This window comes from Gossypium hirsutum, chromosome D09 (assembly GCF_007990345.1).
Source record: "Gossypium hirsutum isolate 1008001.06 chromosome D09, Gossypium_hirsutum_v2.1, whole genome shotgun sequence".
In the NCBI taxonomy this organism is placed as follows: Eukaryota; Viridiplantae; Streptophyta; class Magnoliopsida; order Malvales; family Malvaceae; genus Gossypium; species Gossypium hirsutum.
This window is the reverse complement of record NC_053445.1, coordinates 11,934,613-12,006,701: the sequence shown is the minus strand read 5'-3', so window position 1 is coordinate 12,006,701 and position 72,089 is coordinate 11,934,613. Positions and strand designations below refer to the sequence as shown.

At 33.7% G+C, this 72,089-nt stretch overlaps 2 protein-coding genes and 1 non-coding gene across 4 annotated transcripts; 1 reads left to right on the top strand and 2 right to left on the bottom strand.

Annotated features, from left to right (window-relative positions):
• Positions 1 to 5,853: 5,853 nt before the first annotated feature.
• Positions 5,854 to 5,959, top strand: LOC121221490 (small nucleolar RNA R71). Its single transcript, XR_005918882.1, has one exon. It is a non-coding gene; the product is annotated as a small nucleolar RNA R71 (small nucleolar RNA).
• Positions 5,960 to 38,360: 32,401 nt separating this feature from the next.
• LOC107893005 (uncharacterized) lies at positions 38,361 to 45,836 on the bottom strand. 2 transcript variants are annotated; one of them, XR_005918679.1, is made up of 4 exons: positions 45,577 to 45,836; positions 44,350 to 44,459; positions 43,694 to 43,722; positions 38,361 to 38,504 (listed from the first exon to the last, which is right to left on the bottom strand). XR_005918679.1 is itself a non-coding variant. In XM_041101804.1 (4 exons), the coding sequence occupies exon 4, from the start codon at positions 41,438 to 41,440 to the stop codon at positions 40,613 to 40,615; it is 828 nt and encodes a 275-aa protein (XP_040957738.1). In that variant the 5' UTR covers positions 41,441 to 42,357; positions 43,694 to 43,722; positions 44,350 to 44,459; positions 45,577 to 45,836; the 3' UTR covers positions 38,513 to 40,612. The 2 variants fall into 2 exon arrangements, 1 of the variants encoding a protein (XP_040957738.1); XM_041101804.1 differs by lacking the exon at positions 38,361 to 38,504 and adding an exon at positions 38,513 to 42,357.
• A 3,126-nt stretch (positions 45,837 to 48,962) lies between these two features.
• LOC107892176 (UPF0481 protein At3g47200) lies at positions 48,963 to 50,297 on the bottom strand. Its single transcript, XM_016817184.2, has one exon. The coding sequence runs from the start codon at positions 50,295 to 50,297 to the stop codon at positions 48,963 to 48,965; it is 1,335 nt and encodes a 444-aa protein (XP_016672673.2).
• Between the last annotated feature and the right edge of the window lie 21,792 nt (positions 50,298 to 72,089).

The window sequence follows — 72,089 nt, the reverse complement described above, 5'->3', positions numbered from 1 at the left end:
CAACGTTGCTACTATCGGTACCACCGTGATGAGGCATCTCCGATGCAGTTTTCAATGCCGAATTTTCGTGAGCCTGGGGATCGTGGCTGGTCTTCACCATCGAATACGCGACCTAGAGTTTCAAACTTTGGTCAACATGGCGGTGGCACTAGTCAGAATAATGTTGCTTCTGCTCAAAATTACTATGGCTATGGTCAAAATAGCTTTGAACTTGGTCAAAATTATTGTGTTGATGGATATAATAATTTTAGTGCACCTTATGCAGGACAGATTGGTGGTGGGCCCAGGCTAAATGTTGATTGTCATACATATAGACCACAAACTATTGGCCCGAATGGTGGTTGGCCCAGGCCAAATGTTGAAAGTCATGAGTATCGGCCACAAACTCTTGGCCCGAATGGTGGAGGGCCTCATGGTGGAGTTACTGGCAATTTCGGGCCGCGTGATGGGTTCCGTCTGAATGATGATATTGGACTGAATGATCCGTTATTGGCTGCTAACCCTGTTTCGAATAATGTGCAGCTTGATTCGTCTAAGCCGGTTGATGGTGTCGGTGTTCCATGGCGGACTAAGCCGCGAGCTCGTGTTTTCTTCGCGTCGAATCCGTGTTTTAGACTTCCTAGATTGGGAGATTTACATGCTTCTGATTATTCTAATCTGACTATCTCAGGTTCGCATATTAACTCTGTACAGTGTGGGGTTAGTGGGGATGGTTCTGACTCCCCGATTCCTGGACAAGCTGGCACAACATCATGGTATCCTGACTCGGGTGCCAGTAATCACGTGTGTCAAGATGATTCGGTAATTCGCGATGCCGTTCCATATTCAGGTACGTCCCCTCTTTTAATGGGTGATGGTACACCTGGTATGATATCATCTGTCGGTCAGGGTGATATATCCACTCGTTCTAGGGTGCTTCGGTTATCGAATGTTTTGTGTGTTTCGGGTATACGGAAGAATTTATTGTCAGTATCACAGTTTGCAACTGATAATAGTGTGTTTTTTGAATTTCACTCAACTTATTGTGTGATTAAGGACAGCATGACACAGAAGATTTTGTTGACGGGCCGTATACATAATGGGCTATATCAATTTTCCATATCAGATGCGTCTGTTCCTGTTACATTTCATACATCTACTGCTCAAGTTGAAATTCCAACTCGGACTGCTGACAGTAAGTTGTGTTTGTTATGGCATAAACGTCTTGGTCATCCGTTGTTGAATGTTGTTAAGAATGTTCTTGATAAATGTCATGTCATGTTAAATAAAGTTGCTATAAGTGATGTTTGTACTGCTTGTAAAAAGGGAAAATTCTATAAGTTGCCATTTCCTGTTTCTACTACTGAATATGCTGATCCATTTTCGTTGGTTGTTTCGGATGTATGGGGACCTGCCTCAGTTGCTTCTGGTAACAATTGGTACTATGTCTCGTTTGTCGATATGTGTTCTCGCTTCACTTGGGTGTACTTAATAGGCAGAAGTCTCAGGCTGTGACTTGCTTCATTTAGTTTCAGAAACTAGTTCAGAATCAATTTGGCAAGTCCATCAAACAGTTTCAGAGTGACTGGGGTGGGGAGTATCGAGCGTTCGCTTCAGTTCTGGCTTCTCACGGTATTATTCATCGAGTTACATGTCCTTACACTTCTAAACAAAATGGTGTTGCGGAGCATAAACATAGACATATTGTGGAAATGGGACTCACTCTTTTAGCTCAAGCGGGACTTTCAATGAAGTTTTGGGCATACGCATTCACATGCGCAGTTCATTTAATAAATCGTCTTCCCACACCAGTACTAGATGGTAAGACTCTGTATAGAGCCTTGTATGGACGCGATCCTACGTATGATCATTTACGTATTTTTGGGTGTTGTTGCTATCCGTTTTTGCGCCCGTTTCAGCGACACAAGCTAGAATTTCAGTCACAACCATGCACGTTTTTGGGATACAGCTCATGTCACAAGGGATACCAATGTCTTCTGCCTGATGGTAGAATCATTGTCTCTCGTCATGTTGAGTTTGATGAATCACGATTTCTCTCTCCGACGTCTCTATCACGGTCTTCTAGGAATGTGAGTACTATTCCTACCTGTTTTCCTGTGCTCAAAACTAATATGTCGTGTCATCAGAACTCCGGTACTGGTTCTGCGTGTCCGTGCCCGAGTAATTTGAATGGGGCGTTGGTTTCTCAAAGTGAAGTAAATGTTAATCCAACAAATATTAACTCTCCTAGTGTTACATATTCAAATGGGGCGTTGGTTCCTCAGAGTGGAGTACATGATGATCCAACAAATTCTAGTCCTCACAGTATTTCCTCTCCTAGTAGTCCATCATCGTCTGGTGATCAGTCTCCCACACCAGTTGTTTCGATTCCATCTGCGCCTACAGGACCAGAGAGTGTTGCACCTCAAGTGAATATTCATCCCATGACCACTGGTTCAAAGGCGGGTATTTTTAAACCTAGAGTGCTTGCTGTTGAAGTTGTAGAGCCGTCAACGATTGAGGAGGCCTTTGCGAGCCCTGAGTGGCAAACTGCTGCTCAATCTGAGTATGATGTCCTGATTCGCAATGGTACTTGGGAATTGGTCCCTTTACCATCTGGTCACAAAGTTATCGGTTGCAAATGGTTTTAAAGTCAAGAAAAACCCAGATGGTATGATAGAACGATATAAATCACGTCTAGTTGCGAAAGGCTGCTCGTAAGTCTCAGGTTGTGATTTTCAAGAGACGTTTAGTCCAGTAGTAAAACCCGCCACTATAAGGGTTATATTGTCAGTTGCAGTTACTAAAGGTTGGCCGCTTCGACAGGTTGATGTCAACAATGCCTTCTTGAATGAGGATGTTGATTGTAAAGTTTTCATGCAACAACCTCCTGGCTATGTTAAGCTTGGATTTGATGGGAGACCCTTGGTTTGTCGGTTAAAGAAGGCTTTGTATGGTCTGCGTCAGGCGCCACGAGCTTGGTTTGAGAAGTTAAAAGCATTTCTCCTGACGGTTGGGTTTACTGGTTCAAAATCGGATGCATCTTTATTTGTTCGAGTTCAATTTGGCTGCACTATCTATGTTCTTGTGTATGTTGATGACATAATCATAACTGGGGATGTGCTGTCATCTATTGACTGGTTTGTGAATATGTTGAATGATGAATTTTCGTTGAAAGACATGGGTGATTTGCATTATTTTTTGGGGATTGAGGTTACCCGGTCCTCGTCTAGGTGTCTTTATCTGTGTCAAAGGAAGTACATCCAGGACATGTTGAAGCGTAGTGGTTTGTCTAATGCTAAAAGTGTTGATACGCCCATGATTAGTTCGTCACATATTTCTAAGAGTGACAGTGATCCTCTATCCGATCCAACGGAATACAGAAGTTTGGCTGGTGCACTACAGTATGTTGTCATGACCAGGCCTGATATTGCATACGCAGTTAACAGGATTTGTCAGTTCATGCATAATCCTACCACAGTTCATATGGCTGCTCTTAAAAGGATATTGCGATATTTGTTTGGTACTCTTGATTTTGGAATTGTTTTTCGTAGATATGATTCTTTGTCTTTAGTTGGTTTTTCGGATGCAAACTGGGGGTTGGATTTTGATGATCGGCGGTCTACTTCAGGATATTGTATATTTTTTGGATCCAACCCTGTGTCCTGGTCTTCTAAGAATCAGCAGGTGGTATCTAGGTCTACAGCTGAAGCTGAATATCGAAGTTTGGCTGCTGTCACTAGTGATGTTTTGTGGATACTTTCGTTACTTCAAGAGTTACATATTAGGTTGCCCACTCACCCAATATTTGGTGTGATAGCTCCAGTGCAGTAGCTGTTGCTGCCAATCTTGTGTTACACTCCAAATTTAAACATGTGGAGTTAGATCTATTTTTTGTTCGTGAAAAGGTTGCAGATGGTTCTGTTTTGGTCGGGGAAGTTCCTGCATCCGATCAAGTTGCAGATGTTTTAACTAAACCACTCTCTGTTTCGTGTTTTACTTGGTTTAGAAATTTTCTTCGGGTTGTTTCAGTAGAGAAGATGGATGCATGTTAAAGATAGTATCGGTTAAAGAGGTAGTTAGGGTCTACTGAGGTGTTTAGCTAGTTTGTTACGCAAGGAAGTTATTTTCTTCCTATAAATATATTCATTTGACATTGTATTGAACTAAGTAAAAAGAAAGAATTAAAATTGTAAACAGTTTCTTCATAAGTTTTCTTGTTTACATACATTTCTTTCAATAGACTTACCTCAGACAGTGAAGATCGAAACCGAGCGATTAGTCGACGACTTTAATTTTTCCCTGATCTAACTCTGATTTCTTTGATTCTTGATCTTAATCTAGCTATGAAAATGCTGAAACTTTAAAAAGCCATGGATGAGTTCTTCATGTTCAACATTCGGCTAAGAAAGATGAAGATATTCATCTTTTCATTACTTATTTTAATTATATATTATAATTTACCAAATGACTAAATTAACCTTATTATAATAAATATATATAACATATATAGTAAAGTCAATTTTTTCATATGCTGCCACTATCTATTTCATGGTCTAATTGCTTCTTAACTCCTCCCATTTTAAAAGACAACAACAATTAGGTGCTTTTAGATTTAACCCCTAAATTTCCATTTTACGTGATTAAGTCATTTTATCAAATTGAGCACTCAAACGATCAAATTTTCATACGAAATTTTCACACATATTAATTCACATACTGAAAATATAAAAAATAATATTAAAATATTTTTTTGACTCGAATTTGTGATCCCGAAACCACTTTGTCTGATTAGGGTCAAAATTGGGTTGTTATATTACTAGTGATGGCTGAGCGAGAAGGCACCTTACTTCTGATGCAAGTTGTAAGATGTGTGGAAATTTGACAGAAACCATTAATCATGTTCTGAGGTTTTGTTCCCTAACTGTGGTGACATGGCTGGTGGTGATCAAACTGAATAAAAGATACTTTAACATTAACCTAGACGATTGGTTTGATATTAACCTATTAAATCTCAATTTTTTTGCTTGCAATCCTATTGTTTGACCAACTCTTTTTGATGTCACTTGTTGGCATTTCTGGATTAGAAGAAACAATTTTGTTTTTAATGCAGATTTCATTAAATGTGATAATGTCTTGGATAACTCCAAAATAAAAGAGAAAGGAAGAATAGCTTGGACAAATCAATTTGTAGTTATTCGACCACAATTGCCTACCTCTAGTAACTTGGAATACCTCAACTAAAGTTTTCTCAATTCACCATAAGAGAGAATATTTACAAGAGAAAATGAAAGAATAATGATATGAAGAATTTGCTTTTGAGCTTTAAGCTTGAATGAACCCAAAAGGTTGATTTGCTCTATACTGCATGTAGTTGTTGTTCAGTCCAGCTCCTTGGTTACTCCATGAAAAGTTTGGATTGTTACGCCATGAAGGATTATAGAAGTGGTCCTTGCCCACTTCTATTTTGGTGTTGATTCCCTACATAATACATTGACCTGAGATTTGATGGATAATTCTCGAAAGAATGATTGCCCCCATAATATACACAAGAAACAACATCAAATTTGACTTGGTGGCTGAGCTGCAACATGATTAAAATAATTAGTAAAGTGTTTCAACATTGTGGAGATATAAGATACTTGAGCTGAGAGTAAAGTGAGGGCATCTACTTCATGAACTCCTACTACTCGTCTTCCTGAAGCTGCTCGATTTATTGACCATTGGTAATTGTTACTGGCTATTCTCTCAATGATCTCGTAAGCCTAATTATAAGACTTCGACAAGAGAGCACCATTCGTAGAAGCATCTACAACCAACCTTGTGTGTGTGTTGAATCCATTATAAAATGTCTCCAATTGGATGCAATGTGGAATCCCGTGGTGAGGGCATCTACAAAGTAACTCTTTGAATCTTTCCTATGCCTCGTATAAAGATTCGTCATCCATTTGCTGGAAAGTGGTAATCTCATTTCGCAACTTAGCATTTTTGCTAGGTGGGAAATACTTCACCAGAAAGTGTTCTGCTAATTCTTGCCATGTAGAAATTGAATTGGTTGGTAATGAAATAAGTCACGCTCACGCTCTATCTCATAATGAGTATGGAAACAACTTCAATCTCAATCCATTGTTTGAAACATTTGGAACATCATAGGCTTCAATTAAAACTGCGGTGCCTCGATCTCTGGTCTCCTAATTCCCAAATTTAACTCTTTAAAGAGTGGCGCAACATACTGCCTTATAGCACGATCCTTATCATCAGCAATAAGGATTGTATTATAAACATTAGCGGCTCCATTCCCTTGAACATCATTTTGATTTTCAAGGTCCATTTCTACGGCTTGTCTCTGAGTTAATCTTTCTCATCTTTTTTTTAAATGTACGCTCGATTTTAGGGTCTATAATAAGTAAATCGATGACTCGATCTATGCTCACAAAACCTAAAAATAAATCACAAAAATAATTAATTAATTAAATAAAAATAAATAACCAAATTTTAATAAATAATTTGACAAATAATGATTAAATTAATAGTCACCGACAACGGCGCCAAAAACTTACAACGCGTAAGTTTGTGCAAGTATAAACAGTCGTTATCAAGTAATAAGTATAAGATTTATCATCTCCATAGGGACTGTACATGTTAATCAAATAATTGCAAAATTAAATATTACAAGTTGGTAAGAAAACACAATAATTTTATGTGATGGGTAGCATTAATATTAACTAAATGCAAATGAATTAATCTAAATGCAATGAATGAGATGAGATGGTTTCGCAGCAAATTCACAAGCTTCAACAATAATAACATGAATGAGCTAGAATAATTACAATATTTAAATTAATTCATTTTTCATCAGGATTAACAATGTCCAGAAAATATTCTATTGCAACCCAATCTTTCCTTAACTTGAAACCAGTTATAAGTCCTTTCGGAATCTTATGCTTAGAAAAACAAGCATACTACCGTGATTATATTTAACTAAGGGTTTCTTAGAGTTGTGTGAAGTAATAGGGACGGATTATGTTTGAAACAATTTAATCATACAAATCTGAAAGTTATGCAAGGTAATAGAGCTCTCTCGAGTTATTATGAACCTTTAATTTAATAGGGCTAGGATCTAAATTAAGCATGCATCTTTCAATTATTGTGTCCATTAATCGCCATCTGGCTAGGATTGATCAACTAATTCTAATGCATTCAGTCACATTTTAATGAATGAAATACGTGCATGAGTTTAATTGAAAGCATGAACGATTGAGGCACAGACATTATAAACATGGATCAAACATTATAAACATGAATCAAATAAACTTTGTCAAATTAATGTAATCATTCTAGCCGACACAAAATTAAGCTATCATTGTTAATGACAAAACATTAAAACAATTTGCGAACATATTGAATAACTAAGAACAAAATAAAGATAAGGAAGAAGAAACTTTGAATGATTTCGGCTGTCCTCCAAAAATTGGTGCTGTGGCTTTCTTCAATCCTTGTGTTTGGTCCTTCGCAAAATGCTCATCAAGGTGGCTGGCCAAGAGAGAATTTTCTTAAGGAATCACTAGCTAAGGGGAATGGGGAGAATGAATGCATTTATGCGTGAAAAGGAGAGAAAATGAACTAGTGAAGAATGAATAATGAATAATGAATGAATGAATGATGGATGAATGATATTGGAATGAGAAGTGGTATTTATAGTAGAAGAGTGACATAAGAGTTTGCTAAAAATAGCTTGAGAGATCCCTTGAAATGCTCCGTCTATTCGGCCATGAAATGTGGAAAGTGGCTGATTTTTTTCCTTGATTTTCTTGCTTGATTCTAACGTGATTTGTGCTAGGGGTTGGACGATTTCTTGGGCAATATTTAGGAACTGATTTATGATTCTTTCCTAAGTGCAAGGACCTCTAAATAAATCTTCCAAAAGTTGATTTTCGGGCTGCTCTTGATGCTTGCCAAATTTGGGTTTCTCTTCCCTTTGATGGACATTTTTTAACCCAATTCAAGACACAATCAGATTTCTTTTTAGCAATCAACTTCAACTTGGTCAAGGTAAAATTTCTAAACCCAATTATGCTTTAGCTGTTCATATGATTTGTTAATGTGTGACATTTAATTTTCTGTAATGTTAGTCAATTCCATGGTCCCACTACAATATATTAAGCAGTTTATTAAACATGTAACAATATAACTTAATTTTATGCAAAATTAACTCTACAAATTAATAAAATTACAAACTTACTAAAATCATGTTCAATGTCTTAATATGAATTAAATTCATATAATTTGCTAAAAATATACTCAAAATTTGCTCAAATATTAAGTAAAAAGATGTTAAATAAGTCTATATAATTTAAAGTTATCACCTTTCCCTCTTGGGGTTAGGCTCGGTATTACTAGGGATGTTCGAGGTAACATTGTTTTGCAAGGCTTGAAGGATTTGATTTACTTGACCTTACATTTGGCACACATTTTCTTACATTGAATGCATCCCTTCCTCGAGTTTGCTAACTTTAATGGGCATCGGAGGGTCATTGTTAAAGGTGAGTTTTTTTCAACCTATTGGACCTAAATGTTGCGAAGGTTATTATTAAAGGGCTAGTAGGGGATGGTTAAAGTTGCTTACTCTTTGATTGGAGGTCCCCCCTTCGATTCCTCTCCACTTAAGGTTAGGGTGATCGCGCCACCTTGGGTAATAGGTGTTGAAATATAGGTTGCCTCCTCTATTCCCCATGCAGTTGACCTCAAGATAGCTATTCTCTTGATGATTGCCCTAACTAGCACCTTCATCCTCATTACCTACATGAGCTCCCATGAGATGGGATTGGGTGGGAATATGCAGTTGGTTGGAGCTAAGTTCGAGGTTATTAAGCCTATCAGGGTTTTGTTGAGATTTATCCTCACCACTGATCGCAATCACCATATGTGATTTAACTCAATATGTGAACCGCTCAGTCGGCCACATATAAGAATTCATTACCATATATTCAATGAGCTGACAACCCTCAACATAAGTTTTAGACATGCACACCCCCGCAGATGCTCTGTATAGACTAGACTGTGAATTCCCATGCTTCATACAATGATTCTCCTTCTAGTTGCAGAAAATTGGTGATGTCCGTCCACAACTTCATGGTCTTGCTCAGAGGGAAGAACTTGGAATGGAAATGGTTGGCAAGCTCGTCCCAAGTGGTGATGGAGTCCACCGAAGGTGAATCCAACCACAAGAACGTGTCATCACACAAAGAAAAAGGAAATAATTGAAGACGTATAGCATCATTAGATACACTGTTATGTTTAAAAGTGTCACAAAAGGGTGAGAAAGAGTTTAAGGTGTTGATTAAGGTTCTCATTCATGGAGACCTTAAATTGCAAGTTACTTTAGATCATCTGAATCATGATCGACTTGATCTCAAAGTTGTTAGCGTTAATAGCTGGGTGATTGATACTTCCTCGCACCGTCTCCAAGTTCAACATAAAGTAACCATATAGTGTTTGGTTCTCCATTTCCTTGATCGAAAAGGATGTGCATGCTTTTCGATGTTTGGGAGCCCTATGGGTGAATCTTCAACTCTAGGATTGTCGATCAGAGGATCAAAAATTGGTGGTTCTATTAGTGGTAGGTCTCCTCTTAGAGGTTGACCTTTTCTTGCATTCGCTATTAATCTTTCCGGCTTAGGTTTAAATGGGACTAACTCGTTGTTGTTTCGAGGCAATACACCAAAGCTGCAACCACATGAAACACTAATAATTAAAAGAATACCCAATAAAAAAAACATAAACAAATAAAGGAAGTGTTGTATTTATACACCTAGCTTTGGCCAATTATCTTCCTAAAAAAGCATGTAATAATCACACAAATCAACTTGATCACAAAAACTCCCCGATAACGGTGCCAAAAACTTGATCGTGCCCCAACATGCGTGCGTCGAGGCTATGAACCGACCCAAATACAATTATAAATATAGCAGTTTACTGCAAGTGTGACAGGTCAGTTGTAATATTTTGAAGTGTTAAAGTGGAACATTTCAAATATTCCACTGATCAAACCTAAAAGAGTTCGGGTGATAAGGTGATTAACAAGGAATATGCATGCAAGCAAGAATTCTAGCTAGCTACTCACTAAATATTATAGTACGATAATTCATATTCAAGTGGTGATTACATTATTTAACTATCTAACACTAAAAAGGACTAAATTGTAAAATAGTCAAAAGTATATTACTAACAATTCAATAGGCAAAAGCGATTGGTTGAATTTCATGTTGTTGATTAATTTTTGGGTTAGGAATTTGAAGGGTTCAAATTCCTAATTGGTTCAATTTTACCTCTCACCCACCATTTTTCCAAATTAAACGATTTATTCGATTTATCTCTCAATCTCACCAAACTAAGCTGAGACAACTGAATTGGTTCCTAATAAACTCTCCTCACCGGCTCACCTATCTAAATATTTATCTAGAGTTGTCAATTCTAGGTTTTAAATTTTATTCTACTTAGTCTAATTTTTAAGATTTAATCCCTAAACCAAAAACTAACCAACCAATATTTCCATCAACTAATCACCATAGATTTAGTTGCTACTCATCATCATCACACAAACATCAACCAAATACATGTTCAAATGATTCATGAGAGAAAACATAAAAAGTAAAGATAGAGAACTATTAGGCGTTTTAATGGATGCTTTGAAGAAGATGACAACAATAACAATGAAGAAGAAAACACATCTAAATTTAGTATTTTAACACTTTTGAGAGTAAACAAAGCTAAAATTTACAGTAAAAACTAACAAAACTAACTATTATAGAAGCTAAGCTTAGAAAGGTCAAGACTAAATCTAACAATGAAGAAAAGACTAACAACTAAAACCTAAAAAGATGATAAAATTACCCTTAAAATGTGTGTGTTGAATTGGGCTAGTGTTAGATAAAAGACTACTCCTGTAGCATTTTCCCCCAATCAGGCATCGTTGTCGTGACACCCTCGATAGTGGCACACTCGTGGCTCTAGGGTTTTTGATGTCGCAACATTCACAAGCTAGTGTCATGGCATCCTTGGTGGTGACCACGATTTCTTCACTTTAACAAGTGATATCACCACCTTGGAAACTCGGTGTCATGATACAACACCCTCAGTGACGCGACTCTCTCGATAGTAAGCTTCAGGTTGATTTCTTGTTAAAGTCTTTTACCTTCAAGGCAAACGAAGCTCGGTGTCGCGACATCCTAGCATAAATTTCACAACACCCATGTCAATTGTAATTCACCTCAAGGTTTGGCTATTTTTATCTCCCTACACCAACTAAAACATACCATTAGGTTCTCGATGACACCATTTTGTTAATTTGGGTCTCAAAATAGGTAAAACCATTTAAAACTAATTATTAATATTGAGATCTAAAAACTACAAAAAAACATAGAAAAGACTCATAAATTTCTTACAAACAAACTTATTAAGTGTTCTAGAGAGCCTAATTTGACGTATCGAATTACTACAGATCACTATACTTCCTTGTTTGATCGGCGTGCTTGTGTTTAATTTCATTGTTAATTTTATCTATGCTTGTACTTGTGCTAAAATTTTAATAGAATTTGACATATGACATTAGAATACATAAATGAATAAGGGTGAATTGTGATAAGTTAAACAATGCTATGTCTATTGAATTGTGATTATAAGAATGAAAAAAGATCTTTACATGTATCACTGATTTCATGTGTGATCGTACTTAACTTCGATCAATGAATTACGAAAATTGAAATATGATGATCGCTGTTTATGTGTATACATATATGAATGGTTTATACCACTGTAAACTTAGTAGAAAAACTAGGATACAGTTGGCATGCCTATCACACCCTGTAATTGGGCCTAGAAGTTTTTAGGCTAATTTAGGGATTTTGGCTAAAAATGAGCTTGAAAATTTTGAAGTATGGTAAACCAAAAATATATTCGACTATGGATTTTTGAAAATTAAATCAATTTATGAAAATAATATAGATAAGACCTCCAATTTTAAAAAGAGGATTATTTTGTAAAATGGGTAATTTCAGAGTAGTTTTAAAGAAAATATACTAAGTTTTAAAATCAACCCTATTTTCCCCATTTTTACCCTATTTTTTTATGTTAAAAAAGAGAAAAGAAAAAGGACCCTTCATCGTTTTCTTTTGTGTTGTCCATTAGGAAAAAAACCCCAAACCTTCATCCATCAATTTCAATCTTCAAAACTCTAATCCCTTATTTTATATCATCTTCCTAGCATTAATTGTGGGTTTTCTCGGGTTTATCACCAAATGATCATTTTCCCCTCAATCAAAGTAATTTTTTTGTTTTCCTAATAGTTTTTGATGAACTCTAGCTATTTAAATTGAGTTTTTAAGTTATTAAGTTGAACGTTTTGTGTAAATGTTAGAATTTGCGGAGTTAATGGTGGAATTTGAGATTTTGAATGAAATCAATGTTGAAAGTGTTTTTCAACTAGTTTTGATGTGATTAGAAGGTTTCTAAACTCTTCTTAAAGTTTCGTTAAAAGATTTCAAGGTTTTGTTAAGTTTTCATGAAAGATAGCCATTGCATGTCAAAATTTCAAAACCATGATTCTGAGTAGTTTTAAGTGGTTTGAAGGTTGAGAATCATTCTTAAGTAAGTAGTTATATGAATGGAATCAGTTTTAGTTTTAAACAAAGTGAACAAGTAAGAATTGAGATTTTTGCATTTTAGCTATGCTAGTCGAAAATTTTAGTTCTAGGAGGAACTAACTAATGCCTACGTTTTTGGTTGCTTAGGTGGGTCTATGGTTGAATGTTAATTATGTTTGTTGTGTGGTTAATTTTGGTGTAGATTCAGAGCCGTTGGAGCGTTCGACGAGCAAGATGAAAGGAAAAGAAAGGAAAAGCTAGTTTAGGCTTTCGGCGACTAGGTGAAAGTGCGAACAATGAGTGTTTGGAATCTCTACTAGTAACACGATTAATAGTGTTAATTGGGAGCTTAGGAGTAGCCTAAACCTCTACTCTATGTTCTGAGTGTAAGCTTTTTTATAGCCCTAATTTAATTTGCAAAGTATGTGACCGTGTGATGTGGATTGAGTATTAAGTTCTGATAATTTGACATGTAATATATATTGTGATAGCTCTTGTGAATGTGTTAGTTGTGGGCATATTAAACATGCCAAATGACAATGATGATGTTGTGTTAGCAATATAAATGTGTAGTGAAAATGTGTAGAAAATGGTAAGCACATATGTGTTGAATTGTGGAATGTGATGCTAATGTGACAGGTAAGGTAAGAAAATATTGGTATTTGGTATGTGATAATCTGATTTTAATGCTTTCATATGTATACAGATATGTGATGGGTCAATGAACGTAGTTGTGGCACTTAAAGTGCAATTAAATGTGAATTTGATAAGTATGCTTTGTGTATGAATTGTGATGTGAATCGATGTTTATGAACAGAGATTAAGTTCATAAGAACAGTAATTAAATGTATGTATTTTTGGATACTTTGGCCTTGTGATCTTATAAAATCGTCGGATATAGTTTGCATGCAATAGGACTATGAGTACTCACCTTTGAGTTTTGCGATTTGGGCATTTAGGCCCCAGGATAAATTGGAGGGATAAAGGAATGTCGAGCCAAGCTTCATTCACTGATATGTTGGTGTGTTGGAGAGTCTTTAGCTTTATTAAACTTATTGGATATGTTAGACTCTTTAAGTCATTGGTGTGATGTAGATCTGTGTATCCAATGTGTGGTGATAGAGTCTAGTTTTATGTTTCATGTTCCCAAGTTGCCAAATTATCATAAAGTGATTAATATCTAAAAATGTTGTGTGTAAATGTAGATGAATATATAAGCTAGATTGGCGAGCTATTAAAGCATGAATACATTGTTTTGTCTTGAGGAATAATCGTAAAATGAATTATATATACGAGTTGAGTGTAATTGCATCTGAGAGTATATGCTAGTTTTATGAATAAATGAAGTATGAACATGTAATTTTGACTCTATGAGAATATGGTTGTGAATGTGTTGTAGTATGCTGTTGCTTAACCTTTGATATTATGTATGCTTTGTGGTTATTCTAGATCTTTGCAGATAAGTAGTGTTTTTGGTGTGAGGCGGCCAAGGAAGTGATCCTAGAAAGGCAATAAATTTTTGAGTAGGTGGTTTATAATTATTTTTAAACTCTTTGAGTAAGGGAAATATGGGTTTAGAATTTCATTTGATTATTAATATTACCATTTTTTTATTATAATTTTGGAATTTAGAGTTTTGGAATTTTTTGGAGCTATTTTTATGAATGTTTGATAATTGGTAATGTGTTTAATGATGCATGTTGAAAGGAATAATTTTTTAGTATAAGTGTGTCCTTTGTTTTGTTGTGTTCTTGTTGATTTCTACAGAGGTATCGATATTCGAGCTTAAATATCAATACCTTAATGTTAAAATGTATGTGCAGAAAAATAGTAGCTTAATTTGGTGTCGATACTCGGGTTAAAATATTGATACCTTTGCCCATGTATCGATAAAATGCTTTCGTTTAAAATTTGACATAATGCTAGATTGGTATCGATTTTCTTACTAGTATCGATACCTATCTTCAAAAATATTGATACCTACAATTGAGTATCGAGACCTACATGACCTTTTTGGAAATTTTACTAAATGGTTCCTAAGAATGCTTTAAAATTTTTTTAGGGTTGTTTAAGGTATGTTAAGTCGTTTTTAATATTGCCTAGGATATTTTAGACTTAAAACTTCTATAAATGTTTGGATATGGCGATTGTTGTTCATAATTGAGACTGTGTGAATACGTATGAGTTTTTGTGTTTGATGTAGCATCCTTTTACTTGGGCACGTCGACTAGGCTGGGTACAGGGTGTTACAATGCCAATAGTGTCATATGTGCATTTTTGTATGGGTTTGTTGATGATGTGGAGAGTATGATATGTCATTTAAGGATCCAGCATTTGTTGTGGATCATCGAGTTTTGATCCTCTTTCGAGACCTTGGTTTGGTGGAAGGATGGATTTACACATGAATATGCATTTGATGCCTATGGGCTTTGCACTTCGGTGTTTTGGTCTGGTGTAGTTTATGCTCATATGAGCTATCTTGGTGCACTGTAGTTCACCCACGATCCGGATCTGTTTTTATTAAGGTTACTTTGGGTGAAATATTAAAATTGAATCCTGAAATAGGAAAAAAATAAAATGAATCGGATTTGATAAGCTATAAAAGTATGTGGTTATAATTGTATTGGCATAAACTAATAGTTTAGTGAATGTATGTGTGATTATAATGATATTATATGAAATTGAAAATTTTGGTGATATTTTGGTTATGTTTATAATGTTGACACATATGGATACCTATGTTTCCTATGCTCAGTATGTTGTAACATTATGTGCCTTGTTTCAGCTAGATATGTGCCTAGTTCTTTTGGTAGTTAACATGCCCACCTATGATCAAGGTAAGATTTGTAAATTCCATTTGAACTTACTAAGAATTAAATTCTTACCTATTATTATTTTCCTGACATGTAGATCCCTAATCATCAGAAATCTCAAAGGCGGGTCAGTGCGGATATCACACTATCAACAAGACAGAACAAGTATGTTAATTTTGGTACTTAACATTGTGGCATATATATAGGGTCTCTCTCTTTGGTGATGATCATCCATGTGGTGAACGTATGGTTAATTTGTACGTTAAAGTTGATTTTGGTATGTTAAAGTTAGAAAAGGTCTAGTTCATGATTATATGTTTAATGCCATTTGAACTCTTAGATTTTAAAAAATTCATAAGCCTTATGTTTACCAATTTGCATGATTTGGTGATTTGTTAAAGTTGGTTTGAACCATTAGGTTCAAATATGAATTGGTTTGGAAGCATTGCACTTGTATCTAAATGGTTAATGTGCAAAAAATAAAGTATAGTTGCGACAAGCAAGCTCCCAATGTTTTGTTTTAAATCCACAGAGAGTGGCATCGCAACCCCAAGCTCATGAAGTCACAACGACACTTAATGCTTGATGAGGTCGCGACGTGATACTCATGGCATCACGACAAGGGAAGTCAATGAATTGCGTCAACCTGATCTGTCATAATTTGATATGGCAAATTAGGTTTCCTCGTTATAGTTGAGGAGCTTCTTTTCAAGCATATTAGCGCCTTTTCTATATATTTTTTGTAGTTTTTAGGTCTTGACTTAATAATTGTTAATGCCTCGTTTTTACTTATTTTGAGACCCAAATTGGCCAAGACTGACATTAGGGGCTTAACTTATGATTGAGTGTAGTAATTTCATCTAAGTACACTTGTAGTTTTTTCAAACAGATTGGTTAATAAAATTATTCATGAATTACATTAATACTTTTTATATTTTCCTCACATGGTTTTTGCATGCAAAGCAAAATGGAAGCAAATGTTGCTTACTTGTTGTCTAATGTTTAACTAATACTAAGCGATATTAAGTGGTCAGATCGTAATACAGAAAGACAACTTGTATTAATATACAAACTTAAACATGTCTTTAGTCTAATTGGAAATAAGCAAACTAATTTAAAGACTAATATGTTGTCTATCAAGTCCAATTGGGAAAATATTTTGTCTTAAGCATCGGAGCGGATGACTCCCAAAAGATAGAAACATAGATGTGACTGACTAGACTGATAGTACATCACATAGGACAAGTCCCAAGCAAAATAGATCCTGAATCCGTTTTTGGATTTTTTTTTCACTTGTGATGTTCATAATGTGGCATACCTAAATCCTGAGTGGATTGTGGACTATGTATGTGTGACTCGTACACTTTGATTTAAGTAAAAGCCTAATTTCAAATAGATAAGGAACCGAAAGTTGGTGCGCTGGGTGTACAACTTCTGTAGTATGTAGCATCATTCACAACAATAGAATTATAACCCAAAACATGGGTAAATGATATCCTCTCATTGACATTACATGGTTGATGAAAAGTAAACATGGCCATGAGTCGTGTAACAACCTAGACCCGATCTGATTTGCAAGATCTAGATCTCGGGGTTACTACACCTGTACAGACTCAAACTTGAACACGATAAATTTTTTTTTTTCTGAATAATACATCTCATTGGTTATCTTGAACTAATTTTAACATCTAAGAATATTCTAGGTTACAAAAAAATATGAAGACTTTACAATCAGCAAAGACTTACAAACATGTGTCTTAATTGATAACTTAGTCTTACTCTTCTTTTTTTTTACGAAATGTATCACCGACTACATTTACTGAGTTATCTCATTCTGCTCATACTACATGGGCCTATAAATGGCTCTCTCAATTTATTTGCTTAACCCTTTAGACCAGATCACACTCGGGTTATCCTACTCTTGTATGCATAAGTGCCCACCTTGCCATTTCCTTGGCGCAACCTTAACGTCGTCCCTCTTGGCGTGGCCTTTACCTGAGACATAAAACACAGAGGAGTAAGTTCAACAAAACTTAGTGAGAGAATTTCCCATCTTTACCTTATGCCACATTAGAACTTCGCTATGACATTCGACATAGGTTTTTCCTTCAGAACTCATCGTGTGCCTTATTTCCAAAAAAATCACTATTCTTCCGAATATGTAATGCTTTCCCAATTATCGTGTAGACCCTTTCTTCAGATTTTTCCCAAGGGTATTATCTTCGGATGGTTTCCACAAGGGTTATTTCTCAGACTGCTCCATGAAGGCCTGCCTTTCTTACGGAGGTTGCCACAAAGACGGTTCTTCATATTACACCACTAAAGTGCTCCTTATCAGAGATAACCATAGAGGCCTTCCCTTTTTTTAAAGAATCGCTACAGAGTCTTCCTTAAAGAATATGGCCACAAAAGGCTTCCCATCATCTACAATACAAAGGCATCATTTTAACAGAGATAGCCAGAAAGGCATCCATTACAGTGATTGTCACAAAGGCGTTTCCTTTAATAGAACTCTGCCACAAAGGCCTTCCCTTTTTATAGAGCTAGCCACACAGGCTTCTTCTAACATAGGTTCTTGAATGATGGGGGTTTGCCTAAACTCACATCTAGTAAGGTTTGCCTCTCACCACCCTGATTCTTATCAGAAATCGTACTCTACTGAGATCCTCCACAAAGGCGTTCCTTCCAAAAATAGTCACAAAGGCATCCTTACAGAAACTGGTGTTTTTGGCAACAAGGATTTGCCTAAACTCACTGTTGTGAGGTTTGCCCCTCGTCATCTGGTACTCAACCAATCAATCTTTAAATATTTCATATGATGTCATGTCCCAATAAAGATCTTACACTGTATGGTCTTCTTCCCCATATGACGCATACCCCTATGGTTATGGTCTTACACTTTATGGTCTTTGATTGCCACAACCATGGACTTGTCCTTATCAAAAATTTGTGTTTATAGTCCCGACGGACCCTTTAGACGACTCTAGAGATAAACACAGACTCGTCATGCAAGACTCATACTTAACTGACTTATCTCTTTCAAATTTCTTCACAACAGATGTATTCGTGTTTTTAGACATGTAACATATTCTTTTAACTTCATGCAAAAACCCTTTATGTAGTGACTTGCTTATGAAAAATGAATTCATACATATACATATATATATACATGAATATACTTCTCTTCTTATAGGATACATAGTATCATGCTTTATTAGTTTTAGTTTCATGATTTAGTCATTTAGCACAAAAGCGTTTAGATTGCAAACATGCATGTAAAAGCCACTTTAGAGACTTACGGAACTCATAAACTCACTAGAACCCTTTGTATAACCACTCATATTTCTAATATAAGATCATTCTAGGTACTACGGCGCCCACTGCTTGTAAAAGAGAAAAAATCATCATTAAGGTATGTTTCTTTACCTATTTACCTTCACTTTAATCCTAGATAAGCCCCATACAAGGCCTTACTTCTTCACTTACAACCGTAAACTTACCTCGGCATGGAGAATTTTCTAATAAAATCCAGGGTTTTAGACCCAGCTTGAGAGGATACTTCTGTTTCCTCCCAGCTTCAAATTTCAAAAATATTGCAAAAGAGAATGAGAGAACTCTATTTATTTAGACTTGAAGGTCTTAAAAATGACCTAAGCCTTCATTGGAACTTGATAAAAGTCACATTTCTACTAACTTGTCTTATAAAATATCTTCAACTTTCTAGAAACTAATTGAGTACTTCATTTCTCTTTTGACTATCCTAGTTCACATTTGATTTGTTCTCAATCAACTTACCTTATAATTTAACTTGCATAAAACCACCTGACAAGATCACATACTTCTATTAGTATGTCATAATAGTCTAGCGTAGAGCGTTCCTTATACTGGTCATGCACCTATACACTATAGGAGACACTAGGGCGATTAACGTTCCACCCACCATCACTGCTTAAGTTTAGGGTTTAGGGACTTGCCAAACTAAATAGCTGCTATAACTTGAAGGATTCCCTTATTTAATCACTTCTTAACACCATTTACATTAAAGCTTACTCTATGTGTCATGTTTCTACAAACAACATTTGACCATTTAGAGGGCTTCGGACGAGATGTTACAACTCTCCTCCACTTAAGAAATTTCTCCCTCGAAATTTTTTTCTCTCGTAGAGCCATCTTATACCTTAAATGTCCTCCCTCCTTTCCTTTTATATTGGTGTGCTTCCCAAAAATTCATAGGTAAAAATATCATCAGACTATTCAATGGGTCAATTTAGATTTCTGGCTGTTAAGACTTAAGTACGGATATCTCAAGTTTACTCCTTTTTGACAGTTGTCGAGCCCTTATTAAGGAATTCAAACAAATTTTCATGGAGTGTCTTCTTTAATATGTTTGCCCCTTAAATTAAAACCTTGGGTTTTTCATTCAACACCCCATTCTTAATAAAACTCTTTTTGGTTCCTTTCCCCCCAACTGTCTTCTCATCTCTTCTCACAACCTTCACCTGCTCAAATTTTCTGATTACTTAAAGGTAATATCATTCCTTCTCACTTTTCTTTTTCTTACTTAGTCTTACTCAATATGTCCAAAAGAAGTGTTCGTGGTCGTGTTCACAACCAAGGCGATTCCACTTCTTCTTCTAGAAATCTCCCATTTTTCGGTCTTCAAAGCCCCGATAGTACCCCCTCTAAACATATCTACCCATAGTTTGATTGCACTATGTTTTAAGAGGAGGTAGACAGGTTCTTAATAGTCTGAGGCTTTTGTTTTCCAAATTTTACTTTCAACGTTGAGAAGCCATTGAGGTGTGAATTGAGCGATAACTCTCAGGGTTTCATCCTACCCTTGATTTTATTAGAGGCAGGTTTCTACATGCTTCTACACCCGTTCTTCTACTTTGTGTTATTGAAGTATGCTATTGCACCAGGGCAACTATTGACCTTGTCGTAGATGACTCCCATTGTTTACTTCCTATATTGTTGCATGCGAAACGAACCTCCACTCTTGGGAGTCTTTCAAATGTTTTATCAACTGAGGGTTACCAAGCAAAGGGATAGCATCGATTTCACCCACTTCAGCGAGTGTTCTGGCTTTCACCCTATTATCCAAAATAGCATCTCTAATTTGCATTGGAAAAAAGGGGTAATTTATATGTGTTACCTATAAACTCAATGTGGTTTTGGTTTCCCCACATGCTAGTCTTTTCTTGTGGAATCTGTTGATTCTCACAACCAGCCCATAGACTTAAGGATTGTTAAAAAGCAAATTAAGCGTCTGAATAAAGGGCGTACTCTTGAATTGGTAGAATTGGTTACAGTAAAAAATGTGTTCCAATTCTATTTATCCAACAAAATCCCCAATGGTTGAAGGAAATCTGATCGCATTTGTTGGCTAAATAGTTACAATATTACTTCAGCTTCAAATACTTGGCCTCATAATGGCAACTCTGTCTTGGGGCGAGTGCTAATTGGGTGTAAAAGGGAGCCCTCATTTTTCTTCTATGATTTTTGTGGGATACATCCACGCGATTGGCTTATCGCCCCAAGTATTCATCCTTCTACTTCTACTTCTACTTCTTCAAGTGAAGCTAATGTTCCTTCCTAAACCTCGTACTTCGTCTAACCCAGAGTCACCTATGGACATCAAAGCCATTTTGAGCGCGTCCTAAAGCAATAAGGGAGCTTCAGCTACTTTTCTTAGGAAACTCATTACCAAAGATCACAAGCGATTAAGGGCTAGTGAAGATGCCTCGACTATTGGTAAAAGTGAACCCCCACCGACCAAATGGCGTAAACTTAGGAAAGGACATTTGATTCCAATGCTCCCTTATTGCCAACTACACCAACAGTCCTCATGGAATTTGCCCAAGTAGAAGATTTTTCTACTCCAAATATGGGCCCTTCCCAAGTGAAAATTCCTACAGAGACTTTGCCACAGGATTCGCCTGTGATCCCTTCCATTCCTCATTCCCAACTTTTCTCTTCCACTGAGAACGACAAATTCTTTCCTTAGTGTAACTTGTATTCTTCAGGACTATCCCCTATTTCCTTGAGTTTAATCTTCTAGCATCAATACGACTTGATTCCTCAATAATGGAAAAAGGCTTTTATCTCCTACCTTATGTCTAAGTCAGGTCCGTCTCCCTTTTCTTAGGTGGTTAATTCTGCCAATGCTCTGTCAGTAGAGTACGAGCTCTTGAGTGGGTCTCTCATGGAGTTCCATGATTGCATAAGGCCACAATTTCCCACTTGCAGGAGTCGATTAAATTGAAGTCTGAGATGATTGAAGAGTTATGCTGTCGAGAACAGACTCTTAAGGATAAGGTGGAGAGCATGGATTCATGCATTATGCAGTGGAAGCTCAAGTACAATGAGTCAGAGGACAAGTGCAGAAACTAAGTATCAGGGTTGCGTCATTGGAGGAAACTGAATCCTCCTTAAGGGAGCAACTCCAGTCTTAAAAACTATACTTTCAAACTAAGTTGGGTGAGCTTTGTCAATTACATGATGAAGCCTTTAAGAAATATCAATAGGGTACAACAAGAAACCTGCTGAAGGTGTTACCTGAGTGGAAAGCCAATTTAATCCTGCACGCCCAAGTGGCCACTAGTCCCTTAGACTTAAGTCGTGTAGACTTTAGTTTCTTGCGAGATTTTGCTTCAGATTTTTTAGTTTTAGTCTTGTGGTTGTCGATTTCCATGACCATGGACTTATCTTTATCAGAGATTCATGTTTATAGTCCCGATGGGCCCCATTAAACGACTCCGAAGACAAATAGAGACTCATCATGCATGACTCATACTTGACTGACTTATCTCTTTTAGATTTCTTCATAACAGATGCATTTACATTTTTCAGACATGTAACACATTCTTTTAACTTCATGCAAATACCTTTCATGTACTGACTTGCTTATGACTAGCGTATTCATACATATACATGCATTTACTTCTTTTCTTATAAGAGAGATAGTATCATGATTTATTAGTTTCAGTTTCACAATTTAGTCATTGAGAATAGAAGCGTTTAGATTGCCAGGATGCATGTAAAAATTAGTTTAGAAATTTACGAAACTCACGAACTCTCTTGAACCCTTTGAACTGCCACTTATAATTTTGATTTAAGATCTTCCCAAGTACTACAGTTTCCACTGCTTGTAAAAGAGAAAAGATCACCATTAAGATCTGTTCATTTACTCGCTTACCTTCGCTTTAATCTCAAACAAAATCACTAGAAACATGTGAAGTGTATGGCTAACCCAATAACGAAAGTTTCGTAAGGGAACTGGAGCAGGCTACCATTAGACAAAAGATTTTCTTTCTAAAGATATTCGATTCAAAACTATATTAAAATAATTTTAGAGGTTTTCCCTGACTTTGCCCGTGTCAACAAACAAATCGAAATGCTTCGACTCTTTTAGAAAGGTCTAGGTCAAATAAAAATGATTCAAAACACTTCTTTTTACACTATTTTGGAAACTCAAGGGCTCAATCGTATGGATATGTAAAATACAAGATTTTCAGTCCTAGTAGGAAAGGGAGTGAAACAAATACGCAATTTAAAGTAAGTAAACAAAATTCCATACTCGATCTCATAGATACATATGGAAATATGTATTCGATGAAAGTCGTATGTACGTCTTGGAGGGAGATCTTTCATATCTTTCGAGATCCACCCTACAATATGGGGTCAAAAAGCCAAAATAAATAAATTTAGCCCTTATAAAAAATGGATTCTTAAACCCCTTTCACGCTCTTGTCACGTAAGGTACTACAAAAGAAAAAAATTGCAAAATCCGATCCAATTTATCGTAATCGATTAGTTAACATGTTGGTTAACCATATTCTGAAACACAAAAAATTTATTGGCTTATCAAATTATCTATCGAGCCTTTAAAAAGATTCAACAAAAGACAGAAACAAAAGTACTATCTATTTTATGTCAAGCAATACGTGGAGGAACTCTCGGTATAGTTGTAAAAGCAAGACGTGTAGGCGGATCGACTCATCAAGTTCCCATTAAAATAGGATCCACATAAGGAAAAACACTTGTCATTCATTGGTTATTAGGGGAATCTCAAAAATGTTCTGATCAAAATATGGCTTTCAAATTAAGTTTCGAATTAGTCGATGCTCCCAAAGGGAGAGGCGATACCATATGCAAAAAGGAATAGACTCATAGAATGGCAGAGGCAAATAAAGCTTTTACACATTTTTGTTAGTCTATGAACAGGATCAATATAGACACATAAATTCATGGATCCATACATCTCGATCAGAAAAGAATCAATAGAAAAAGAAAGAATCAGAATTGATTGATATATTTCTCAAAACAAACAAAAAGGAAACAAAAGTTGAAACATTAATCATGGATCAACTAAGCCCTCTCGAGGACTTCCTTAAGAAAAAGAAAGAAGAATCTTATGTAAATGCCATGGAATAAGGTTTAATCCTATTCATGGGGATTCCATAAATATTCTCATTCTAAAAATAGAAAGTTCGAAACAATTGAGATTTTTTTTGGAGATTGGATGCAGTTACTAATTCATGATTTGGCATGTACAGATGAAAACTTCATTCTCGATTCTACGAGAATTTTTATGAAAGCCTTTCATTTTCTTCTTTTCGATAAAAGTTTTGTTTTCCCAAAAGGTATCCTAATTTTGGCCTAATTCTTCTTCTGATGATTGATTCAACCTCTGATAAAAAAGATATACCTTGGTTATATTTCATCTCTTCAACAACTTTAGTATTAAGCATAACGACCTTATTGTTCCTATAGAGAGAAAAACCTATAATTAGCTTTTCAGGAAATTTCCAAACGAACAATTTCAACAAAATCTTTCAATTTGCAAGGCCCTACTTCTTCACTTACTTATATCCATAAACTTACACTGGCATGGAGAATTTTCTGATAAAGTCTAGGGTTTTAGACTCAACTTGAGAGGATACTTCTATTCCCTCCCAGCTTCAAATTTCAAAAATAGAGCAAAAAGAAGAGAACTCACTTTATTCAGATTTGAAGGTCTTAAAAAAGACGAAAGCCTTCATTGGAACTTGATAAAATCCTCATCAGGTACTGGTTGTATTTTCAAATATCTTCAACTTTGGAGAAACTAATTGAGTACTTCCCTTCTTTGGCTATTTTCAAAGACTATTTTGGTTCACGTTTGGCTAGTTCTCAACCAACTTACCTTATAACTTAACCTACACAGTACCACTAAACCAGATTGCATACTTCTTTCAGCATGTCATAGTAATCTGGTGTAGAGCATTCCTCATCTTGGTCATTCGATTATATGCTAAGAGAGACACTTAGGCGATTATCGCTATACCTACCATCACTATTTAAGGACTCGCCAGACTAAGTACCCACCAAAACTTGAACGATTCCATTATTTAATCACTTATTAACACCATTCACATTCAGAGCTTACTCTATGTGTCATGTTTCTACAAGCAATGTTCGAACATTAAAAGGGCGTAGGGCTGGTTGTTACAGGTGGAACTGAGCAAAAATCTGATCAAGCAATCAAGACTTTTGGATTTAAGCAAAACCTAGATGAACCTTATGTTTACAAATATTTAGGGGATGGAAAGGTGGTCTTTCTGATTCTATATACCAATAACATTCTACTATTGGACATGATTTAGGGTCTATGTCATCGGTTAAATTATAGTTAACCAAACAGTTTAGCATCAGAACTCGAGAGAAGCTAATTTTGTTCTAGGCATTCAAATCCTAAGGGATCGAAAGAATAAAGTGATAGAATTTTCTTAGGCTTCACACATGACAAGATATTAGAGCATCATGTAATAATTGATTCAAAAAAGGAAAATCGACCCTCTATTTTAGGATTTCATCTCTCTTTAGTGGACTGGCCGAAGAAATCGGAAGAAAGAGAAAATGAAAAAAAGTTTCTTATACCTCGGTAGTAGGAAGTCTTATGTATGTTATGCTAACTGGATTGATAGTACATCGAACAGGACTAAAACAGAATACATTCTAAATTCATTTATGAATTTGTTCACTTGTGACATTCATAGTGTGGCATACCTAAATCCTGAGTGGATGACAGACTATATATGTGTGACTCGTACACTTTGATGTAAGTAAAAGCCTAACTTCAAATAGATAAGGAATCGAAAGTTGGTGCATTGGGTGTACGACTTTTGTAGTATGTAGCATCATTCACAACAATAGAATTACAGCCAAAAACATGGTTAAATGATATCCTCTAATTTTCATTACATGGTTGGTCGCAAGTCGTCTATCTTTGTGATGGATGACTTGTTCACTATTTGACAATGATTGACTTTTCATGAAAAAAGATGTAATGGTTACCATGAGATAAAATAGAATCATATTGGGAGAACAAATATTATCCCAAAAAGGTCAAGGATATCCTATAAGGGTAACACACTTATGAAAAGGTCATTAGACGAGCACTAAGTAGTTACTTTCGTAATGGTATGTCGCTGGGGATAGCTCAATAATGATTTTATAGTGGAATGACTTCATAACTAAATAAGTTTATAATTAATAGGTGAAAAACAAGAACTTAATTATAAATCATATCAGCCTCAACTACATATTTCCAATCAGTCCCTCTGCTAGATCAATAAAACCAGAAATAAATTACGTGTTTTGAATAAAAATGAACGGAATGAATAGAAAAAGAGAAATGGGAAACATTCTGGATCAGCTAAAAGACATGGTCGAAGGACAAGCTGCCTTGGCTCGACAATTTACTATCACTAGCTTGATGAATGCCAATCAAAAGCCCAACACTCTGGACAAAGACAATATTGATTACTCTTATGGGATACTTTGCCGAGGCCACAAACAATGAGGCTAATTTGGACCAGTACGCTCAAATTGAGATAGTGTTCAAGAGCTTGTCCAAGGATTTTCTAGCTTTCGGGATGCATATAACCTTGGAAAAATAAACCTAATTTTTACACAACTCATGAATGAGTTACAATCCTATGAGTTGATTTTGAATGGTGGTCAGTCGATTTGAAGAGAATAAGCAAACATAATTGTCACTTCTTCCTCAAAAGGGAAGGGAAAACATGCTAAGAAAGGCAAGGCTAAAGTCTTTGGGCCAACACAAGTGGAAAGGAAAAGAACTAGACAGCCTAAAAACTTATCTAAGTTTAAATGCTTCTTTTGTAGTAAGAACAGACACTTCAAGGCAAACTGTAAAGAGTGGAAGGAATACTTGACCACCAAAGGCAAAGGTATAGAACTCTTGATGATAGAAACTTGTTTAGTGGAGGATTCAATAAACCACTGGGTCATTGATTCGGGAACCACTAATCATGTTTATGTTTCTCTACAGGGGTTCGAGGAGACGAAAGATATTAGAGATAAGAGCTTATCGTTATGGACCGGGAACAAAACAAGTGTGGTAGTTGAAGTAGTGGGAGATGTACATCTTTATTTTGATAAATTTAGGAATATTATTTTAAGAGACGTTTTCTATGTATCAAGTTTCAAAATAAACTTAATTTTTGTTGCATGTTTATATAAAGACAACTTGACTGAGACTTTTAACAATGGAAGTACAATATTTAGAAATCACAATCTTATTTGTTTTGGGTGGATGTCAAATAATCTCTCTTTTATCAAAACAAAGATGTACACACTACTTGAGACTAAAATATTGAAAAAGAAACTTAAAACTTCTCACTCTAATAAAGCATACCTTCAGTATTTGAGACTTGGTCATATTAACTAAGAAAGAACCATTAGACTTGTGAAAAATGACATCTTAATTTCTCTTAATGAAATCAATCTTCCACAATGTGAATCTTGCTTATAAGGTAAGCTGATTAAGTGATCTTTTAATGCAAAAGGAATGAGAGTCGTAAAACCCCTAGAACTTGTGCACATTGAAGTATATGGCCCTATGAGCGTTAGTGCAATAGGTAGTTAAAAGTAGTATGTAACTTTTATTGATTACTATTACAGATATGGGTATGTATACCTGATGCACCACATGAGTGAAACCTTTGATAAATTCAAAGAGTTTTGTGCGGAAGTGGAGAAACAACTAGGTTTACCCATAAAGGTAATTCTGTCAGACCAAGGTGGGGAATAATTATCCGATGAGTTCTTAAGGTACCTCATAGAGAATGAGATTTTATGGCATGGTAGAGAGAAAGAATCGAACACTGTTAGACATGGTACGTTCTATGTTAAGTTCTTCAAACTTGTCAATCTCTTTTTGGGGATACGTTATACAAACGACTTGCTATATTCTGAATGATGTGTTAACTAACGCAGCATCGAAAACCCAATACGAATTTTGGCGTGGTAGAAAGTCGAATCATAATCATTTTAGGATTTGAGGATGCCCAGCCTACATACTGGATAAAGATGAGAGGAAACTGGACTCACGGAAAAAATTGTGCATGTTTGTAGGATATCTAAAGGGAACAAAGGGTGGCTTGTTTTATAACCCAAAAGAGCAAACTATTATAGTCTAAACTCATGTTATTTTCCTTGAAGAAATTTATATCAATGACTTCAAACCTTGGAGTCAAGAGGTGCTTGAGAAGCTTTCGGTAAATATAAAAAACCCTATAGAAATGATTCCAAAACCAACTCCTAATAGTAGACCTACAAACGATCAGTAGCATAGGGAGCTTCTCTCGTAAGCCTAAGTTCTTCCAATCTAGCGAAAGTGTTCTTAACACTATTTGGGGAGATGTCTTGCCTTGGGCATCGGAGCGAATGACTCCCAGAAGATAACATAGATATGATTGACTAGATTGGTAGTACATCGGACAAGGCCCAAGCAGAATAGATCCTAAATTTGTTTATGGATTTATTCACTTGTGAAATTCATAGTGTGGCATACCTAAATCCTGAGTGGATGGCGAACTATGTATGTGTGATTCGTACACTTTTATGTAACTAAAAGTTTGAGTTCAAATTCAAATAGATAAGAAACCAAAAGCTGGTGCGTCGGGTGTACGACTTCTATAGTATGTAGTGTCATTCATAACAGTGGAATTCATTGCCCAAAACATGAGTAAATGATATCCTCTCATTTGCATTACATGGTTGATGAAAAGTAAACATGGTCACAAGTCGTCCGTCTTTGTGATGGATGACTTGATCACTATTTAGTAGTGATTGACTTTTCATTAAAGAATATGTAATGATTACCATAAGATAAAATAGGATAATATTGGGAGAGTGGGTATTATCCCAAAGAGATCAAGGATATCCTATGAGGGTAACACACTTATGACAAGGTCATTGGATGAGGACCGAGTAGTTACTTTCATAATTGTATGTCATTGGGGAGAGCTCAGCCATGATACTATAGTGGAATCACTTCGTGACTAAATGGGTTTATAAATCATTTGAACCTCAACTATATATGTCCAATCAGTCCCTCCACTAGCTCGTTGAAACCATAAATGAATTTTGTTTTTGGATAAAAATAAACTAAATAAATAGAAAATGAGAAATGAGAAACATTCAGGAATGATTATGGTTTTCTCCGAAATGAAAAAATGAAATCATTTGGAAATGAATGTAGGTTTCCAAAAATGAAAATGGAAATTTGCAATCCTATATGTATTACTTAAAAATGATGAGAAGAATAAGTTCATATTTTTGGATTATTTTAAAGCCCAAAACTGAAAATAAATCATCCGGTCATAGTGAACATGTTGAGTTGAGAAATATTAAACATATTTCTCGAAATTTTACTAGCGACAAAATCATCACAATTTTATCAGGGGTAAAATCATCAAAAAAAATTTAGGGTAAAATAAGGATGAGAAAATTGTTTTATATATAAATATTAACCTTTGTTTCAGGAAATAGAAAAATTGAATCGAGTTGGGTCACATTACAGAGTACTGGGTCAAAAAGGTCAATGAAGTACTCATAATTGGACCCGAAGTGAGAGAGGCTCAAAATCCCTCATGTAACATGAAAGGGGCGGCAACCCTAGTAGGAATACTAGGGTGTGTCGTCCACCCACCTCCTACTCTAGGTAGAAATTTATTTTTCTATTTGAAAAAAATCACTACAACTCAACAAGGGTTCTACTTTCTCCTCCTATAAATAGATGGCACCAGTAGTGCTATTTACACAATTTTCTGAGAGATTGTTATTCTGTCAAAAAATAGAGAGAATTAAATCTCAACTGTTAAACATATTTTTTTCAGAATAACAATTATTTCGGTTTCTATAAAGAAGAGAATTTTTTTCTTGTTTCCACCCCAAAAAGGAGAGAAAATTTTTCTCGTTCTGTGTTTCGGTTCAATTTGTTCGAGCCCACACTCGAAGCAGTTCGTGGTATGAGAATAGTGGAGAAGATCATTTGGTTGAATGTCAGAAAACATCAAGGATTTGCTTATCCAAAAACACAAGTACGATTTCAATCTAAGGTATATTGCTATAAATATCACAAACTAGGTTGGTTTTCGAAATTTTAATTTTTCACTATGCAAGAAAACCATTTTCAAACCGAATTTTTCCAAACACCTTGAGTATCGCGATACCAACATCGTGAAGGGACAAAAAATGACACAAATAGTAGTCTTTGTCCAGCTGAAGCACCAATCATTGAGGTCCCATTCAAGGGCATTTTGGGAAATAAAAGTGGGTTAGAATAGCTACTTAAATCAACCAAAATTTGGCTGAGACAAAAGGGAAGTCACATTACTTTAGTTTAGCTTTAGGTTTTCTTTAGGTTTTCTCTTAATTTTTTTGCACTTTTTTAGGTTTATATTTTGTCTTATTCTTTTTTAGTTTTAGAGTTTATTTTAATGCACTTTCTTCTTGTTCTTAGTGCTCTTGTAGTTAGTTTACACTGTAGCTTAGGTTTATTTGCACTTTCAATCCATGTACCTTGCTTGTAATGACATATTTAGCTTTAGTTTAATGTATTTTAGTTTCTTTTACTTTAAATATGTTAAAGTTTGTTCCTTTTATGTTTTTTTGCTTTAAAGTTTCTTGTTGAATGCTTCTCTTTACATGCATTTTAAGCTTTCTTGCATAAAAATCCAAACTTTTACATTTTTCTTAAGCTTCTCTTTAATGGCTTCCTTACTATTCATTTTTATGTTCATTAGCTTTATTTTCAGCAAGATTAATTAAACTTTTAAGGGTTTTGGTTAATGGAGATGTGGTGAGCTGATTTTAGGATGAGAGACCAAATCGTAATAAATTGGACTAATTTGAATGAACCTAAAAACTAAGGATTGACGACCCTAAGGGAATATCTAGGCAAGTGAGACCAAGAAGAGATCTTTTTTGGGCACCAATTCATTAGTTCCGGGTTAACTGGTGAGATCGAGAGATAATCCGAATTAATTTATCTAACTTGGTAAAATTGAGACCAAGAGGCAAAATGAAGTCATTTTAGGAGTTTAAGTGATTTGGATCCCTAATTTGAAGATTGGTAATGTAACACCCCTTACCCAAAACCGTTTCCGGATTCGAGCATGAGGCGTTACTTGACTTAACTTAAAAGTTCGGGGCATAAAATTTTACTTTTGAAATTAATTTTACTATTCACAACAAGCTGTCCACCTGCACAGTAGTTACTAAATTAATTATAACTCAAGCTAAAAAATTAAAAATTTAGATCCGTAAATTTTACCTGAAACTAGACTCATATATCTTTTTACCATAAATTTTTCAGAATTTTTGGTTCACCCAATTGGTACATTTTATTAGTTAAATTCTCCCCTGTTTCACTGATTGATTGTCCTGCCCTCTCATCACTAAAATTTAATTATCTCATTGTACATAATTCATATGGTGTTCTCATTTGTTTATATAGAAAATAGACTCAATAAGAAATCTATACATATAAATTAAAATGCATAAATTTTTTTTTTACAATTTTTAATGATTTTTCAAAGTCAAAACAGGGGATTCCGAAAACCACTTTGACCTTGTCTAACTAAAATGCAAATATCTCAAAATATATAGTTCCTTTGTCTACACTGTTATTTTTCTATGAAAATAGACTCGATAATATTTATTCTATACCTCATCCACCCTCTAATTCATTTTCTACTATCCTTGGTGATTTTTCAAAATCACGTCACTACTGCTGTCTCAAAACTGATTCACTACCAATTTTTACTTTTTCATGATTTCTATGCATGATTTATCACCTAGACATGTATAACAACAAACACCTTCATACTTAGTCTTTTTAATAACTATTCATCATCAAATATTTACATATCATCTTTTGGTCATATCTTAAGAATATACAATCGAAATGACCAAGTCCCTATACATGCTATAGCTCAAAACATTTATCATCTTAAAATATTGAGTTGTGGTGGTTGATAGTGTGAACGCTCTCCAACGTCTTCAAGATCCCGACTATGCTTGGCAATACTATATGAAAGAAAAAGAAATAAAAGAAGTAAGCATAAAGCTTAGTAAGTTTACAAGTAAATAAATAACAACATTTAACACAAATAATGATATGCAAGTATCATGTCCTTAAGTTTCCTCTTTACTTACTCTCATTTACTTGTTTATTCACTTACCTATTTAGATAACTTAAGATTACAACTTACTCTTCTCTTGCTGAAATATTGGTTCTCACTGATATCATAACATATTCTTAACTCTTATAACTCACCTGAAGTTGCTAATTATATTTTTACTTGAACTTCCATAGAACATAATCTGTTTTCTAGCCCGTTGAGCCATATTGGAATCATAAGGATACTTGGGTCTCATATCTGATAAAAACATGCCAAAGCCATGTCCCATACATGGTCTTACATGGGATGTTTCCTGTACTGCCAATGTCATATCCCAGATATGGTCTTACATGGGAGTTCTCATATTGGTGCCCATGCCATGTCCCAGACATGGTCTTACGGAGGACCTCTCATCTCGGTGCCAATGCCATGTCCCTGACATGGTCTTACATGGGACCTCTCATAATCTCAATGATGCCAATGCCATGTCCCAGATATGGTCTTACATGGGATCTCTTTACCCAAATGTCATGACATTTGTATCCAATACATTCCTAATGTTTCAACAGGGCTTTTATCACTGATTCTTTACTTAAGTCAACATTAAATAATTTCATGAAATAAATACATAATTGCTGGAAAATAGCAGCATTAATAATAATTATTGAAATATTGCATTTATTTACCGTAAACTTACATCGGTACAAAAATGTGATCAAATCTAACACTTTAGTCCTCAATCTTTTTCTTTCCCCGGTCTAGCTCCGGATTTCGTTCTTCTTGATCTATAATAGAAAATTTAGCTTATTTAATACTCACATTCATCAAAACAGTCATTGGCTCAATTTTGACAAAATTATAGTTTTGCTCCTAAACTTTTGCATATTTACACTTTTGCCCCAAAGCTCGAAAATTAAACTTCATCTCTTATTCTTATGTTTTATAACATGCTGAACATTTTTCCCTTCTATGAGAACATCAAATTCTTACTCTAACACTTACTTATGAACATTAGGTATTTTTACCGATTATGTCAATATACTCGTTTTCACTTAAAATCGAATAGCAAAAGTTGTTTAACATAATTTCTAGCTTCATATTCTATCATAAAACATCAAAATAAAAATATTTCACCTATGGGTATTTTTCCAAATATAAACCCTAGGTTAAATTCTTGCTAGAATAAGCTAAATTAAGCTATCGAGATTCCAAAAACGTAAAGAACATTAAAAACGGGACTTGAAATCACTTACTATGAGCTTGAGAAAGCGAAGAAACCATAGCTATGACTTCTTTCAAATTTCAGCAGCAAGCAAAGATGATGAACACAAAATTTTCACATCTTTTTCCCTTTTAACTCTATTTATTTACTAAATGACTAAAATGCCCTTATTTTAAAAAAATCCTATTTCACTTATCTCATGTCTATTTTTGTCCATCACTAATTAATGGTCTAATTTCCATATAAGGACTCCTAATTTATAGTTTCATAACAATTAAATACCTTTAACATATAAAACTCAACTTTTGCACTTTTTACAATTTAGTCCTTTTGACTAATTTGAGTGCCCAAACGTCAAAATTTTTGAACGAAATTTTCACGAAATATTTTCGTGAAATTGTAGGCCATAAAAATATAGTAAAAATAATTTTTTTCTCATCGAATTTGTGGTCTTGAAACCACTATTTTGACTAGGTCGTAAATCGAGATGTTACAGGTAAACACATCGAGATCAATCAACCACCATCTGTTATTTAATTGTTAATTTTGTAATTTCGTACGTTTTATGGTCTTTGTTAGCTAGATTGTAAATTAGTTTAATTTCTCTTAAATTTATGATTTTCCATAATATAATTTTCTGTGATTAGTTGGTTAGACTCTTTATTCCACACGCTTGTTATTTAGAAATCGTTCAATCGTCAACTCTTTTAGGTTCGATCCTTGGAATACTCCAGTGTTCCATTCTAACATTACAAATATTATAACTTACCTGTCACACTTGCAGTAAGCTGCAATATTTCTTTTTAGTAATTGGAGTATTGATTTATCTCCCTCTCGTTATTCAAGAGGGAGGCGGTCACAACCCGATAGTTTGAAAGTTTTACAATTTGGTCCTAGTTCGACCTTAGGTTAACAAAAGAGCTTTTGTAAGCTCGTATAAAACCCAATAATGATTAAATAATGTGTTGTGAATGTATTCTTATACTTGCCAGTATATTGAGATGTTTAATTGTGTTGTAAATAGTTGTGGCTGCTCTGGCAACAAATGTAGCATTTTGTAGCTCGGAGCCGTCGATCAGGTCAGGTAAGGGGTGTTACAATATTATACTTGATTTTAAAAGGTTTTAATATAACAAACTTAATTCTAAATTCCCTTAATCAAATTTGCATAAATTATTTCAATCACGTTCAACTGTATTTTCAAGTGTTACAAACTCAAAAACAAAGTTTCTAAATGACTCAAACTTTCTACAAAATTTTTCGAGTACCCCCAAGTTCTTTAAAACATTTCTAAGTTGTGTTTTTCTAAATTTCCCAACATTGTCTCAAGATAATTTGAGTCTTATCTCTAGACACAAGCTTGTTCAACATCAAAGCTAAACTTGCTTCAGGGGAGCCCTATCTTGAGACAATCAAGTATTTGTCTCTAAAAATATTGCAAATTGTCTCGAGTCATATTGCAAATTTTCTTGAGTCCACAGCTCCAACAATTATATTTTTTTCTTCTTGTCTCGAGACATACTGCTGCATGTTGCATTAAGCATGAAATAAATGCTCTCAAAGGCTAAAAGCACCCTCCAACGGCTCAAAACATCCATAATTCAATAATAGGGTATAAATATCATTCAATGACATTCATATGAAGACAAGAAACAAGTATACAAAGACCAAGAGCTAAATTATAATATATTTTGATTATTATTTTCACTTGTACACACTTGTGGGGTTAGTTGTGATTCATTCTTTCAAGTATTGTATTGTATTGTATTGTATTGTATTGTATTGTATTGTGAGTGTGAGTAATTGTTATATATCTACATTTTAGAGGTGATAATTCATTCTCAATTTTATTTCTTATTTTTGTGAGGATTTATTTAAGGTTTTAGTTAGAAATCCTTAAAGGAAAGTGGCCATGTCTTGCCTATTGAAAAGATAAAGATTGTAAAGGTTAAATCTTGTCCTTGAAAGGTTCAAATTAATGAATTTGGAAAATCCTTACTTGTGGTAAGTTAAGGTATTGAATGTAGACAATTAGGGTCAAACCACTATAAATTCTTGTCATAGTTGCTTTAAATCTATAAAACAACAATTCACCCCCTCTTGGTGTATATTGAGTCTAGCATACATCAAATATAAAATTAAAGTGGTTTTACACCATTCCGTAACTTTTTAATATGATTATTAATGATTTAGAGATAGATAAACCCCTGAACTTTGGCCAAAAAATTAATTAAGCCCCTCCGTAGAAAACGCACCTAATGCCTTTAAACTTTTAAAATTTAATCAATTAAGTCATCTGACCAATGTTTCCATCTTTGATTGTTAAAATGCTGACGTGATCATTAACGGTTACCAAGTCAATTGTTAGGTTACTAAAGTGGTGGTCCATGTCATTGACCAACGTCACGTTAGCGTAAAAAAAATTAAAAATTAGAATTATTTTAAATAATTTTAATTTTTAAAAAAATATATAAATTTGTAAAACATTATTAAAAAATGAAGAGATGTTAAATAAAATTAAAAAATAAACAATATTAAAAATATTAATAATCATTTAAAAATTTTAGTCCACGATGTTATTATAATTCTTTAAAAATATGAGATACGCATAGATGTTTTATTTTTACTTGTACCTTTTAACTATATAAAAAATAATTTAAATATATATAATTTTTTAGTTTTATTAATTCTGGTCATAAAATTTTAAAAAAGTACGAATATATCTAGATTATTTTCTTACATGTGTAGCACTTTGTATAGTTCACCATAAGTAATAATTATTAAAATTTATTAAAATAAATAAACTAATTGTATGAATATTTCAACTAAGTATATTAATTCAATTTTTGTATTTACTTGAAAACAAACCATTTGGAAGAATTTTAACATTACACCAGAACAGGTTTTTAGCGGCGTTTTTTTAGGCCTTTAGCGGCGCTTTTAAACGCCACTAAAGGAATTTGCGGCGCTTGTAGAAGCGCCACAAAAAATGCCGCTAAGGATACCGCCGCTAACTTTTTGCGGCGCTTACAGAAAAAATGCCGCTAAAGTTCATGTTCTTTAGCGGCGCTTAGAAAAAAAGCCACTAAAGATCATGTTCTTTAGCGGCGCTTAGGAAAAAACGCCACTAAAGATCATGTTCTTTAGCGGTGCTTGTGCAAAAAACGCCGCTAAAGACAATGATCTTTAACGGCGCTTATAGAAAATGCCACTAAAGATCATGTTCTTTAGCGGCGCTTGGGAATAAAACGCCGCTAAAAGTGAAGTTCTTTAGCGGCGCTTTATCTATAAACGCCGCTAAAAGTATTGTACTTTAGCGGCGCTTATTTCAGAAACGCCACTATATGATATAACTTTTAGCGGCGCTTTTTTTAAAAACGCCACTAATTTTGGGATTTTTTAAAAATAAAATTTTTTATTTTTTTCAGCCCTTCTGCAACAACAAAATAAAAGCAACCAAATCTAAACTAACCAAAATCAATAAATTTATATAATATTTCCAATTAAATGACTAAAATAATATTAATATCAATATATAAAAATGAATTCATACTTTTCTTTACAAAAACGTTAAATGTTAAAATGATTAAAATATTTATGAAACATACATTATGGAGGCGGAAGTTGCGACTGCTTAAACATGTTCATCATCATCTGAAGTTGCTGTTGAAGTTCGTCGTACTTTTTGCTCTGCTCTGCTTCTCTCGATGCTGCATCTGCTTGAAGTCGTTGCTGTAGTTCTTCATATTTCTTTTGAACCTCTGCTTCTCTCGCTGCAGCCTCTGCTTCCCTCGCTGCCGCCTCTGTTTTAAGTTGTTGCTGAAGTTCTTCATATTTCCTTTGAACCTCAAATGTGGTCGCTTGCATTTGAGCCATCTAGTCTTTTAACCTATGAACTTCAGCTTGAGATTGACTCCCTGAAGCCATGTATTGGTGCGAGCTAGTTCCAAAATATTGGGTTGGGCTGATAAAAGATCCTTGAAATCGAACCCGACCATACCTTTCTGGACCCAAAACTTCAGTAATAATCCGGTTGTCAATGTCTTCAAGATGAATAGAACTATCAGTAGACGCAATCGCTTCGTACTCCATCTTTTTATCCTTTAATTTTTCCTAATAAATAAATCACATAGTTAGGAACACAATATATATTAAAAAAAACAACTGCAATATAACAATAGTCGCATTAAAAGCAATAAATTAAACCATTAGTAAAGAAACACTATAAATAACTAAAACAAGTCAAATCGTATTAAGTAAACATACCATAATTTCACCAGCTTCAAGAGTCATAGCAAATCCATCTTTCTTCTCATGTGTAATTTCAAAAAGTTGAAGGCGTCCAACTTTTTGACCGGACGCCCGTTCCTACAATATAGTAGTAAAAATATTATTTAATAGAAGGTTATACATATTTGAGAATATTAAAAAATTAGAAATACCTCCGCCTCAGCTACACAAGCAAAACTTCTTGACCCGGCTGTGTGAGTGAATTTTTGTTGCTGCCGGCTGTTTTTTCCAACTCGTTCACGATCCTACGTTATAAAATTTTTAGAACATAAATAGTAAATAGTATAAACCAAAATAATTAGAATATTTTGGAAGTACGTCGTACCTCGCCTTTCTTCGATTGCCAAAATCTAACCGCATCTTCCCATTGGTACCTCAACATACCCGGCGGGACATTTTGCAATCTCTCATCGAGGGTTGTTTTTGTCTTATAATAATTTTTCTTCAACGTACTTTTATTGTCTCTCCATCTTTTTCCCAATGCCTTCTTTACATAAGCATCGAAGACCTCTAAAGCAAACCTCGCCTACAAAAAACACAAGTTAATAAAATAAATATAAATGAAAGTATTTCTCAATCATTACAGATGACATTAACATTTTGTTACCTTAATATTATCGAAGGGCATGATTTTTGTTGCTATCGGGCATTTCACGCCATGACTCGTAGTTGATAGGCAACATATTCGCATTTCATGCTAAAATGCCCATGTATCCTGCTAAAAGTCGAGCTTCTGATCCAACAGGCTGACCAAAACTGTTTCTGCATACCTTGACACGCTCAACTGGATCTAACTCGTATAACTCTTTAAGTAGCGTACGTCCTCGACCTCTGCGCATCCCACCATTTTCAGCTACAAATGGTATATTATAATATAAGAATTTGAAAATAAAATCAACTATAAGTTAACACGCATGTAAATTAAATGTAAAATTACTTTGAACTTCTGTAGGATCCTCATCTGTAATCGGAACATTCGAAGATCCAATTGCTGTCTGTTGTTCAGTACTATTTGTTTCTGTCGAGTTTAGATCATTTTGAACAATGCTTCCCCTTAGAATTTTTCTTCTGGGCATTTTATCTGCAATACACATAAAATAGTTGAAAACTTAATAACTAATTACAACAATAACAGCACATATAAAACAGTCGATATGATATAATGAGACCAAGATATAAATGATGATATTACATATAATTAAACATTCGTAAAATCTTACTACATCATTATTCATAAATATCTTCATCCGTATCCTGACGAACCCATTGAAATTGTGCACTAGTACTAGGGATATTATCGTTTAAGTTTTGTTCTAGAAATGGCAAAGTTTCTGATCTGTCGTCGATGTTATCTCTACTTCCACTACCCATGTCAAACAAGTCTCTAGGGATGTTACGGAGTACAACGTACCAACCCTCATCAGTTGGATCTTTTGAGTAAAAAACTTGTTTGACTTGACTTGAGAATACATACGGCTCATCTATCAGTTGTTGTCCTGTGTGAATCAATCGGTCAAAGTTCACATTGTAAAACCAAATTGATCTTGCTTGATTCCACGAGCTGTATTAACATCGGCCCAATCACCTCGAAATAAGACAACTTTCCATTTGCCGTAGTAATCCAACTCAATAATGTCAATAAGCTGTCCGAAATATTCCACATTTCCCTCGACAGGATTATTGTCCCTAGCGCTAGCATAACTTGTAATTGCAGAATTAACAACTATTCCACAATTTTGCGTTCTCCTCAACCTCTCGCGATATTTTGTATGAAATCTGAATCCGTTGATGAGGAACGCACTATATCTTTTAACCACTCGATTTGGACCTTGGGAGAGCCATTTAACTTCGTCGTTTACGCTCTTCCCACTCCAAACCTATTGAATGGAAAGTAAACTGATAAAACAAAAATGTTATGCGAAAGCATTATAATTTGTAAGCGGAAGCTCGAACTGCATACCGTTTGGCACAACCATTCATAAAAAGATTATGTAAACAACTTATTGATATCTCGATGTTGTGTTCTCCGGGAGTGCGATCGAGATCTCAATATTTGTTTGTACTCACTATGTTAAATAAAATGTGATCTTTGTTAGAAGATAAACAATTTTTAGTTCGATAAATATTTTTAAAATTTGTATAACTTACTTCCGTAAAGGTTCCAATGATTCATGGTGAAACAGAACATATCGATGTGCTTGTACCCACGATAAATGATCTAATTCTGCAATTTCAACTTTGCCGATTGGTTCTCCAAAACTTTGGAACAGATAAGTTTCGGCTAAGTTATAGTCTGTGAGTTCAGCATTCCTATTTGGTCTGTTCAACCTTGTTTCGACATCTTCTAAATATCTTGAGCAGAAGGTCATACATTCCTCTGCCAAGTAGCCTTCAGCAATCGATCCTTCTGGATATCGCTTGTTGCGGCAGTAAGACTTTAATTTGGGTAGGAACCTATCAACAATATACAACATTTGCAAAAGTTGTAACTAAAGGCATAGAGGTGAATGAAGAAAAATTGTAAAAATACTTCTTTAACACCTTTCTATGGGATACATCCATCGATAGAAAACAGGTCCGCCAAGAATTGCTTCGTGCGGGAGATGAATTATCAAGTGAACCATAATGGTGAAGAAGGAAGGTGGGAAGATTTTCTCCATGTTGCATAAAGTCAAAGCGGCTCGATCCTGTACCTTCTGAAGTTCTTGAACATCCAAAACTTTGCCACAGATGGCTTTCATTATGTTGGATAGTTCAATCATACAAGTCGTCACCTTCTTGGACATACAACATCATAAAGCAACTGGCATTAAATCTTGCATCAAGATGTGATAGTCATGTGATTTTAGCGAATATAACCTTCGATCTTTAACACTAATACATCGAGATATATTTGATGCATACGCATCCGGAACCTTTATATTCTTCAACACCATGCAAAACAGTTCTTTCTCCATCTTGGACATTGAGAAAATAGAAGGCGGAAACCGATATTTCCCATTCGGAAGTGGATTAGGATGAAGATCAGGATGAATTCCCATTTGGACTAAATCAAGTCGACTCTGAAGATTGTCTTTTGATTTTCCATCGACGTTTAAAATTGTACCCACAATGTTCTCGCAGACATTTTTCTCAATGTGCATAACATCAAGATTGTGTCGTAAAAGATTATGCTCCCAATAAGGCAACTCAAAAAAAATACTTTTTTTTCCATAAGTCCACCTCATTAGGATCGTCCTCTTCGTCGGAGCTTTCATCAGCTTCATCATTTGATCTTCTGCTTCTCTGCGTGTTTGGCGGTTGGTTCATCTTCCCATAAATGAAATTCATATCTTCCAACATGAACAAGATTTCAGAGCCACTGGTCTGGGAAGGAGCTTTTCTGAACTCTTCAGTGCCGTCAAATGCAGAGCTCTGAAATCTAAATCTATGATTTTCTGGTAACCACCGACGATGCCCCATGTAAAAGAACTTCTTCCCATTGTACAACCATTGCGAACATGTTTGTGCAGCACAACAAGGACACGCGTAACGACCCTTGGTACTCCAACCGGATAAATTGGCATAAGAAGGAAAGTCATTAATGGTCCACATCAAAGCTGCACGTAAATTGAAGTTCTCTTTTCTCAACACATCGTATGTCTCGACACCAGCCCATAATTGTTTTAACTCTTCAATAAGTAGCTGTAAATAAACGTCGATGTCATTCCCAAGCCCTTTCTCCCCAGGGATAATCATAGATAAAATAAGGGAAGATTGCTTCATGCAAATCCACGGAGGCAGATTGTAAGGAACAAGAACTACTGGCCAAGTACTATACGCAGTACTCATGATCTTGAAAGGATTAAATCCATCGGATGCTAGGCCAAGCCTCACACTCCTAGGATCGCTTGCAAAGCTTGGATATTTATTGTCAAATGATTTCCAAGCTAAAGAATCTACCGGATGCCTCATCTTCCCATCATCGGTTCGTCCGTCATGGTGCCACGTCATAGACTCCGCTGTCTTCGACGACATGAAAAGCCTTTGAAGCCTTGGTATTAGCGGAAAATATCGTAAAATCTTGACCGGCTTCTGACTTGGTTGTGCAACATTTTCATCGTCGTTCCCACCGTCTGTATTTTTACTTACCCAACGAGAGTGGCCTCATACATGACAGCACTGTTGATTTCTCCGTTCGCCCCAATACAACATGCAGTCATTTGGGCAACTATGGATTTTGTTGTATCCAAGGCCTAAATCTTTTATCATTTTCTTCATATCTTTGCATGACTGAGGGATTTTTGTAAAGGGAAACATCTCTCTCAAGAACTCTAACAGCATTGTCAAAGAGTTCCCGGTCCACCCTCCCAAACATTTTAATTGAAAAAGACGAACACAGAAAGACATTTTTGAAAATTTTGATCCCTCATACAGTGCTTCGTTCATGTCATTAAGTAGCGCATAGAACTTCGCCGCTTCTTCATTCGGCTCTTCATGAGGTACACTACTTCTCAGTTCGGTAAAAGCATTTCTCCCAATATTACAATCAGCAGAAGCCACAAAGTCCGCTGGGAACGACTGGACACCATGATTATGCATATTAAATGCATCTCGCAACATACCTTCCATGTCATCCCCTCTATCAGACTGATGGTAAGCAGTACCAGAGTAAGATACATCCATCGTTGAAGAGGAAGTACTACGCAGGCATTCTCCATGAAATAACCATTGTTTATAACCCCGAACAAACCCATCAACAATTAGATGCTCATATACAACCTCACGATAATGCCAGTTTATGTTGACACACTTCTTACACGGGCATAGAATCATGTTCTCTTGGCTTGCATGTTGAAATGCAAAATTTAAAAAATACTGTACTCCATTTCGATAACTATTGCTAACCCTTGACAAATTCATCCAAGACCGGTCCATTTCTTAATTCTCGAATTCTGACGTTCACAATAATTTGCACGGGTAAGTTAAAACGCCAGTTATAAGCATAGATGAATTTCAGATATTTGTGATATGATATATTTTTATGTATTATGTAAGTTATGTAACTTATGTAAGTTATCAAATTAATGTATGTTAAGTTGTTGTAAGTTATTATGTATTATGTAAGTTATTTAAATTATTTAAGTTGTGTAAGTTGTGTAAGATATTTAAGTTATGTAAGTTTTGTATTATGTAAGTTATTTAAGCTACGTATAATGTAAGTCCATATGTTATTATGTAAGTTATGAAAGTTTAAATATAAGCTTGTAGATAACTTATGTAAGTTAATATGTAAGCAATGTATTATGTAAGTTTATATAAAAATTTTATATAAGTTATGTATTATGTAAGGTAATTCAATATAAGTTTGAGTAAGTTATGAATGTAAGTTATTTAAATTATTTAAGTTGTGTACTATATAAGTCATGTAGGCTATGTGTTATGTATGTAAATTATGATTTATAAACGCTTTAAATTTTTCAAATATATCAATATAATTTTAATTAATATATTAAAACTGTATATAAATATATCAATATAACTTTGAATACATTTCATTTAAAATATAATATTGTAGCGTTAATCTCCGGATAATTCAAAGATCGTTACGACATGATGTATATTTTGTAGCTTTTATTAATTCAAACAACAAATGATGTTAGTTCAATCATACAAGAACATTGACTTCGAATTACAAGAAATAATTAATTTGTTTATATTTATGAAAACAATTTTTGTTATTAAAGAAATAATACTTTGAATTGCCATTACAAAATAAATATATTTTGAAAAAGTATATTTTTATTTTAATAAAAAAATATAAATAAATATTCAAATTTTTTTGTATGTAAAAGATTCTTAATCGTTACTGAATTCCCATTATGTAAGTTAAGATCGATAATTATTCATTAATTTGAAGTAAATTTTATTATTGCAACACATAATATCGGAAATCGATGATTTATAAACGCTAAACCGATAAAATGATTCGCCCATAATTTATTCAATTACTGAAATATATAAATTTGTTTAAAAGTTGTATGCCGAATTTTAATAGTTTAAAACAAAGTGATCTTTGCCGAATATCTTGAGCAGAAAATTTAGACATCAAAAAATGTAATAAGATGCAAAGTAAAATGCAAATTTAGCTAAAATGGTAATTAAAACTCCCATCTAAAAATGAAAAATAATAATTAAACTATACAACTAAAATATAATGACATATAAAAATTTAACAATTTGACTTTTTTTTTATAAGAAACCTAAATAGAGAAAAATAGGAATAAATACCTTAAATCCACTCAATTCCGAAGCAAATCCTTGAAAAAAAAGACAGAAATACATTAGTACATACCGAAAAAACAGAAGTAATTAAAGCCAAAAAACTTAAAAAACCGAAAAAATATATATGAATATATGTTGAAACATGACAGTGAATTAGATGATATTAGAGGTTTAAAATTGAACATATATATATGTTCCCAAAATAACATGACAGAAAAACAATCCATTAAATCCATTAAACTAACAGCAATAGTCTACCTACTTGTCTAATGATTCCCCATCATCTAATGATTCCTACATTGATACTACATTATAATCAAATTAGAATCAAACTTGTCTTCCATGTCGACCATGTGTTGAATTGCCTCAATTAATCTGCTTTTTTGGTGTGGAAGTTTTATTAACCAACAAGTTTTTCGATTTGCAGATAAAGGGAAAAGCACTAAAGTTATTGTTATTACATCAGTAATTGTGGGTATAGTAACCATTATGATTATTATGCTCTTCTTATGATGTTGGATGGCTAAAAGAAGAGGTAATATCTCTATCTTTTTTTTATTGGTTATTAAGATATTCAAACTCAACTCCATTACTCTGTTTGAAATTTTGTTCTTTCAATCAAACTAAGGCTGATACATTACAACAGAAGAATAAATATTTACCTTCCACGCAAAAAAGTAGACAAGTTCTGCAGCGAAATACGCAGCAAGCTAGCGGCAAAAAAATTGACCTTTCACGCCAAAGAATAGCGTTATCCTTCCAACCCAGCAAGCTAAGCACAACAACGCAAACAGCAATTATGAACGGTTACAAACTACTGTAAACTACAAACAGGATATAAAGAAATTATGAACAAAAATTTGCAACGAGAAATGTTATTAGATTTATATTATTTTATAAGCTATAGAGTAAGAATTATTTGATAAGCTATAGAGTGAGAATTATTATGCAACGGGAAATGTTATTAGAAATGCATTACTTGACAGCCTATGGGACCAAATACAGCAATTATTTGATAAGGTATATTCCAACGAAGTGTTCAACAGAGCACTGCATAAGGTTTTTGTCAACAGTTGGTTCAAATGTGCCAAATTTCTGGCATGGTGAATTTTCCTAACCTTTGTTTTCACTAACCAACTAATTTAACTATATAACAGCTTCCAATGGATGCCGTTTGGTGCCTGAACCTTTGATCAATTTGGTCTTTTAAATGCAGGAATTCAATCGAGACCCCGTAATTCCTATCTATTCTGCTAGACCAGATCAAGTTAACAAGGCACTGAAATACGTATACCATGCTGCTGCAAACAAGCTTGAAGGAAAATAACTTGAATTACTCATTGCCATTCTTCCAGACAACAACGGATCCTTATATGGTATGTCCCTTCTTGCAACTATATTAATTGTATGAACAAATTTTTTCATGATCAGCAGGATAACAATGTACAACAAGACGGAATATACTGCTTAGTTTGCTTTGATTTTTGTTTACAAATAATTATTTTTTTCATGCGTATGACATGAGATATAGTACTTTTGGTTTCAGTAAGAGCAATTATGGGACCAAATATTATCATTTCGTATAATACAAACAGGAGAGTGAAAATGATGAAAAAAATTATGAACAGTTCCAAACTATTTGGAACTACAAACAGGAAATAAACAAATCATGAACTAAATTATGCAAAGGCTATAGATAAAATTCTAAGAACAAATTCCCGGTCTTTTCTATCCCAAACAGGATACTGTAAATTTGTCTGAAACCCATCAACAATTTGCGCATTTACTTTACATTATTAGGTGTAAAATAATGTATGAGAGGTTGTAACCTAAACCCTAAACCAGGTGCAAAACTATTCGCGAGCAGAAGAGAAAGAGGAAAACCTTACCGATCGTTTTACCCAAGCGACGGCAGACGAGTGCGGTGGTACACGACTTCACGGTCGACGGTCGACGAGCAACAACAGAAGGGTCAGTAAACGGCAATGTAGCAATGATGGTTGGGGCACAGCAGACTAGGGTACTAGATTTGGGGGATTTTTGGGGAAAAATTTGGGGGGAATTTTTGGGGAGAAAAGTGATTTCTCGACTAAGGGATGGGACTATTTGGGATGAAATACAGACACTATAAAACGACAGCTTCTTACCCGACTGAACAATTGTGGCGTTTCTAATATAGCGCCACTAATGCCTTTCAGCTGTAATGTAAAAACGACAACGTTTTTCTAAAATGGGCGAAAAATTTACGGCGTTTAATATGATAGCGCCGCTAAAACCTACCTTCAATGGCGTTTTAGGCGTTGCGCCGCTAAAGCTGAAAAAAATTCCCAAACAAAAATTACATCATTTTGCCCAAACTAATAATATTTTTCCGGCGTTTATGAATAAAACGCCACTAATACATTAATTTCTTTTATTGAAACGCCATCGTTTTCAGAAATTTTAAAAAATTGTTTTTTTAATTAATATTAAAAAAACAATATAAAATTAAAAATTGCGGCGTTTTCACTTGAGCGCCGCTAATACCGTTAATATGCCACACAAAACGTCAACGTTTTAATTACAGACTACAGAGCAACGTTGCGGCGTTTTCTTTCTAGCGCAGTTAATTCCCAAATTTAGTGGCGTTTTCGACGTTACGCCGCGAAGGCCGTTAAATTCCCAGCCTAAAACTACACCGTTTTCTCCAAATTATTAAAAACTTTTGCGGCGTTTTTGCTTAAAACGCCGCTAAATCTCACATATTTTATTTATTTATTTATTTATTTCTTCTATGTTTCATTAAAATTTTAAGTAATATTTAAAAGTTTTTGATAAAATTATAAAATTTAGTTTTTTTATTTCATTTTTATATATTTTTAGTTTTTTCTAATATTTTGATCCTATCCAAATTCAATAATTAATTACCTATATATATCCATATAAAAAATATCGAATTGTTAAGGTTAAATACTTTTAAATATAAATGTATTAATTAATTGTATCATTTAACAAGTCTCAAATAAACCTTAAACCCTAATTTAACCATTCAATATACATCTTTGAAATATCTTAAACCCTAATATATATTATATCTCTTAACTAAATAATATAAATTAACTATACATATTTGAAATTAATATCTTAAATGATCACTGAGCCTCCACGTACCAATTGTAGGATTCTTGACATGTGCTATCGGTGCCCTAGGAACATGGCCAAAATACCGAAAGGGGGCTTCTAGCTTCCAACAATCCAAATCCCGTCGTTCATCAATAAATATATTTAGAACATTAATCCTTTCTACTATAAAGAAGGGTGAACTAGATTTTGTACAGTACTGACAAAAAATTGGAGAAACAAAACCAGGCAGTCACTACTTACTCGACTGCTAGCACATACTCAAGGCCGATAAGACGTAATATATACTCATAATTTAAATATATTAAATTTATCATTATATATTTTACAAACATATATATAAGAACATATTTAATATATAAATTAATTAAACTAATTAATCTAAGCAACCAACCCTAACTTGAGTACCCTTGACACCCTAACCCCTAAATCCCTAACCCCTAACTCCTAAATCTCCCTAACCCCTAACCCCCCAAATCACTAACCCCTAACCCCTAAATTCCATACCCATAACCCCTAAACATTAATCCCAAACCCTAATCCATGCCCCTTACTCCTTAAAATACATTCCAAAAAATTCTCTAAATCTTTAGTAATCATAAAATATAGTTTAAATCGATTAAACAATAATTAATAGTTAAAAATTTTGTATAAAGTAGCAATAAACAATATTAATCTTTATAAAATTTATTTTTATATAAAGTATGGAATTTTAATATTTTATTTTATTGATAAATGAATAAATTTCTCCGATTAACAAATTTATTATATTCTTAATTTCTCAATTAGATAAATGAAAACAAGAAGGACGAACAACTATATATATATGGCATTTTTTTTAATATTGAAGTGATAACAAAAGGAATGATAGCGAGTTAGGTATATGCATATATTTTAATTTGAATGATTTCAATTCAAATTCACAAATTTATTTAAGTATTTAATTAAATGTTTGTCATGAATTATTAAAGTATTACTATTCCAACCTTGAATTTAAATTAAATAATATTATCCATCGAATATTTTACATATTCTAGAATTAAGTTGAATTTTATTTAACTAATATAAATAATATTAAACCAATTAAGATAAAATGTATTTTGCGGCGTTTCCATCAAAACGCCGCTAAAACTCCAAAATTAGCGGCGCTTTACAAACAAACGCCACTAAAAACCTTAATTTTAGCGGCGCATTGTCAAAAACGCCGCGAAAAGCCCAAAAATTAGCGGCGTTCAGGAAAAAACGCCACTAAAAACCATAACATTAGCGGCGCTTGTTCAAAAACGCCACTAAAGCCCCCTGAAGGTCACCAAACGATGCCGTTTAGGTTTGGAGTTTTTGTGGCGTTTTAGCAGAAGCGCCGCTAATGCATGTTATTAGCGGCGTTTATTTCTATGCGCCGCTAAAGGCCTATTTTTTGTGGCACTTTATCACAAACGCCGCTAATTCCCGATTTTTACCGGCGTTTTTCCACAAAACGCCACTAAAAGTGTCGCTAAAAGCCTATTTTGGTGTAGTGTAATATTATTAAATTTCAAAAAATGGTCTTAGATATAACCTGATAGTGAATAATCTAAAAGTTATCAATTTTTTAATAATTTTAAAAAATCATTCGAAAAGAATATGGACAGGTCTAAATTCATTATCGATTTAAATTTTAAAATATTTTTTTATTTTTTAATAATATTTTACAAATCTATAATTTTTTAGAAATTTTAAATTTTTTATAATTAAAAAAGAAATCAATAAGCAGACCTGATAAGAAGGAAGAAGGGAGCGTTTGGCTATCGGAGAAAATCAAGGCCATATTGCAGTCAGAAAATGCTGATGAACTAAGGGGATGGATGGATAGTGCATTGGGAGAGAATTACTGTTTTGATTTAGTTGTTACATTGGCAAAGCTCCCAAGAGCTTGAACCGAAGAAGACCAAATGCCTAAGACAAGTTATGGAGATGGGTCGATGAATCTCCCGAAGGTGATCATACATTGATCTGCGAAAACTCTTTCAAACCTCTAGTAAGGACATCATTTACCAGTATGTGAATTATCCGTTAAAAGATCCAAATTTCTACTATTATTTTCTATTTTCAGCCATTTTGAAATGTTCAGGTAGTCCTGTAAATTAAGAAAATCAAGTAAAGAAGGCAGCATAGTTCAATTCTTTTTTATGTATGTTTGCCACACTGTGAGAACCAACATGACAACAGCATAAATTTGAGCAGCGATAGCCCAAGGCTTGCTGAAATAGTTTTGCACATAGTATGCTCGCCATTGAGGCCACATCCGTTTACAATGACGATCGAGTTTATTACAAAGTTCGGAATAATAGAATTCCTTGACAAAAGCATCATTATAAAGATTATTGAAAAACTGGGTTGCATCGTCGGGACTCAACCAGTTGTCGAAGATCTCCCTCTTGCACAGTATCTCCATGTCGTTGGTGGTGTCAATGAGGTTATCGAGGAGCTTGGCATAGCAAGTGAATATAGGTTGACATTTAGGCAAACACTGCTCGTACGCAATCAGGTTCCGGAAGATCGTTTCAGTCGTCTCTTGGATCAGCAATGATGGGATTGTGAGACAACCATCTCTAAACCTTATGTCCAAGACGCTGTCTGGTTCTGGTACAGCTTTCACGAATTTTACACCTGCTTCTTTGAGCCTAGTGATGGAACGAATCGGCTGCCAGCTGGATTCGTTTTTTTTTACTGTTTCTTGGAATGGTAACACCAAGGATGATCTTAACAAATCAAGAATATGCTTGATATTTTCGTCTTTGAAACGGCTTGTATTTATAGGAGGGGGATGAGAAGTGAAGGTATTAGCAAAGAACATGAGGGCAAGTTCAATCAAGGACTTGGTTTCACAAGGGAGCCTAGATTTTTCATACAAGAGATCAAGCACTAACCAGGGGATTTGATTCTCTAACAAAATCAAGTCATGGTGTAGATATTGCAGCATACATGACATGGAGAAAATCGGGTCGTCCGGCTCTGGCTTCACCACTTCCGCATCTTTACGAAACAGCTCGATAACGAAGACACCATCTAGCAGCATTGTTTTAACGAACTCATCACCCAATTCTGCTGCAAAATCACGGCCTGCATAGCAAGAACTGGCCTCTTTCTTAATCATCTCAACAGAATCAATCCAATCAGATAAAACATTCTGTTCTTCAATCTCTTTGGATTGTTCGGACATCGTTTCATAGCGACTTCCGATCACCCTGGAAAGGAGAGCCTTCAAGTACTTGACTTTGATTTTCTCAGTGGCTAACAAGTTTCGTTTTCCATGGTGCATTGGCCCAATGGAGAAACAATTGGGGAGAAAAGAGGTCTCTTTGTGCCTGAAGAGTATGGTTGGGGTTTTGAAGATGCAGTAGCTTTGGGGCATGGATAAACATGCATCCCTTAGCTCAACCTTCAGGGAACACAATGATCCAACACTGATGACAACGTTTTCATTTGATCTTCCACTTTGTGCCTCCATTTTCCAGCCTGCAAAGAAGTATTTTAAAAAAATGGCAAAATGAGTTAATAATAGCTTGTATCTATCATGGATTTTTGGGGTACTCGTTAATTTATACAAGTTGAAACTATCAAGTTATTGTTTCAAATAGATGGCAGAATGAGTGAGAATACTGGAAAAGAATCTAAGATATAGTTAAAGCAAATCGCATATAGAGTGCTCTTGTTTTTTCTCCTCTAAATCATGGTGTGGAGTAGATGCGTTGCTTCATGATCTAAAAAGGTTGTAAATATTAGTTGTCACAATCTGGCGGTCACTTGGTCCATTCCAAGCTTTAACATTCGCCTTCTTCACTGTATTGAATTCTTTACAATTAGTGGAGAAAGATGGAGAGCATACATACAAGATTGGGACATATCTCATTATTCTTTTCTTCCGGGGCATGCCACAATAATATTGCAGTTTCGGTATTTAATTCCATTAAAATTCCAGTTTAAAATTAAGATTTGATTTAAAAATTTACTTCTTTACCCTTCTCTTTTTTGCAAACCAAACCTTAATTATTATTATTTTTTAATTTAGCTTTTAGCTCTTGGAGAACTGCTTTTCAATGAGTATGATTAAATTTTCTACTTTACAACTTTATGTCTAAAACCGACATTTTATCTTCTTAAATGCCAAATCAAAAACACTTCTTAAAAGTTTTTTTTTCATGTCATGCATTTTGCAAAAGTAGTTTTCAACCCTAACGGTAAACTATCCCTTGGTCATTTTGGTTGAAGTTAATTTCAAATTCAAATTCAAATCATCTTCACGTTAAAGCCACTCTAAGACTCTCTTTGGATAAGCTGTAAGGCTGGTTTTTGTGAGATTGAAAATAACAATTACAATGAAAGTAATTATTGTAGAAATGAAATTGAGTATTATAGTGGTGAGATTAAAACCAGTGATAAGATATGTATTTAGATTTAAACACACATTTAGCGATGTAATCAAAATAGAAATCACTTATAAATATCGATTTTAAAATGTTTTTATAATATAATAATTTATATTTATATTTACAGTAAATAATAAAATATAAAATAAATTTATATTTTCATTAAATTATAATTAAAAATTATTAAGATATATTTATATTTAAAAATAATTTATACAAACATTGTAACACCCTCAAACTCGACCTAATTGTCGAGTCCAAGCTATAGTGTGTCACATTCGTTGCCGAAGCAATTGCGATCAATTCACAATTTAATTATACAATTTATATGATAATTATTTGACAATAAACATTCATTAATCATACTAAAGGAAATTTATATTTGTTTTATAAAAGAACCTAATAACATACAATAAATCCAATATATATTTTTCTACTAGAATATAAGATATAACATTTAATTAAAACATCATCTCGTTACCATAAAACTTAACCTATTAGGTACATGCCAACCATAAGTAACATTTGAAACAACAAACATTGTTGAAACCGGGACTGCGTATTGGATGCTGAGGTCGATGCACAGAAATCTTGCATTAAATCTAACCTTCGCATGGGAAATACAATCCATATGCTGAGTAAAACATTCAATGGTATTTTTATAATTTGAAAAGATACTATTAGCATTAACAGTTCTAATCTATGTAAATATGAATATCTTTATGCACATATTTATCATTTCCTTATAACTTGAAGTTATCAAGCTTAACATTCTCGATATAAACATGTTAGGTAAACAAAATTTCTAACACCCCTCTCCCGATCTGGTCGCTAGACCCGAGCTAGAGGATACTTCAACGATTCAACTTGCACTTAGATACTTTACCAAGAGCTCACATCTACACATTTTACCAAGTTAGTTCACATATAACAACTTTAAGGAATTAGTTTGCAGACACTTGACAAAGCCAGTTCGCCTATACATGACAAAATCAATTAGCGCATGACTACATGCAGAATCAGTTCACACATACGTTACAATGACAGTTCGCGCCTTGACATAACTTGCGCATTTACATAGTCCACACATTGACTCAATTTATGTAACACTCGTAAGGTACATACAAATATAGAAACAATTTATTTCATCATTGTTTCAATGTATAAATTCATGCATAAATTAATATTCAATTAAAATCGAGCCTTAAACAAGTTTACAAGAGCTTTGGAGTTATCCTGATCTTGCAGGAGGACCAAACTAAAAAAATTTTAAAATTCAAGTATAGGTATCAATACCAAGGCCAAGTACCAATATCAAATTGGCAATCTGTCATTTTTAAAACTCTATTCATTTGGTAAAGTATCGATACCTCAAACCAAGGTATCGATACCTTCTTTCCAAATGGCCAAAAATCACATGTTTTTAGTACTTTTCATACCCCAAACTCAAACCCATTCCAATTAGTGTTTTAGACACCTAAAACCTGCATAAAATCATCTTAAAAGCATACAAAAAAATTCCTATTTGGATAACCTAATAATCAACTAACCAATGTACCTCAAAGGCACCAATTCACAACAACCTTAACATACCATGTTAATTAATTAACCATCCAATTATTCAATTCACTCATGCTCAATCATGTAGCTTAAGAATCGACATATACATGCCACAACATGATAATAAACTTGTGCATATTAAACATTTGCCAATTACATTATAGGCTTAATATCAACTAAGTTCTCAATCAAACAAAGCATAACAAGATAATATGACATCCCCTAAATACATGCCACATATAACCAAGTTCAATCGATTATAAATCTACTAAATTTTGTCTTTCTAAAGATGCATATGCCATTTAACAAGCTACCATCACATACACATCTTCATATATCCTTTACCGCTTTAAAAGTAAACATTCGTCAAGGTTCAAATCTCAGCCATCATCCCAAAATAAACATATATATATTAGCCCTACATACGTACCATTTATGACTACAACATTCTCATCTGTATAATCGTTCCAATTTACCCAACTCAATAAGGCACAAATTATTTATGCCACATTTTCATTCCAAATTTATATAATTCTAGCATATCATCTACTAATATTAAAGATATAATCAATTTAAGCCAACATCCATGTAGCAGAAAAAACAACTACTAGCAAGACGTTGATGATTAATTTGTAATTTTTTCCTTTTCCGCGATTATCCTTCGATTGGTTCAATTCTCGATCTAAAAAATAATTCATTTCAATTTATCAATTCCAAATATCTTATAAAAGCCTATGTTAAGCATGTATCAATTCAATTTCATCTTTCAGGTCATATTTCGAATGTCCCCTAAAGTTTTGCATTTTATTCAATTTAGTCCTTAAAACCGGTGCTAACCTAACTTTCAATTTAGAACTCAAATTTTCAACCTAATTTCACTATAGTCCAATATGGACCTCCTATTTCTCATTTCTACCAAAAATTTCAAAATTTATGCATGTTAGCCCCTATTGTACAAAACTATAAATTAATTTCACAATTTAGTTCTTTTTCATTTCTAAGCTTAAGATCTATCAATTTAGTATTTAAAACTTCAAGAATTCATCAATGGCATTTTTCTCAAGTTTTAAAAGTTATGAAAAATAACACAAAGTTAACTAAATTAAACTCCCAAAATTTAAAAAACATAAAAATTACAAAAAAAAATAACCGAAGACTTACTTAAATTTTAAGGTTAAAGCTTCCAAAACCCTAAATGGCATTAAGCCTTCTTTTCTTTCTCGTTGTTTCGGGTAGGGAGGAAGAAGATGATAATAATTCTCTCTTCCTCCACTATCTCTAGTAGAGGTGATCATGGGCCGGGCCCTGCCTGAAATATTGGAGGGTTCGGATAAAAATATAGGCCCGAAATATAAGTTAGGGAAAAACAACGAGGCCCGTTTAGAAAACGGGTCGGGCCTCAGGCACCACTTTTTTGGCCCGGGCCCGGCACGGCCCGGCCCGAATATATAATAAATATTTATTTTTTATTTTTTTATTTTTAAATATTTTTAAATTGCTTTTTTTAAATAAATTTTTGGTGTTTATTAAAAAAATGGGCCAGGCTGGGCCCGGGCCTAGGACGCGGGCCGAAATTTTTTTGGGCCCGACTTGAATCCGGCCCATGATCACCTCTAATCTCTAGTAATATACATTTAATATTCATTCTTTTACTTTATTTTTAATTCATTTTACCATTATTTATTTATTTACCCATTTAGCCTCCCATATTTCATGTAGTTAGCCACCGTCTACTACCCTTATCAAATCTCATGGTCTAATTGCTAACGTGGCCTTTGTCCCTTGCTTTTAATTACAACTTCTTTGGCAATTGAGCTTTTACCAATTTTATAATTTAGTCTTTATACATTAATTAACTATTCAATTAACAAAATTAAAGGACCAAACTTTTATTAAATTTCATACTAACCTCATAAATATCATTTATTTACGGGCTCAAACATCAGAAATGAGGTTCCGAAACCACCGTTTCTAACACCACTAACTTTCGAGTCATTACAAACATTATATAATAGCATAGTTTATTATGTATTTACTTTTTATAAATTACTAAATGGTTTAAGGGACAAAAACGCCATTAGTAAAAAATAAAAAAATCAATTAAACCCTTAAAAAAATCACTCTATTAAGCCTTTAAGGACAAAAAAAAACCTAGCCCTATCGGTAAAGAAAACTATCAGTTGATCTATTTGACTGTTTATAAAGTTGATGTGACATATGGTGCTAACGTGACATGCCACGTTAGAAAAAAATTTTAAAAAATTAAAAAAATGTATTTTTAAAATTAATAAAAATATATATACATCTAAAATGAACATGGAAAAATAGTAGTCCATATTTATTTGAATTTGGATAATCATTTGTCCAAAGTCATTCTAGTTGAGTGCAAAAGTATAAAATTACTAAAAATGATAATAAAAAATCAAATATATAAAAAGGTAAAAGAAATTATTAATAATTTATAAATATAAAAATTAATAAAAATGTACATCTAAAATGAACTTATACAAAATGATGTCTAGATCCAAATGAATCAGAACAAATGTATGTCAAGATTCATTTTTTATTAGTGCAAAACTATAAAAAAATTATAAATTATAAAAAAATAATTATTAAAAATTTAAAATCCCTTTTACGTTTTGGTGTTCCAAATTTATTTTAAAATATTAATAATTATTTTTTAATTATAATCTTTTTATAATTTATTATGTGTTAATAATAATAAGATGTATGTAAATGTGCCTGAGATCAAAATAAGAACTCAATCAAATATATATAAGAAGCTTATATAGTAAAATTTCACAAAACAAAACATTTTTTATAATTATATATTTTTTAATTTTGCATTAATAAAAAATTAATTTGGACATTGATATGTCTTGGTTTATCTAAATCTAGACTACCATTTGTTCAGGTTTTTTTTAGATGTGCATTTTATTAATTTTTATATTTTTTATAAATTATTAATATTTTTTTGACTTTTTTTACATATTTGAATTCTTATAATTATTTATATATGTTTTTATAGTTTTGCACTCATCTAAAATGAATTTGAACAAATGGACAAAGTTCATTTTATATGTATTTTTTTATTAATTTGGCCACATCAATGTTGTTAACGGTCAAACCGGTCAATCAACGGTTTTCATTAACGGAAAGGTCTAGTTGTTGTTTTTTTTTTTTTCATTAAGGCCTCAATAGGTGAATTTTTTTAAAAGGACTTAATTGATTTTTTAACATTTTTTTACTAAGGGCTTTTTTAACCCTTAAGCCTTCTTAAATTTATATTTATCTATACTATTATTTAAATCTTTGATTGAGTTAATGTCACGAGTCAAGCAGACACCAAAACAAAGAATAAATCATTTGCATATGGTGGGATTTAAACCCAAGACATTTTGGCCAATAAAACTTTAACTTTTCCACTCAACCAAAGTTTTATTCTAAAATATTTTATACATATTAATTTTATTATACAAAGTTTATGACCTCGATCAATTGTATATATTGATAATGTCATTGATTAAATTGGTGTCACAAATTATCTCTACAACTCAAGATTGATCACAACACCATGGTAAACAATTGTAATGCACTAATTAATATTCTTAATATGATGTAGTTATGTGTTTAAATTTCATTTTACTTATAATTTAATCTTTTTTATTTTAATATTAAATATTGTATGTATTATTAATAATTAGTTTCAAAACATACATTTTATTTTTTATTATATGTTATTTTTAAACACACATCTATGTTCTAAATAATTAGTTCCCATACGCATTCGTATATGATGGAATTTCTAGTATTATATAATATGTTTAATATAAGTATCACCTATTTCTACATTTTCAATTTAGACTTATATTAAAGTACTAAAAATATTTTCACTGGACAATTTAGCTCGAGTTGAAAATCACCTAGAACTTTTCAGGAATCTCACCTTAGTGATGTTATTTAAATACTGATGAATGCTTTAGTGAGGGTTTTTTTTTTTTGCTTTAATAAAAATATTTTCTTTTTAGTTATCCAGTTGCCTACCTATTAGAAGATTGTTTCCTAATTAACATTACTGAAGTTGCCTATATTGAGGCTACTATTTGATGAATAAAATATATAGTTCAGCTTCATTTCCTCGAAGTCTGTTTTCTTATTAAAGTCTTTTATTCAGTTTTAGTAAAAAAAATCTCTGTTAACAGTGGCATTAGAGTCGGGTTATCAAAAACAAAACAAAAAAAATAGTTTTTCGTATTCCATGGTGCTGAAAATTTCGTGCAACCAGTAATACCTCACTTTGGTGATCATTATGAATCACTAGAGCATGCCAATGGAGAATTTTCTAATATCAAAAGAGTATTGACAAGTTGTCTCAGATGGAGTGCCAGAGTCAACGGCAACAATCTCAGACACAAAAATAGAGAGGATGAAGTTGAAGGATCTTATGGCCAAAAACTACTTGTTTCAGGTCATTGAATGCTCAATCTTGGAAACAATGCTTTGCAAAGATACCTCCAAGCACATTTTGGACTCCATGAATAAGAAATATCAAGGATCAAATAGGATCAAGAGGCAACAGTTACAAGTTCTATGATCTAAATTCGAAATATTACGGATGAAGAATGGAGAATAATTTTTTGTTTCTTTCTCAAGAACAATGGCAATAATCAACGAAATGTGAATCCATGGTGAAAAGATTAAGGAAGTGACTGTGATTAAGAAAATTTTGCAATCAATGACACCATAATTTAATTATGTGGTATGTTCTATTAAAGAATCAAAGGATCTTGATACTCTTTCTCTTAATGAGTTGCAGGGCTCTGTATTAGTTCATGAGAAGAAAATAGTTTTGTAGCACAAGGAGGAGCAAGCACTAAAAGCTTCTACAAATCATGTGTCTTTGCCTAGTCAAGAAAGAGGTTGAGGTGCTAAAAAAAGAGGTCGAGGCAATAGAGATTGAGGCAAGCACCACCAACACAATATGAATGATCAAGATTCATCTTAAGACAGATGCAAAGGATATGATAAGTTCTCCAAATCGAAAATTGAGTGCTATAGATGTCACAAGCTTGGGCATTATCAAGCCAAGTGTTGAACCTCAAGACAATGAGAAGACCTCGAAATCAAATTTTGTTGCACGAAAAGAAGAAAAAACATTGTTGATGGCAGCTCATGAAAATGTGGACAAGACCAAAATAGAAGTTTGGTATGTAGACACAGGCTGCAACAACCATATGAGTGGTAGAAAATCCATTGTTTCTCATTTAAATGAAAATTTTCATACTACTGTCAGTTTTGGGGATAAATCTACTGTAAAGGTCCTGAGAATTGGAGATATTAAAATAAACACTAAAAATGGCTTTATAGAAACAATATCTAATGTCTTCTATGTTCCTGATTTAAAAAGCAATTTGTTTGGTGCTGGTCAATTGTAGGAGAGGTTATGTTATAACCATTTTGGGATGGAGCTTGTGAAATACATGATCCTTCAAAAGGTGTAGTAGTCATTTTTCAAATAAGCTCGAATAGACTGTTTCCATTACAGATAAAAAGTGTTCAGACATGTTTGCAAGCCAAAGTAGATGATCCATCATGGTTATGGCACTTTTTTGGTCATCTAAATTTCGGTGGACTAACTACACTCTAACGGAAGAATATGGTGATAAAACTTCTTCAAATAACTCTTCCAGCTGATCCAATATGCAAGGAATATGTTGTTATCAAACAACACGGATCTCAATTTTCACAAGGAAAGCCATGAAGAGCAAAAAAAGTGCTAGAGCTAATTCACCCTGACATTTGGGAACCAATTAATCCAACATCAAATTGAGGGAAATGGTATCTAATCACTTTTATTGATGATTATAGTAGAAAAACATGGGTGTTCTTCTTGTAGGATAAATCAGAAGCCCTCTTGTCATTTAAAAGCTTCAAAGCTCAAGTTAAAAATAAAACAGAGAGTTCTATTAAGATATTGCGAACTGATTGTGTGAGAGAGTACAGTTCAAAGGATTTTGAGACATTTTGCACTGAACAATACATTCGAAGAGAACTCACCGCTGCATACACACCACAACAAAACTGTGTGTCAAAAATGAAAAATTAAACCATTCTCAAAAGGGTGAGAAGCCTGTTGGAAAAAGAGAACATTTCAAAGGCTTTCTGGCTAAAAGTTTTAAATTGGAGCATTCATGTTCTGACTAGAAGTCTCACCTTTTATGTTCAAAACACGACTTTGGTGAAAGCATGGAGTGGTAGAAAACCAACTGTAAATCACTTTAAAATTTATGGGTGTATCGATCAGAAAAGGAGAAAACTTGATGATAAGGGCGAAAAATGTGCTTTTCTTGGTGTAAGTGAGACAACCAAGGCATAAAAATTGTTCAATCCGCTCACTAAGAAGATCATCATCAACAAAGACGTCTTTTTTATGAAAATTCTACATGGAATTGCACTGAAAATGGTGTTAAACAACAAGAAATTCCCACTAATTTTTATAGAGATGAAGATAAAATTAAAGTTGCAACTCAAGAGTCAAATTCAGATGCAACTGATAATCACACGCAACTCTCTTGTGAAAATCAATTGGATAGTGATGTAGTCATCCATGAATCTTGACTGAGAAAGCGGCCAACTTGGATGATCGATTATGTAAGTGGAGATAAATTATTTGATGATGATCAAATTGCCCATTTTGCTTTGTTTGTGGATTGTGATCCCCTTACATTTCAAGAAGCTATCAAAGAACAAAAATGGAAAAAAGCCATGAAAGAGGAGATCAACTCAATAGAAAGAAACAACACTTGGGAGCTAACAGAAATTTCAAAAGGGTAGAAGTCCATTAGCGTGAAATGGGTTTATAAAACAAAATTCAAGAAGAATGACGAAATCAACCAGCACAAAGCTCGATTAATCGCCAAGGGATACTGTTGGTGTTAGAGGTAGTAGCAGACTGCTTCAGTCTTGCTTGGACAGCAAGCCTCGAGGCTTGAAGAAGAAACAAACGAGAAAGAAAATAGAAAAAAAGCTTGCTAGTGGAAAAATAGAAAAGAATGAAAGAATTTGAATGAAAAACAAGCTGAAATCTTTCGTTATCCTTGATAATAAGGTATTAAGCCATTACATATATCAGCTAACATGTAAAACAAACAAGTAATTACCTAATCAGCTACCTAACTCAACTAATCTGCCTTGAAACTTACAAAATTATCTTCCACATATTGCTATGTTGATTTTTCAATCAATCAACATCAAAAATTACATCAAAACATTTAACTACTTAATTCAATATGAACTAAATTACAAAAGGATTAAGAAAGAACTAAATGCAGCAAGTAAATCAGCAACTTCAAACTTCATCTGCTGCACACCATGGCTCGACTGCCTGCTGCCCTTTTTTCTTGCATGGCCACCTTTACATGGGAAGCTGGTTGCATGGGAACTAACTTTAACACTCCTCCTTAGTTTCCATGCTGGTAACACCTAGCTCCCTTTTTAATTTTGCAAATCTTGACACATTGAGTGCATTGGTAAAGATGTCTGCAATTTGCTCCTCTGAATTGCAATGAACCAGCTCGATTTCATGAGCTTGCTCCACCTCCCTTATAACATGTAGCTTGATATTGAAATGCTTTGTTCTGCCATGGAAGACAGGATTCTTTGCAATTGCAACAGCAGATTTGTTATCACAGTAAATCTCTATTGCCTCTTCTTGATTTTGGTTCAAATCAGTAAGAATTTTCCTAAGCCATATGGCTTGATTCACAGTAGATGCAGCAACAACATATTCAGCTTCTGCTATTGACTATGCCACTAGACTCTGCTTCTTAGAACTCCAACAAAATATGCCTGAGCCAAGCCTAAATGCATATCCAGATGTGCTCCTCATGCCATCACATGATCCAGCCCAGTCACTATCAACATAGCCTGTTAACTTCATGTTTTCAGCTCTTTTGAACAACACACCATGATCAATGGTGCCTTTGATGTATCTCAGCACTCTTTTAGCTACTTGAAAGTGCTGATTATTGCAACAATTCATGTATCTGGATAGCACACTAACTGTAAACATGATATCGAGCCTTGTTGCAGTCAAATACAGTAGACTACTAATGAGACTCTTGTACATAGTCTCACAAACTGGTTCACCACTTTCCTGCCTCGATAGCTTCACTCCAATAGCCATTGATGTGCTTGTTGGCTTGCAGTTTTTCATAGAGAACTTGTTTAAGACCTTCATAGCAAAGGAACTCTGGCTGAGAAAGATTCCATTTGCAGTTTGTTTCACTTCCATTCCTAGGAAGTAATTCATTCTGCCTAGATCAGACATCTCAAACATTTTCATCATTTTTCTCTTGAAGTCATGCAGCATATTCTTGTCTCCTCCAGTAACTAATAGATCATCAACATAAACTGAGAGGATAAGCTGAGTTTCAGCTTGATTTTTCTTCACATACAGTGTTGGTTCACTGACACTTCTCTCGAATTCCAAACTGATCAGGTAAGAGTCAATTCGAGTATACCAGGCTCGAAGGGCCTGCTTCAGGCCATACAAGGCCTTTTTCAGCCTGTACACCATGTGTTCTTTGCCTGGTATTATAAAACCTGGAGGCTGCTCAATGTAGATTTCTTCTTCTAGGAAGCCATTGAGAAATGCAGACTTCACATCCAGCTGATGAATGGTCCACTGATTTTGAGCAACCAAGGCAACTATCATTCTGACTGTGTCAAGCCTGGCTACTGGTGCAAAATTCTCCAGATAGTCCAGGCCATATCTCTGACTAAATCCTTTGACAACAAGCTTGGCTTTTAGCTTGTTAAGACTACCATCAGCATTTTGTTTTGCTCGATAGACCCATTTCACTCCAATGGTCTTTTTTCCACCAGGCTTATCAACTAATTCCCATGTCTGATTCTTCTGGATCATGTTGATTTCATCAACCATAGCCTATTTCCAGCCTTTATCTGGCTCAGCCTCTTCAAAATTGGTAGGTTCTGCTATAGCAACCTGTGCTATTTCATAAATTTCATCTAGGGACCTTGTGCCTCTTACAGGCACATCATCAATATCCATTTCAGGACTAAGCTGCTCGAGTTCGGCTTGATTAGGCACCAGGTCTTCTGAAATAGCTTCTGGTTCATTCTTCTCCCAATTCCAGCATGCCTTTTCATCAAAGATAACATCTCTGCTTACTTGAATTTTGCTTGTCAAGAGCCCTTCTTGATTGAGCTATAGCCTACTAAAATGCCAGGCTGAGCTCTCTTTGAAAGCTTATCCCTCTTTACTGCTGGTATTTGTGCATAGCACAGACAACCAAACACCTTCAGATGTGCCAAGGAAGGCTTGAATCGAAACCAAGCCTCGAAAGGTGTCTTGGAAGCAAGAGCTTTGGTAGGAAGCCTATTCTGAAGGTAGACAGCAGTGTTTACTACCTCAGCCCACATGGTTTTGGGCAGTTTCTTCTCAAACAGTAAGCATCTGGCCATATCCATCAGGCTTTTATTCTTCCTTTCAGATACCCCATTTTGCTGAGGTGTGTACACATTTGTTAGCTGGTGTTTGATGCCAGCATCATTGCAAATGTCTTGGAACTGAGCTGAAGTGTACCCAGTCCCATTGTTTGGTTTGGAACTGATCATTTCTTCTCAGCAGCTGAGTAGGACACAGCAAAGACCTACTCCTCTTGGTCACTACTATTTTCAACCACTTGAGCTTCAGCCTTTAGTTGTTGAAATTGGCTTTGTCTTGGTTTGGTTTAGTTTTTACAAACCTTTTCAACATGACCCTTCTTTTTGCAATGCTGGTATATAGCATCTGGTCTGAATCAGCATTTGTCTTCTGGATGACATGGCCTCTTGCAATGTCTGCAGGGCTGGTCTCTGCTTCTTGCAACATCAGGCTTAGGGCTTTTTGCCTCTATGAGCATTGGTGCTCGAGGCTTCTCTGGCTCTGGCTCTGGTTTGAAATGCACCTTCCTAATGGTCTTTAGCCCTGCTAGCTCTCCTTTGTTCCTGAGCATAGAAAGTGTTGATTAGCTCAGTTAAAGAGATGCTAGCTAGATATCTTGAGTCCTCTAGAGAAGATATCTTGGCCTCATATCTCTCAGGCAGAGTGGAGAGGACTTTCTCCACAATTCTTGCCTCACCAAAGTGCTCACCTAGGAGCTTTATGCTGTTAACCACTACCATGATTCTATCTGCATACTGCTTCACTGTTTCTTCTTCCCTCATCTTCAGATTCTCAAAATCCCTTCTCAAATTCAACAGTTGCTGTTGCCTTGTTCTTTTTGTGCCTTGAAACTCCTCCTTCAGCTTATCCCAGGCCTATTTTGGAGTCTCACAGGCCATGATCCTGGTGAAGATGACATCTAATACACAGTTCTGAATGCAGGACATAGCTTTGTGCCTTTTGGTCCTCCCATTAGCATGCTGTCTGATCTGAGCTACTGTAGGATTGGCCCTCAGTGGTGCTGGCTCAGCATCTGTTTTGACAACTTCCCACAAATCAAAGGCCTGCAGGTAAGTCTTCATCTTGACCAGCCATATGTGGAAGCCTTTTCCATTGAAGACTGGTGGGGCTGCTGGTGAAAATCCTAAAGAAGCCATTCAGGTTCTTTGGTTTGATACAGCAGGTCCACTAAGATAAGGGCTCTAGATACCAATTGTTGGTGTTAGAGGCAGCAGCAGACTGCTTCAGTCTTGCTTGGACAGCAAGCCTCGAGGCTTGGAGAAGAAATAAACGAGAAAGAAAACAGAAAAGAAGCTTGCTAGTGGAAAAACAAAAAAAAAGGAAAGAATTTGAATGAAAAACAAGCTGAAATCTTTCATTAACCTTGAGAATAAGGCATTAAGCCATTACATATATCAACTAACATGTAAAACAAACAAGTAATTACCTAATCAACTACCTAACTCAACTAATCTGCCTTGAAACTTACAAAATTATCTTCCACATATTGCTATGCTGATTTTTCAATCAATCAACATAAAAAATTACATCAAAACATTTACCTACTTAGTTCAATATGAACTAAATTACAAAAGGATTAAAAAAGAACTAAATGCAGCAAGCAAATCAGCAACTTCAAGCTTCATCTGCTACACACCATGGCTCGACTGCCTGCTGCTCTTTTTTCTTACATGGCCACCTTTGCATGGGAAGCTGGTTGCATGAGAACTAACTTTAATAGATACAAATAGGAGTTTGACGCTAATTACAAAGAGATATTTGCTCCAATTGCAAGTTTGGACATTGTTCGTATAGTTTTTTCCATAGCTGCTCAGAATTTGTGGAAGGTTTATCATTAGATGTAAAGTCAACCTTTCTATACAAATAATTGCAAGAAGAGGTATACATTGATCAATCTCCTGGTTTCATGAAGTAAGGCATTGAAAATAAGGTATAAAGCTGAAAAAAAGCACTATACAAACTAAAACAAGCTCAAAGAGCTTGGTATAGTTGTATGGATGCTTATTTTGCAAAAGAATGTTTTTGTAAGTGTCTACATGAACACATACTATTCACAAAACTAGATGGTAATGGCAAATCACTTGTAGTGTGTCTCTACGTTGATGATTTGATTTACATTGACAATGATGAACTAGTGATCGAGTCTTTTAAGAAAAATATGATGACTGAGTTTGAAATGACTGATTTGGGATTGATGCATTACTTCCTTGGCAACTAAGTTGTGCAATTAGATACTGGTATATTTATTTCAAAAAAGAAATACATTCTTGAGGTTTTGAGCAGGTTTAAAATGTAGGATTGCAATTTGACCTATAACCTGGCAGAGCTTGGCATAAAGCTAAAAAAAGATGATGGAGCTAAGAAGATAAAGAAGATAAATGTTACTTTGTTCAAGCAAATGGTTGGAAGTTTAATGTATATAACTTCCACAAGACCTAACATTATGCATGGTGTTAGCTTAAATAGTTGTTATATGGAAAATCCAAGTTAAAGCCATTTGCTAGCTACTAAAAGAATCTTTCGTTATCTTAAATGCACAACTAATTTTGGTATTATGTACAAAGTTAAAGTGAAAAGCTCCTTATTTGAATTTATAGATAGTGATTATATCGACGATGTTGAAGATAAGAAAAACACATCAGGTTTTTTCTTTATGATGAGTTCCAAAGTTGTATCATGGCCATCAAAAAAACTACAAATTGTGACACTGTCATCCACAGAAGCTGAATTTGTTGCAATAGCTTTATCCTCCTGTCAAGTTGTTTGGTTGAGAAGGTTGCTTGAGACACTTCAACAGCATCAAAAGGAAGCAACAACTATCTGCTGTGATTATATTTCAGCAATAAAGATTTTTAAAAATCCAATTTTTCATGGGAGAAGGAAACATATAGATCTTAGATGCCATTTTATATGCAATTTGTGTAATGATGGTGTGATGGGTTTAGTGTTTTGTAACAGTGAAAGTCAAGTAGTTGATATCCTAACAAAGCCATTGAAGCAAGTTGTGTTTGAAAAACTTAGAAGGATGCTTGGAGTATGCTTGTCAAAGGAAGCTGCAACAGATGAATGAATGGTTTTATTTTTTAGTTATCCAGCTGCCTACATATTAGGAGAAGTTTGTTTTTAACGTTCTTGAAATTGCCTATATTAAGACTGTTATTTAATGAATAAAATATATAGCTCAGCTTCCTCTACTCGGAGTCTATTTTCTTATTACAGTATTTGATTCAGTTTTAGCAAAAACTGTATTAACACTCATTGGGATTCAAAGGGACCTGAATTCTAAGGGTGGGTTTGGATGGGCAGTGCGTTTACCTGCGGTTAGTGTAAAAACAGCGGTGGCGGTGAGATTAGATACTGTAGCGATACTGTAGCGTGAGACAAAAAATAAGCTAAACACACCGCACCGCACCCAATCGTCCATCCAAACTCACCCTAAGTCATTTTGGGTTTGCGGCTAGAGTTTTTTTTTTCATTATTGTTTGGATTATTTTAGGATGAGGTTATTTCGAGTTACATTTTGGATCATTTTAAGTTGGTTGGGTCAATTCAGATTCAGGTTGAATATATTTAGATTGTTGATATTTTATAATAAAATTGAATATAAATTCAAATTAAGAAGATGAATATTAATCACTGGATGCGCCAACCAAAAGAACCCAAATTCCCGTTCAAGTACACAAAGTAGACATAAACAGAACCTCAATTAAGCTGATATACAACAAGAAAAGAAATATCATTTGCTTGGACCAATGTATGTATAAAACTATAGCTTACTTGGTCTTTATTGTATAACCAAGTCCAACAGCATACTGAAGAAGAGGTTCCAACTCGTCATCACTTAGGAACCCATCTCCATTCTCATCAGCACGTTGAAGAGCTGCAAGGGTTCGACTCGAGACCCAAGCTCGTTGAAGGCTTTCTTAAGCTCTGCCTTGCTGAGACGCTGTCAAATCGCCTGAATAACTCTTCCAATTTGCTCCTTGGAGAAAGGGACGGGTCTCGGCTTTGGCTTCCACTTTTGATCCATTATATAGATCACCCCCACTGTTCAAACAAATGTGTAACGCGTGCGTCGCGTTCTGCAGGCAGGGTTTATATACGGGTTACTTCCCCTAGTTTATGAATTTCTGATGGTTATACAAATCGAATTATGCAAATAAAAAAATAATTTGTTTTATAAAAATTTAAAAATAGATATAAATATTTTCCATTTTTTATAAATTTTGTAATTTAATATTTTATTTATCTTAAATCAAATTATTATGATTGAAAATTTTTTTAATCAATTTTATATTATTTTAACAATTCAAATAAGATACCTTTTCTAATTGATTTTTTATAAAATATTTTAAATTAATAATATTAAAAAGTACCGACAATGTTAAATTATAATATTGAATAGTTTTGGAAGTATACATTTTTTAAGGTTTATATCATGTTTATTAAATCCTAAACATAACTAAGTAAAATAGATTATATTTTTTTAACAAATTCTAAACTTTTAGAAAATATTTTTATTTTTTATACATATTTAATATTAAATTTATTTTTAAACATATTGTTTAAATTTTAAGCAGTTTAACTGTAAATTTAGTTATTTATTTAACACATTTTTTTTACAATTTCTTTAAATTTTTATTAAAAATATTAATAAATATATATATTTAAAATTTTTGTATAAATGTTTAAAAACTCTTAAAAACAATTTCAGTTGAATTAATCAATTCAAATTAATATTTATTAGTTTAAAATTTAATTTCCGTTGGGTTTAGAAATGTATAACTCAATTAATATAACTCAATTTTCTGTAAAAATGTCAATCAATGCAAACAATTAACGTTAATTTCGTTATATGTTATTATTATTTCTGCTCTTTTTGATACAATACCTAAAATTACCCATAGTCCTTCCCCAACCCTTAAATAGGAGGAAAATGCGCTTCAAAGTACTCGAATCCACGTCCTCCTATACTGGCAATAATACCGGTACCAATCGAACTAAGACTCAATCTTATTAAATTTTAAATATAAAAAAACATAATTTTTACATTGGCATTAAAGGTTATATGATAAATGGAAATGATTTATATTTGTGGTTACAAAATTTCCCTAATTGATTATATTTGTAAATAATGATTAATATATACTATTGAATTTAGAAATGCTAAATGCATGTATGCTTAAAGTTTCACAATGTTAAAAAGTTGCTACTTACATATAATAATTATTGTTATATTATATTATTATTAAGGTATAATGACTTATTTCACCTTCTAATTTTACAAAAAAAATTATTTTAGGCTTCCATTTAATTTTTCACTCTAAAATGGAAGGAAAATTTAATGTTTATTTAAAGACTAAAAAAGACAAAAAAAATTAAAATATTTTTTTAAGTTACTGAGCAAATAAGTCATTATGTCTAATATTAATTATTAAATCCACTTTAAATGAAACAAAAGTTGAAATGAACAGTCTGGTATTAAAAAATAATAATTTTAGTCAAAATTAAAAAAAAATATCACGTCCAAAGTTAAAAAAAAATACCATGTCAGCAATAGATATGAGAGAGCAGAGAATGGGGAAAAAGATTTATGGTTCTTATGGCGGGTGTTGGACGGTGATAAGGATTGGTGATTCTTATGTTAGCAAATAAATTATTTTGGACTAATTATAGAGAGATTCTTATTTTTAGCAAAAGTTAAAAAATGTCACGTCAGCAATTCCTTAATGGATTAACGAAATTTTTTACTGTAATAATTAATTCAAGTAATTATCTTAATTAGAGTTACTAAATTGGCAAAAAAAAATTAGAGTAACCAAAATAAGAACGACAATATTTTAGAGTGACATGAAGTGTAATTTACCCATTTTATTTAGATTACATAAAAATGGTCAAATTTTAATTTTGATCCCTATACTATGCTTGAATTTAAGATTTAATCTTCATACTTTATTTTTTTTTACATAATTTAGATATTTATATTTTCATTAGTTATTTATATAAAAAAAATCCTAAGCGATTTTGTCATATCACACGTGTCCTTTTTCTATTATTTGTGCCCAGTAAAATTTAGTATTGATCCCTCTATTTTACTAAAGTTTAGGATTTAACCTATATTATTTATTTTAATAAATACATATTACAATTTCAATAAACATTTAATAAATGATTATAAACATTCTAGTTCTTGTATTAAGTGATGGCTCAGGTTTCTTTTTATTTTCTTTGTTCAAGACATTTTTTCTCAATCCAACCTAGCCACCAGTCCAAATTCTTTATTCTTTTAATATTGAAAATAAAATTACTAATATTTATATATTATTTAATTCGAATAAAAATAATTAATAAATATGATAAATTTTATAAAAAATATTTAAAAATTATAAAAATTACAAAATAGTCCATCAATCCAAAAAATTTCTAAACTTGAACTTGTGTTTTGGATAGAATAATTCTTTTTAGATATAATCTAATACAACAATTTACGTAAAGTTATTTTACATCTATATTAGGGGTTTTTAGATAAATAACCTAAAAAAATTAAAAATTATGAAAACGAACCAAATACTAGATTATTTAGAAAAATAACCTAGTTTCTACAGTGTTGAAGGGTGTCTCTACTTCTCACGGTGGCACCACCTAAAAAAATGACTCAATCATTGCTTTATAATTACAGAAATAATAAGACGAAAAAAAAAATTTGTGCCACCACTTCCCAATGCAGCACCCGTATAAATTTTTCGTATTTTCCCGTATATTTCCAGAGGTACTAGAAAATAAAATAAAATATATTTTTTATTATTTCTGGTGTCGCCTCCTTTAATGGAGGCACCAAATTGGATTAAAAAAATTTTCTAGTGTCGTCTTCTTCATGGAGTGACCAATATCTTAAAAAAAATACTTTTTATCTCTGATGACTACTTGAGATGTGACAGCACCAATATTATTTTTGAAATTTTTTTGTGTCACCACTTCACATGGTGTTTCTAAAACAGTTTAAAAAAAATTTTCCGTAGTCCCTACTATACATGTGGCGACACCAGTATTTGTTTTTTAATTTTTTGGTCCCACCACTTCATGTTGTGTCACCAAAAAGGGTAAAAAAATTCCTTCAGTCCCTTCTATAGATGTGGTGGCACCAGTATATTTTTTTTGAATTCTTTTCCCACCACTTTATATAAAGTCACCTCAACGAGTAAAAAAATTATTTTCCTGGTACTTACATCAAATGTGGCGGCACCAGGTAATTTTCTTTTAATTTCTAGGTATTACATGTAAATGTGGCGGCACCAAAATCAGTATGTTATATAAGCCCTCATTCTAGGCACAGTTCATTATATGTGTTTATTATTAATTGATAAAGAGAGAAGAAAAAAAGCAGCCTTTTTTTTTTAGTTGTAGTATACAGCATAAAAATTATATAAAAAATGAATAATCAAATTATCTTTTACGTTCATTTTGATTGAGTCATTTTATAAAGAGCAATTGGTTGTGTATTTGAATCTCGTCAAGAGGTTAGTGTTGAAACCATTTTTTGAAAGCAAAAATTAGTTATCGACTTTAAAAAACAAGAATTGGAGTTGCCACCGATCCTTTATTGAGGTGTGACCGGCTTACCTTAAAAATGATTCTGGTCTGCGAATTTTAAGAAAACAGGTTCGGGAGTCAGTTACGCACGAGGAAGGATTGGCACCCTCGTAACGCCTAAAATCGGTACCAAATTGATTATTTAATGTCTTAGTGTCGAGGGTTAAAAAGATTTTTTTTTAAAAACTCAAATGATGAAATCTAAAAAGGATAATCAATTGTTTAAGTCAAATGAAGAAATCGAGACCCAATACGTTAGGGTACAATTTCTCAAGTTCCCGAAAATAATTTTTATACATATGCATTTTGAATAAAGAACATTCTCGATTATTTAGGACTAACAAAAAAAATCAAAACCCAACACGTTAGGGCTCAATTTCCTCGAAAATCCCAAATATCGAATATTGCTTTTATTTTATAAATCTTTGAATCGAGAAAAAAATGATTTTAATATTTTGCCGAAACCAAAATATGTATTATTTAAAAGACATGTTAAAAAAATGTTGATGTAATATGAAACAAATACTTTAATTTAAATTATATGTAAATATGTACTATCAAAATATAGGTATGATACATGAATAGATTTTAAAACATGTATATGCATATATTACAACAAGTATATATAAGTATACATATATAAAAAAACACCAAACAAAGCAACAATAAACACAAAAAAAAAACTTATAATAATTCTAAAATACATATATATATTATAAAGAATGCATAAACATATAGACTATAAAATATGAAAATATAAATATTATAAAAATATAAATGTATATAAAATATAAAAACTATGAAAAGAAAAGAAAATAAAAATAAAAATATATACATACTATGTATATATATTTAAAACATTTAAAATATACATATTTATATATTAACATATATGCGCATATATAAATACAATAATAATATAATAAACAAAAATAATAATAATAATAATAATATAGTAATAATTATACTAATAAACAGTATTAATAATATAATAAAAAAACCTAAAAATAACAAATTAAGGATTAAGTTGAAAACAAACAGAATTTAAAGGCTAAATTCAAAAATAAAACAAGAAAGGGAGCAGTTTAAACAAGCGCAACAGGAAGAGGATCGAAAAAGCAATTTACCCAAACCTCCTAAAACGCTGCGCAGCATTGGATTAAATTAAGACAGTATCAAAATATGTGGCCGAATTTTAAACATTCCCAAAAAAAACTGAGGATTAATCGCGCAAATAGCCCACTTTAAAGAAATCCACGGATCCTAGGATCGGGTCGGGTCGAGTGCGGATCCCACCCCCTTCCAAACGACGCCGTTTTACTTTAATTATAAAAAGAAAAAAAGTTTCTTTTTTCTAAAACAAAATCATTTCTGTTTTAAAACAAAAATAAAAGAAAATGGGGGTCTTCTGCTAAGGTTTTCTTTAACCCAAACCCCCTCAAGCCGCTGCAACCTCCAGCCCTTTTCGACGCCGATTCGGCAGCAAACACTCGCAGGTAAGTATCTCCTTTTCTTTTCTTTTTTTTGTTGTTGTTTTGTTTATTGTTTTTTTTTTAAAGAAAAAGATCCTTAAAACATGAAAACAAGAAAACAAATTAAAAAAAGAAGATAAAAATACAAAATCACCTTCAAAAATATTTTTTTGCTTTCCTGTTTCTTTCTCTTTTGTATTTTCTTTGATGTTTTTCAATACAGAATTTTTCTAACCCTTGTATCGATCTTTATTTGGCTTTATGTAGCCTACACAAAGGACAAAACCCTCTTATTTACATTTTTATTGTATTGCTATTTGTGGTTTGCAAGTGAAATCAGCGTTATGCGGAACTACTGATCGTGGGTGATGGGCGACGTGGGGATGTGCGGCGCCAAGGCTATCTGCTGCTTAGGGTTTCTGTTACCTTAGGCCAATTGGGCCTTGTAATTGGGTTAGGATTTGACCCAAGTTTCGTTGGGTTTGGTTGTATTTTATTTGGGCCCCGGGCAACAATTGGTTATTACAGCTGCCCCTCTTTGCTCGTTGTCATGTAATGGGAACATAGCAAAAACTCTAAAAATAACCAATTTTTCCCGGTCATGCTAGTCCTTGGTGCTCTTCTTCTTCTTTAAATAGCTTCATTTCCTCCTACTGCATCTTCAGAGGTATAAAAAAATTAGTGCTTCAATCCACTCCACTGCAACATCAGAGAGATAGGATCTGTGGTTTTAATCCGCTCTACTGCAACTTCAGGGAGATAAGACTTGTAGCTCCAACTTA

What these genes read in the sequence shown, in the direction of transcription:
- LOC107893005 (XM_041101804.1), bottom strand. Translation starts at nt 41,440, where the DNA reads ATGTCGTCGAAGACAGCGGAGTCTATGACGTGGCACCATGACGGACGA.
- LOC107892176 (XM_016817184.2), bottom strand. Translation starts at nt 50,297, where the DNA reads ATGGAGGCACAAAGTGGAAGATCAAATGAAAACGTTGTCATCAGTGTT.